At 40.2% G+C, this 72089-nt stretch overlaps 3 protein-coding genes across 3 annotated transcripts; 1 reads left to right on the forward strand and 2 right to left on the reverse strand.

Moving 5' to 3' along the window:
• Positions 1-21707: 21707 nt before the first annotated feature.
• On the reverse strand, positions 21708-41494 carry LOC149305511 (leucine-rich repeat and coiled-coil domain-containing protein 1-like). Its single transcript, XM_089477544.1, has 19 exons — positions 41436-41494; positions 39906-40111; positions 38458-38523; positions 37782-37949; positions 37493-37659; positions 36651-36860; positions 35282-35487; positions 34179-34365; positions 32212-32360; positions 30472-30676; positions 29640-29779; positions 27711-27912; positions 26514-26699; positions 26082-26256; positions 25629-25792; positions 24864-25072; positions 24624-24761; positions 23604-23739; positions 21708-21830 (listed from the first exon to the last, which is right to left on the reverse strand). The coding sequence occupies exons 1-19, from the start codon at positions 41492-41494 to the stop codon at positions 21708-21710; spliced, it is 3096 nt and encodes a 1031-aa protein (XP_089333670.1).
• A 962-nt stretch (positions 41495-42456) lies between these two features.
• On the forward strand, positions 42457-50237 carry LOC149305512 (transcription factor E2F5-like). The gene is made up of 9 exons (XM_089477388.1): positions 42457-42570; positions 46587-46696; positions 46960-47121; positions 47637-47680; positions 48125-48189; positions 48833-49070; positions 49158-49346; positions 49488-49532; positions 50128-50237. The coding sequence occupies exons 1-9, from the start codon at positions 42457-42459 to the stop codon at positions 50235-50237; spliced, it is 1077 nt and encodes a 358-aa protein (XP_089333514.1).
• Positions 50238-52182: 1945 nt separating this feature from the next.
• On the reverse strand, positions 52183-54397 carry LOC149305513 (ribosomal biogenesis factor-like). The gene is made up of 3 exons (XM_089477545.1): positions 54284-54397; positions 53843-53950; positions 52183-52251 (listed from the first exon to the last, which is right to left on the reverse strand). Exons 1-3 carry the CDS (start codon positions 54395-54397, stop codon positions 52183-52185), a joined length of 291 nt encoding a protein of 96 aa, XP_089333671.1.
• Positions 54398-72089: the final 17692 nt, after the last annotated feature.

The following is a 72089-nucleotide window of genomic DNA, read 5'->3' on the forward strand; positions in this document are numbered from 1 at the left end:
AAAACACCTGTCCACAAGAAAATAAAAGCAGGTATAGAGCCTAGGCCTTTTTTGATGTAATAATATTCCCCTCCGCATGAGGGAAAAGTCGTTCCCAACTCCGCATAACACAGCGCTCCCAGCATTGACAAAACTCCGCATGCTGCCCAAATCATTAATGCTACACCAACATTTAACCTGGAATATAGCAAAACTCCGCCAGGAGAAACAAAAATCCCAGACCCTAGAATGACACCAATTATAAAGTTAACTCCACTAAAGTATCCGATTGTCTTTTTTAGAGCAACCTTTTCCTCCGTGGCAGAAGTTATTTCACTGTTTTCTGTGGAGTTTGCTTGCAGGGCCATTGCTTAGACTATACTAACATTTTTTCTCATACAACATCGTTTTATCTGTTTGAATATTGTTTATTTTGGCATGACAAATACATGTAGCTGTGAGTTGGGTGAATTCCAAATTGCCACATGAGACTGAATATTTGCCCTTTGCTCTTTTTCTCTATAGTTATTGTAAGCTTTGCTGAAAATGCCCTGAAAAGGCATGGAGAGCCATTTGTCTCAAATAGATTTTAGAGTCACACAAGTGCTAAATGTAAACTTTGTGCTCTAATGTTTAATAATGTTTAATACACAAACATGTATATATATGTATATAGACCTAATTTAAGTGACTGAAGAGAAGTAAATATAAATCAAATCAATATTGATCCTCATGGGGGCCAGAGTGGGCCTGAGTAGGCTTTGACTGGGATGCCGAGTAGGGCTAGGCCTGGCAGAATTTTTGAGTTTTGGTGTGAAGCTAAAGGGAGGTTATTTAAGGACATTCTCACTTCTTGCCCCTTGTGTCTGTTGGCCTGTCTTTCTTCCTTTGGCTGTCTTTTTCTCTCCCCCTTTTGTTCTGGTCTGCAGCCCTGCAGAGAGGAGCATGAACAACTGGACCCGATCCTCGATCAGGGCTTGAGCTATTGGGGAGGGGTTTCCACACTTATCTTCAGTGTGGGGAGACCTTCATGGCTTCTTCTTTGCTATGGGTGTTGCGGAGGGGGTGGTTCTTCCCAGTTCAGTCACCAGTCTCCCCGTAGCTTGCTTAGGTCCAGCGTTGTTAGTCTGGGGATGTGGCGGAACAGATCTGGTAGTAGGGATAGCAAGCGATAAGGTGGGGGTACTTCCCTTCGATGAAGGCAATATCACAGACGGGTCTTCTGATTTGGGGGCGGTCAGTGGGGTTGCACAAGGGTGTGCTTCTGCTGGGCACGCCATGCATGAGGGAGTTCTGGGGTCATTTGCAGCATCATCCAGGTGCTTGTCTTCTTCCAGATCTTGCCTGGAGGGACAGAATCATGGGACACCAGTGGAGCAGCCCAGGAGGAGGTGACCGGCAGCAGCCTCTCCAGGAGTTTCGGTGGCAGCAAATCAGGAAACCATGGTCCTGTGGTCCAGCATGGAGGACCTGTCAGCAATGAGCATGATGCAGCATAGGAACAAGATCCTGGCTGTTGGAGCTTGGAACCTCGGCTCTGGGGTTGGGTATGTCCGTTCCTGTGTTGGTGATGCCCGGATAGCTTTGCAAGCTTAGGGGAGTTTTTCTCGGTTTGTTATTTATTCATGCTAATTATTTATGTTATTTATGTTATTTATGTTTATTGGGGTTCAGTTTTTGGCTGCTCTGTTGCGTGGCAATGACTAGGTTAAATAAACAGCAAGGCCATCAGCTCAACATTGGCAGAGAACAGTGGTCTACTGTCTGGAGAAGTCTGGTCACAAGTGGTCTTCATGGAATACTTGGAGCCAAAAAGACATACTCTGACTTGTAGACAAGACCAAGCGAAAATGGGAGCAGGTGCTTTAAACTGATGAATATAGCGAAATATTTGGTTGTAGAAGAAAAGCAGTTTGTTCGGTGAAGGGCTGGAGAAGCTGGAGTGTTTGCAGGAAACAGTGAAGCATGATATAGGTTCCTTGCAGGTTTGGGGCTGCATTTCTGCAAATGGATACTTGGAAATATACTCTGCAGGATGATAACCACCTCAAACATACAGCCAAGGTCAATAAGAACCAGAATTGTGCATTCAGATTTGTGAAGTGCCAATGTACAGAAGTTTGGTAAATTAATCGATTTGTTTGAAGCCCTAAAAACAAGCCCACATCCCACATGAATCGGAAGAAAATGAAGCAAAAAGCTCCATCCAAAATTCATGGGTCCACATTCACTCACACTCTCACACACGCTTAATATTTTATTCTTGTTCACTATCTCTCATGCTCTCTAAATGTTTTCTTACCTTCTCTGCCAACCACTCCCGCTTCTGTACATTCTCCTTCTTCTTTATCTTCTATCTCATTCCTTCTCTCCTCTCTTCTATATTTATTCTACTTCTTCTGTCTATATACTTCTTTTATCTTCGTCCGCATCTCTGTGGACATAACCCGATTGGAGGTTCGGGGAGAGGATATTGCAGTGATTACCGCCATTTTGGCAGAACTTCCTGCTGGGTTATGTCCACGGAGATGTGGACGAAGACAGCAGATTGAATATAGAACAGAGGAGAGAAGATAAAATATGAAGAAGTGGAAGTGGTTGGCAGATTTGGTCGGCAGAGAAGGTAGGGAAACAGAGAGCGTGAGAGAGAGTGAACAAGAATGAATGTGTGATGGAGTGAGAGTGTGAGAGAGTAAGTAAGAGAAAATGTGGACACGGGCAACAAATTTCATTCTCAAATTATAAATGCCCCTGCATTTTTTGCTGAAACGAATGGGCAGGAAGTGAAATTTGATGCCTGAAAATGAATGGACCAAAAAGGAACGGACCCTTGTTTTTGGCACACATCTATTACATCTTCAGCATTAAGATTAAGAACAAGGAATCCTGCAAGTGATGGTAAGATCCCAACAGAACCCTGATCTCAACAACATCGAGCCTGAGATTACTGGTTAGTTCTCCAAGATATTTTAAACCTACCTGCAGAGTTCTTTAAAAAAAAAACTGTGTGCAAGTGTACCTAGAAGAATATTGACTTGATTCAGATGTTTTTTCTGTTCACTCACTTTGCATTTTGATAAAAAATAAACTATTGATATGTTAACTTTTGAAAGCATTCTTACGTTACAGCATTTTTTCACAGCTGACTAAAATATTTTACTGTATATATACACATACTTACATATATTGTAGCAAAGCAAAATTTGTGGAACTGCAGATACATTGAGTGAATTCACCAAGCAAGTGTAAACTTTGTATTTATGGAATATGTAATGCTTGAGCATTTGGTTATTTAGTATTTCTATGGTATTTAACATTGGTGTATATACGGTATATATTACACAACAGGGTAAAAGTTCTGTTGTATCTGGTGGAAAATCTGCTAGGAGACCAAAACAGGGTCTGTACACACACACTGATGATTTCCTTACCTTACATGAGATGTTAGTAATGAAATCACTCTGAAAATGGCTAAACATATACAGCGGGCATTTTAATATTTGTAAGTGAAATCTCACTCTTTGGCCACTGACACAGAGGTGATTCACTCCTGTCTAATCAGTATATGCTTCCTGATGTCAGTATGGGATTCTAAAAACCTGATAGGGTTAGCAATGTCCTGCATTAATTCTAATTTAACTTATTGTAACTTTAGGAACTTGTTTGGACCCTGCCATGGAGCAGAGTGGGGCAATTGCCCCAGGCGGCACTTTTGAAGAGGCGGCCCAAGCGCCTTTTTTTTTTTTTTTTTAAGCGGAGGAGAGAGAGGGGTGCCGAGTGGTTTTTGCTTTTCAAGTTGTCAGTACCCACTCGGCGCCCCTCTCTCTCCTCTGCGAGCCCTCTAGCTCGATCTCGGTGCCGGCTTGTAATTCTGAGCGCCGGAATATGACAGAATTTCCGGCGCTCAGCAGCACGCACCGCGGCAGAGCAGGGAGACTCTAGCCGCAGGACTGCTGGAAGGTAAGTGAAGTACAAAGTGGGGAGATAGGGTAGATAATAGGGAGGGAGGGGGTAGATAATGAGAAGGTAGGGAGAGGAAGGGTAGATAATGAGCAGTGGCGTTGGCCGGGGGGGGGCAGCATTTTCAAACAATCGTATTTTGTATACCATTCTTCTTTTCCCCTACAAATCACATTAAGACCCTTTAGAACCTAGTTATCTTCATCGGGGATCCAGATCAGAAAAAAGTCACATATTTTTCTTATTATACGTGTAAGAGATGCTAGAAAATAGGCCCTGACTGGCACACTAGCCAAAAGTTACCAAAACAAATCCCCAGCGCACAGTGTCTAAAAAACGTGAATAACCCATATACCATATAGAAATAGACAACATATAATAAAAGTAAAATGTGTGAATACCACTATGATAATTATATAGAAATCTTCCATATGATTTCAGCAATGTCTGTTAAAATTAAAGCAAAAGAAACAAAAAACTGCTTCTTTTCATAAAGAGCACTGGAAGTGTGTTGTTGGAGAACCTATCTAGGGCCACATGCTTTCCATTACTGCTGCTCTACTGGCAGATTGGGTCCTGGAGTGTGGGGCCACTGGCTAGACATGTGTAGTCACATTATTATTTATTGTTTTATATAGCGCCATCAAATTCCGTAGCGCTGTACAATGGGTACACAGGACATAACAAGTAGTATGTAACATAACAATTTGACTTACAGAAACAACAGGTGAAGAGGGCCCTGCTCAAAGGAGCTTACAATCTAGAGGCATGAGTATAACAGTATAACATGCTGCTTCAGGGCCACCTATTCATCCCCAGTCCAGTCCTGATAGAAAATATTTATGTGTGAAACACTAAAACCCATTTTGTTCACTATAGATACCATTTCAACAAGCATTTATCACATCAGTTATAATTTCAGAGGTACTGTGTCTCCGTTGTAAAAACTGTTTCTCAAGTTATAACTTTTTTTGTGGTTTTAGTGAAAATTTCATTAAGCTAACCATTTTTTTCAGCTCAGGCTTCCAACTCATCCATCATCAATTTGTCTTAACAGTAAACAACCACTCAATGTATTATAATATAAAAACCATTTTATGATGTAAATGAATTTAGCCTGGAGTTTGGTATATAGATGAAGCAATTTTGTGGATCAAAGCTTTCTTATGTTAAAACATAATACACTCTGCTGGATCCCATCTTAAATAAACAAATGCATTACTCTGACATTGACATCAAGGTAGACTGTGAACTACTACTAAGAACATGTATTTCCCTTTAAATACTGCATTGTTTTAATTACATAAATAAGACCAAAAAGATGTTGTTAGTATAACATTATTAAATAAAAGAAGGTAATTACACACAATAACACACAAACGTAATTACACACACATACTAATATACACTGAGACACTAACATACTTACATACAGTACATGTAGTAACACACCTACCCACTAACTGTGACACTGTAAGCCTCAGGAGATGATTTGTTTGGCATTTGGGCACAATTGCTACACAATTCATGTATGTGGGTACCCGATGGAGGAGCAATTAGCATGCAGGGTGGGCTAATGTCCCACCCCCCTTCCACTGGCCAGTTATTGCAGAAAGAATAGATGCCTGCAGGATCCAGGCTGGGATACCTACTAAGCATTTAACCCCCTGGAGCCTGACAATCAGAGCGACTGTGGAGGGAAGAGGGTTAGAAGTTTCCCTGCGTTCCCAGGGCAAGGAAAGATCCAAAAGACAACCCCTAAACCAAGTGTGGCATTACCTGCCTAAAGGTAACATTTATGGCCCTCAGCTAACAGGGATTGTCACATAACACACACAGTAACGTACGCACACACACAATATAATACTTACACACAATAGCATAGCTTTGATTAGAAGGTCCGGTCCTGTGGGTCATGCTTTTCCATGGATATATTGTTTTGGCTATTGTGAAAAAGACAGTAAAAACAACTCAAAACTCAAAATATTGCCACACAAGCAGTAGATCCTTACCACCACTAATGCCTCTCACCACCAGTACCTGCTCCCTTGCATCTCCATGTTTTATGTGGCTGTTCATCAGTAGCATGGCCAAATCATTCAAACCGTGTGTGTTTAATTTCAAAAACCTTTGCAGAGCCCTGTCATGGGATTAGCTGTTTTGAATTCAGACTAGCTTTATGTTTAAATGTATTAGCCTCAATCACTACTTATTATGCCACCCCTAATGGCTATTTTGGTAAAGTTTGCATTTTTTGAAACACCCATCTGAGGCATACATAGAAAGTAAACAGAAAATATTAAAACCAATGTTTCCTATGTTATATTCTACAGTATTAAGTTTTTGTTATTTTGTGTTTATGAGCATTGTCAATAATCTACCACATTTCATGCTGTGTGAACAAGTTAAATGGTATCACCAACTCTGTATATTTACATTCATCTGGGGAAATTAAAATGGAACAGTATCAAGGGTTTAATGTGACTATTAAAATCAAGAAAAATGAAAGCAGACAACCCAATTAAAAAAACAAAAATATTTAACCAGTTTACTCTATTAATTTTAAGACAGTGTTTTAGGTAATTTGGTTTCAAGTACAGCTGGGAAATATTATTATTATTTTTTTTTTTAGATAAGATTGAGTATGCTTTAATGTATCTGGTTAAGAAAAGAGCTCTGTCATCAGAGAGTGAGCGCCAAAAATGTAATTCAAACAAAAATTCAGAGATTTCACCTTCATTTTTATTGGGGGGGGGGCTTTATCATTTTCAGACATTTAAATGAAGAATTCTAATGGGTCTCGGAGCCAGAAAATTACACCATATGCCAGCGCTCAGTCAGTGTGTTTGGACTCAGAGAGCCCTGATAGGAAGAGCTTTGCCGGCGGCCATACTTATCGGTCAATGCCTCTGTGCATTTAGTGTGTGCAATGAGACCGATCAGTAGAGTGAGGTAGCAGCCCAGCATAATGCTGGCACAAGGAGCAATTGCCCACTCACTCACCGTGTCTAAAGAGCCACCTCATGACTCTCATCTGCAGAACATTGTGGGAAGGCAACAGTAAAGACCTTTACTGATATTATAGCTCTCTGGGAAAAGTCAAGGGGAATCTGCCCCTTATGAAAAATTACTGGAGTTTTTCTGAAGTAATACTGCAGTTTTTTGGACATGAAAAAAGTTTTACTGCATTTGTACTTCACTGTACTGCAGTATTACTGCACATTTACTGCACTTTTTTTTTTTATATTGCAAACCTACAGTTGTACTTCAATGTACTGCAGCTTTATTGCATTTGTTCTTCCGTACAAAAATAACTGCAGTAAAACTGCAGTACAGTGAAGTACAAATGCAGTAAAACTGCAGTAAAAGTGCAGTATTGCAGTTTTTTCATGTCCAAAAAACTGCAGTATTACTTCAGAAAAACTGCAGTAATTTTTTCGTAAGGGTCAAATTGTCCCATTATCTAAGACATGCAATCTATAGGACCTAAACATTTATTTAGCTGGACTAAAGGAACCTATACACAAGATGAGGATAAATCTAGGTCCTGTGGACATAATATAAACCAGCAACAGTGCTACAAAATAAGACACATCTTGAGTATGGGAAATACGGGCATCTAGGGATTCAATGTTCATAAATGTGGAAGTGATGATTACTGTAACTGATGTGATTATCCCTGTTATAGAAGTATCTCTTAACTCTATTGAGATCCAAGAAGGGAGGATCCATTAAGGATTAAGTAATACTGAGTTAGTGTTTCCTCCTGAATCTTTAATGATATGCCTAAGGATGATACCTTTCTAAAAATCCTAGTATTATACACAGAGGTTTAGTAGGTAGAGGGGAATGATCTAAGACTATCTTACTTTCAATAAAAGTAGAACTTCTCAGTGTGGAGATGTAGAAGTTATCTCACCAACAAAAGCTAAATATGGAAAGTGGATTTGTTCAATGGTTTGTTAAAAATAATACGAGGTTGATTAGGTAAAAAGGAAATTTAATAGAAGGAGTATTAACAGGTTTAAACACAGTAGAAAGTACTACTATGGATATTAAGACACTGAAATCTGATTTGGAAGCTGCAGGGTTAATAAGAAGGAAAGGAATACATATTTAACAAGGTTTAAACAAAATCTATAGGATAGCAAAAACAGCTGCCTCATCTTTAAGAAGCAACCTTGGCTTTTTTATTAATATTTTTCAAATTAGCTCTAAACAAAACTAAATGTTTTGCCGATATAGTTCAATTTGTTGCAAGTCAATGAATTTGTATGTTAAACATATGAATGGTCAATAGTTATGAGAAATCCTCGTTGGACAGTTTGCTAAATCCTCAGAAATGATGGCAAAGTCATCTGTTGGTTCCGCTGTCACAAATGTTTTGTTGCATCTGTTTGTTTTATGTATATCATTAATATATATTTTGTTTCCAAATATTTGGAAACATATGTGGTTATAAGTAATCTTTTGTCACAGAGAAATATAGATATTTAAACAAAACAAATATCTAACACACCCCTATTTCCCTCTAATGCCCAGACAATTTAAAAAATAACCGGGGCTAGTCTCGCCCTTGTCCATAGCTATCCTTGTGTATAGAAAACCCTGCCACTCGGGAGGCTCATAGATATTTCATTAAAATAAAGAAATACAAAGTCACGAATGTGCTTATTAATTCATTTGAGTCATTGCATGAAACCAATGTGACAAATATGCTTATTACTTCATTTCAATAAAATTTAAAAAAACACACCACGAATGTTCTTATTACTTAATTTCTTTAAAAAAAAAAACAATACAGGATCAGAAGATATAAACACTCTTTGGTCTCATATTGAGTCCGTTTTGTAATGCTAGTTTTTGGAACTCACTGGGACCTTGCTTTCTTCTTGAAGTTCTGTTTGGCCTCCAAAGTATTCATAGACTTAACAATTAACTCAACAAAGAGGCATCAGCTTCAGTCACATTAAGCCCTAAGAAACCTAAATCTTACGCTCTGGTTATATGCATACCCTTACTTCTTAAATTTGATCATTTAAATTGTTGACAAGGTGTGGCCTTGAATAAAGTCAATTTGTGCCAGTGAATCAGCCCTGTCATTGTTGAGGGTCAAATCAGAATTTTGCAGTTAAATCTTTTAATTGCATTATTTTCCTAATAATTTGCTTTGTTAGTTTGCTTTTTGTGGACTAGTTTGTCTTTTTTTTTAATACAGCAGCCTATGATTATGTTCATTTATAACACTGTATAAATGCCAATAATTGCATGGTATTACACCAAGGGATATTGTAAAGCTGTAATTATAAGTAAGGGAAATTATTGAAATGATGGCAAATGCAGGTAATAAACTCTCATTACAGCTCGGCTTTTTCACATCACGCTGAGGTATGTTTCTAGTAAGCCATCAAAATTCATAAAACCACTCTGAAAACCCTTTAGCTACTTATAAATCTCCAACTGTTTGTTCATTTCAAAGCCATTTTAAAGAATGCATACAAACACACACGTTTGAAACAGTGGTACCGCAAAGCCAAACAACCACCAAACCCGTTAAGCCATAAGCATAAAAATTCTACAAAAAATGTACACCTTATAGTATGCTCCCTGGTGCTGGGAAAGTATGGAAAATCTATATAAATTAGGTATTTATGAAATCAGCACACCTGAATTGATAAACTTGGAGGGGATTTTCCATCACTTTACTTATTTTCTGAGGATTCAGAGGGAAATGTAAAAAAAATCAGTTTTTTTTCTAATTTTCTCTAGTTTTTACTAAATTTCTCATTCTAAATTTTCAGCTAATCATCCAACTATGGTATCAAAAGAAAGCTCTATCTCTCCTTGAAAAAACAATATATAGTTTACATGGGTACACTATTCACAGGAAAAGAGAATAATCTCTGAACCGACATAGCGCAAAAATATGGTAAAATTGCTCCGGGCTTTGAGGTACCAAAAACTCCTGTGATTGAAGGGGTTAAAAGTCACTTGCCACGGCCCTGACAATTTTTCCACTTTACCTAAATCATTTGCCATTTGACTTTCCTTCTAGGCACATCAACCCTATTTATGTCTTCAGCAAAAAGACATAGACATAGAGGTTTATTCACTAAAGGGAGAGCTGTTATGTTGTGTTTCAACTCCTTAACTTCACAATACATTAAAGGAGCCAAGCCCAAAAAGTTTCTGCTGCAAGAAGAGTTTAGCTGGCCCTGTATAGTGTATAATTAAATCAGTGAGATTTTTTTTACTCTCCTTACACATTGAGTTATGCATTATACAGGGCCAGCCCTTCTCAAAGGCCAGTGTTGGACATTAATAATGAACAGTAAAGTGAGACTAAGTGAATTAAAAACCAAACTCTCCTTCAAACTCTTAATTTAGTGAATAAACCCTATAATAAACTGTGCTGCCAGGATAGATACCGAAGTCCTTCCGCTACAACACTTACCTTGATGCCCCTACAAAGAAGTAGGTTGTCAAAATAGCGTGATGCTTTCAAAAATCAATACTCATATCAGGAATGCTCAGAAGGATACACTCAAGAAGAACATTCAAGCCCCGTCCCCCACATTTAAAATGGTAATCCCTGCTCTTTAAGAACCCTACAGATGAAATGAATTAAAAAAACACCAATTTCCCCAAATGAAGCACATATTTTTATTTTAAAAATGCAGTAATATTGCCAAAATGGAGAAAGAGCGTTGCTCAAACATTCTACAGAAAGCACACGCATACTGTACTCTTTATCCAACACCTCTCTCTTTTTCAATTTTCAAAAACCTGCTATGATATTCAGAAAATAAAACCATTAAGGTTTTCTGCTCCTTAACACCATTTATCCCAGCTGCATTTCTCATACACTTTTCCAACGTGGAAACCTTAGCTGTATTGTGCTGACTTTTCTGTAGCTGAAAATAAACTGCTTTTGAAAATTGCTCTTTGGTCTAAAGAAGTTTATTTATTTTTTTCCCATTGATTGTTATTTTTTTATGGGTTTTTTTCCAGGGGAGATAAAGAAATCAAGCACAAAGTCCCCCTACAGTGTAATAACAGCCATGTCAGAAATGATTGTTTTCTGTCTGCTGGCGACCATCTCATATTTCACAATGATGACACCCAGAGATTGTATCCTCAGGTACTGATATTTTTGAATTGTTGATAAATAAATAGTTTTTGCCAGAATTGGGGTGCCACAGGGAGAACAAACAAATTTACCATTCACTTTTGACAACTACTGTTATTTGTGCTACATTTATATTATGTTTTGGTTGTTCAAGTTTCAAAGATGTTGTTCCACACCATCTGCTTAATTTAATTTAACACTGTTGTAAGCAAATGGTGCATTAAAATGAACGTAATTATTAGAATTATTTAATCGAGTAAAATAATGCTCTTAATTTTTATCTTTTGAACTTTTTATCTTGCTAATTTGTAGAAATGTCTGAAAATGAGGAGGAACCAAGCAGAGAGATCTGAATTTTCGTTTGCATTTGGTTGCTTTTTCACTCTTACTCCCTCTTGCCCAAACTCTCCCACATTCTCTATCTCACTCTCTCTCAATGCTTCCCTACGTTCTCTGCCAACCGCTTCTGACAAAATTTGAATGGCTGTTTCCATGTGGAAATGAAATTCGTTGTCACTTTTCTCTCTCACATTCTCTCTTATGCTCTATATCTTCCTATCTTCTCTTGCAGCCACTCTGTGTCTTTTTTTCTGCTCCACTAACCCTCTCCATTATCTGCACTTATTCTGCTCTTGGACTTCTCTTCCCTTCAAGTGCCATCTATACCACCCACCATCACCTTCCTACTTATCCCACACTAATTTCTTTTTTCAACTACAAATGAAGAAGTTGCCAGTCTTCTTTCTTCCTCTCCCCCAACAACCTGTCCCCTTGTCCCCATCACATCTTGCAAAAATATGTTTTCCCTTCCCTTTGTCTATCCCTTACTCACATATGTAACCCTTCCCCTATCCTTACCTGGACTAACTACCGCCCGGTCTCCTTCCTTTCGCCTCTATGTTGCTTGAACGGATTGTGTGCGATCGCTTAACTCACTTCCTCTCCTCAAATCCCCTCCTTGACTCTATACACTATTTTAACAGACCCCTTCTCTCTGCCAAAGCCAAAGGTCACTTCTACCTGCTAATATCCCTGGATCTCTCTGCTGCTTTTCATACTGTAATTCACCGCCTTCTATTTGACTTGCTTTTTTCTATACGTCTACAAGATACGGCTCCCTTCTGGGTCTCATCATATCTAGCTAATCTATCTGATTGTTCACCTCTTCCACTTTCTCTTGGTGTTCCCGAAGGATCAGTGTTTGGCCCTCTGCTCTCCTCTCTTTACACTTCACCTATTGGTAAACTAATCAACTCATTTCAGTATCATTTGATCTCTCCTTTTCTCATGTCCCATATTACTAACTGCTTGTCGGCTATTATTTCATTGATAAGTCACCAAGATCATGAATCTGCACACAGTCCCCACAGGAACTCAGGTGCTTAGCTATACCAGGAAGGGCCAGCTCCCCAGTAAATCAAAATAGAAAAAGGCTCCAGGCACTCAAGGGTTCCATCAGGCAGATTTATTGAAGGAGAAGGACAACAACGTTTCGACCTCACCATGAGGTCGTTATCAAGTTAACCACACAAGTAAAAGTTTACATAGCACATATCAATAAATAGATAGCCAATCAAAAGACCGATCTAATCTAACACCATGTGTAGTATAATTGATAATCATGTATTGACATAAGTAAATATTCAAAAGTATACATCCCATAGTAAATAAATGATACTTGCAGATGTTAAAAGAAACAAGTGACAAATAAAGAAATATATTAAGATCCATATGTATTAAATAACCAAAGGGAATATATTAAAAAAATACCCATAAAGTATGTGCAATCAGTGTCTGTAATAGACACTTACAGAGATTTAACTAGTGCAGTTCCATGTATCAGGGATGTATACTTTTGAATATTTACTTATGTCAATACATGATTATCAATTATACTACAAATGGTGTTAGATTAGATCGGTCTTTTGATTGGCTATCTATTTATTTATATGTGCTATTTAAACTTTTACTTTTACTTGTGTGGTTAACTTGATAAAGACCTCATCGTGAGGTTGAAACGTTGTTGTCCTCAGGGCCGGCCCAATTTAATATGCCGCCCCCCCCCATTATCTACCCTTCCTCTCCCTCCGTCCCTGCCGCCCCCCCCACCCTTGTACTTACCTTTCAGCAGTCCTGCAGCGAGTCTCCCTGTTCAGTCTCGGTGCCGGCTTGTAATGCTGAGCGCCGGAAATCTTCCGGCACTCAGCATTACAAGCCGGCACCGAGACCGAACAGGGAGAATCGCCGCAGAGGAGAGAGAGAGGGGCGCCGAGCGGGTACTGACAGCTTGGTAAGCGAAAACCACTCGGCGCCCCTTTCTCTCTCTTTCACTTTTAAAAAAAATTTAAAAAAAAGGGCAAAGTGCCGCCCCTTCAAAAGTGCCGCCTGGAGCGGTTGCCCCACTCAGCTCCATTGTCGGGCCGGCCCTGGTTGTCCTTCTCCTTCAATAAATCTGCCTGATGGAACTCTTGAGTGCCTGGAGCCTTTTTCTATTATTATTTCATTGATGTCACAATGAGACCAGAAAGTTAATCTTTGTAAAACTGAACTCACTCTCTTTCCTCCTCCCATCTTTACCCCAGTACCTGTATTCTCAATTTGACTTTCTGTCCTACTAACCAAGCCCAAAGCCATCTTCCACCCAACCCTCTCCTTCATCATTCAATCCATAGCCAGATCCTGCCCTTGTTATCTCCTCTCTTTGCAACATGTTTCCGATTGGCATACCTCTGTCTCAACTCTGTCGCAATCTATACAAAATGTTGCTCCTAGGCTTATATTCCTTACATGAGTCAATTCTTCATTCATGCTGCCTCATAACTCTGGAGCTCACTTTCATCAAACCTCCATTGACCGCTAGAATTATCTGTCACTAATACAACTTCCAAATCCACTCACAGCACCATCTCTCCCTTTCCTCCATACCTTATGTTTCTCTTTACTCCATTTCTTCTAGAGTATAGGCTTGCAAGCAAGGACCTTTTTACCTATGCATCCGATTGTCTTGGTCTGTGAATTCTAGTTTTATCATACCCCTTGAATGTGGGGTAAACATTATGTATTGCATATGTATTGTAAGAAGCGCTGAAATTGTTGCCACTATATAAATAAAATATAAAATATTAACACAGTCATAGTCATTGTATATTTCCCATTTCCCACAGGCTAAAAAAACATAAAAAATGATGAACACGAATAAACTGTGCAAAACATTTTAATAAATGATCTTAAATAAATGTATCCAAAGGAATAGCCGTTAGAAAAAGCATAGCAGAAAGGGGCTTATGTTCATATCACCTGAACATTTGTGAAAACAGTTTAACTTTGAGGTGGAACTGTGTATTTTGATATAGTTCGCAGTATATATTGCAACACAAAAGAAACAAGTTCAGCACTTTCTACAGCTCATATAATGTAAGAAATGTCATTTCATCTTCTGGATAATTGGCTTCAAAATGGTCAAAGCAATAGAAAGAATTTCAATGATGGGTATAGCCAGGGTTCTGTGTATTCTGTATAGTTCAACTCTACAACAACACCGGATATAACAAAAGTTTAAACCCATCAGTGTTCACAGATATGGGAAAGGAGAATGAGTCTATTTAAAACACGTTTTTTTTCCATTAAAGCTTTGAGATAAAAGTCCAAGGAACAAAGTTCTGAAACACCTATCACTCTCTGTTATACTAATGACCTTTTATTGATCTTTTACAATATAACAGTATAATTGAGAGGTCATCAAAAACTCTTGAAATGAATAACATTTTAATAGCAATACATATAATTGAAAGCACCATTTTTAATGATTTCAGATTTGGGTCAAAATACCAAGATGTCAGCAGAGCAGAACTTTATACCAATGTAGATGCATGTTGTCCACGCTGTCATTCTTATGTATGTATATATCTAGAAGTAACACTGATACTTGGGGGATATTACAATATACTTTATGGTTAATACAGATTTGGATAACGTGTTGACATTATAAAATATTTTGCAGTAAAGTTTAAATACCATAAATAGCACCCTATACCATGTTACTTATTCTAGTTGAAATATATCCTATGAAAAAGGGCATGTAAATAATACATATTGTAAAATAGAATCCTTTAAAGTTAATTAAAAGAAATGTCCCCCTTGATTAAGGAAAAAACATTGGCAAACAAAACAAATTGTCAGCGAAGACTGTAAAGCAGACATGTGCTTTGCACAAATACATTAAAAATCAATGTAGTTTCAAGCTGTTGGAGCATAATATATGATTACAGGGGTTTGCAGAAGAAAAGTAAAATAAGAGCTGTTCACAAACTGATTTTTTAGTAGTTATTATTAATTTTTATTATGAGTGACCAAAGACATAAAAAACCTTTTATTATTTAAAAGATTTCAATAAAATAATAACCAATGCTAATTTATAATAATTGATTTTTGGGTCTATTCTACAAGAAGTGTAACGGTCAGTCAGGTTAAGGACCAGCGGAGACAATGTGGGGCTCAGACTTCGCTACTGGGGTCTGTGTGTCTCCAAAGAATTAACAGAGAATTTTAATCCCCATCCTATTAGTAGATGGACTAGATTGCATCTATGTCCACCAAGAGGTTTTTTTTCCCTTTCTAGTGAATATACAAGTTGTTCTGCTAGTGTTGCAACATATAGTTGAGTCTGGTCTGTCATGTTAACCCTTTACTTATGGGCTTGTCAACAGACCCAAATCAATCAGTGAGCTTTTTTTTAATTCACATACATTTCCACTGCAGTCAAGTGTATGCTACTCAAGTGTTGAACACTGTATATACTTTTCAACATATTAAAATTAAACTTGGATTTTAGTAAAACTCACATTAATCCGAAAACATAATGCACAAAAAATTAAATTGTGTTACTTGATTACGTACATAGTCTCTAGGATTGGAATTTAATTAGTTAAACAGTTGTTGCCAGTTTTTGCCACTCATCTCAGTTTCCCTAAAGTAAAATAGTCCCTCAATTTTATACCAAATATTTGAGAACACATATTACAGTGGAAAGGAAAAGTAAATGAACCCTTTAGAATTACCAGAATTTATGTATAAATTAGCCTTAAAATAAGATCTTCATCTAAGTTACAATTTGAACAAAAACAATCTGTTGTAACTAATGACAAATTATTATATTGTTCTTGTCCATATTGCATACATTATTTAAACATTTACAGTGTGGATTGGGAAAAGTATGTAAACCTTTAGGCTAATCACTTCAGCAAAAGCTAATTGGAGTCAGGAATTAACAAACCTGGAGTCCAATCACTTAAACGTGATTGGAGGGGTGTTTTAGAGCTACTTTAACATAATATGAACTGTCAGATCCTGTGGCCCGTCCGCACACAGGGCCGGGGTCTCTTACCTACCTGTTATGGTGACATGCAGTAGGCCGTATCCCTGGCCTCACATAGCACATGCGCCGAGTCTGGCTACAGGTCTGCAGCAACGAGGCGGTGGCACCGACATCCACCCCTGGCCTGGCGTTACTCATACACTGGGGACTGTGGCGTGACTCCTCTCCTGCCATTGGTGGGGGTGTGTCTTCCTGCCTAAAGCTGCCTCCCTATTTGTTTCTGAGCCCTCCCTTCCTGACCCTATAAAACCCAAGCACCTGCACTATCTATGTCTGAGTGTTAGCTCTGTTGTCTGACTCAGTGAAGACACAATTTTTACTTACGCTACCTCACTAGTTCGCTGTCCCTGTTTGACCCTCACCTTCACTGCTCGACATCCCAGTTCCTGACTTCAGCTCGCCTTTTGACTATCCCAACTGTCCCCTGCCCCTCGACCATGACTTGTTTATCAACTTCAGCTACCTGTTTTGTCTCTTCCTCTAGTTTGCCTGGTTAAGCCCACATGACATCTATGGGCTACCTGAAAGGCCCCAGTTTAAGCTACCAGCCATGCCCTAATAAAATGTAATGAACAATGAATGCAGAAAACCAGGTAGTTCCTGGTAAGTAAAGGGTTTACTTACTTTTTCTTGCCACTGCATGTGCGAAAACAAAAAGAAAAAGCTGTTGGTGGTATTAATAAAATAATAGAATGATGCTAAACGTGTATGTGTTGTTATATTTAATTGGGAAAGGATTGTAATTTTTCTTTCACTTTACAACATTTCTAATTTAGTACCAGTAATAATGTATCAATTTATATCAGACTCAAAAAGTTTTTTGTTTTTTTTTTGCTATGACAAGAACTATGATCTTGGTGTTGTGTTCATTTTCCTAAATGCATTGAGTATGGGGTAGATGGGTTGTATCTGAAAAGCAGATTGTTGACACTAGCAGTGTTTATTATATTAGGATTACAGAGTGCTTTATCTTTTACAGCTCATAAAAAAATCAATGTTCCGAGATTAAACAGGAATGCACCCAGACATCTCTTTTGAAGAATCTGAGCATTTATCTTCATTTAATAATTAGCTTGTTCCAAAATAAATTCAGTCTTCTTAACCAAGAACCCCATTGACTCACAATAACAATAGAAAACATTCAATTGGGACTGTTTAACTATTTTAATGAGTCAAAAAGTCCTGAAGCGGGTATACTCTTTTCTCATATTGCTGAACATTTTCATGTCTCATATAGGAGTAACATGTATTCCAATATTCTCTCCATTAGGGCTTAATTTTTTACTGTAACTTGTTTAACTTAAAGGAACCGTCATGTCATTTTGACTGATATAGATGCGTGTTTGTGTGCTCAATGAGCCAGTTAAAAAGATGATTACTGGTATCCCCAATAGGCCCAATAACAGTATCTTGGACTGTGCTTAGTTGAAACAGCCTCCTTAGTTTGCTTTATCTGGCTTAAACTTCCTTAGAAGAACTCCTGGATGATAACATCATATCCCACAGCTTATCAGTATATTATGGTTGTGGAGGTGAATCCTGACTCAGACCTAGGACAAAATAAATTCTTTGCTGTTAATAACCACTGTGCCTTGCACCTTTTTCAGTTGATTAAATGCTATTGTATTGAGTAGACAACAGTGATATTCTTGGATCTCACCATCAGAGTTCAATCATAAAGTATGGATCCAGAGGTAAATGCTGTTTGGAACTCTCGAGTACAGATTGCCTTAAGGATCCGTGAAAAAACCTCTGTTCCTTAAAGGTAACAAAGGGCTTGGCTTTCTCAAGATCCAGGTATGATTAAGTACCGATACCTCTTGTATCACTCCAGGACCACAAAATGATTTTTAAAAAGGCTTACAGCGTTGAAAAAAGATGACTGTGATCATATATGATTGGTGGGAAAGGCTAAAAAGCAGGCATCCACATGTCTGAATAAGTAGCTTTCCATTCAGGTTCTTTACTATTCAGCCCTTTACTATCTCTATTTACAACACAGCAGAATACTCAATATGGTGGAACAATACGGATGATAAATGTTGAGGGGACAAGTAAGATTGGTCATGCTTGCTTGGTAATCATATGACCAAAGGTATGTTGACATCCCACCATATTATTGAGTTTAGGTGTTTCAGACACAGTCATTGCTGACAAGTGCTTAGGCATGCCATCTCCATATATAAACAGCGGCAGTAGAATGGGTCATACTGAAGAGCTCAGTGAATATAAACCTTGCATTGTCATAGGATGTCACCTTTTGCCACGAGTCAGATCATGAAATTCCACCTCACCAACATCATTATGAATTGCAAAAACATAATCCAGTCACATTTCCCCAGCGAGAAATTCTGTGCTGACTCTATATAATTCATAGATCCATCTTTTAGGTGACTTTCCATAAATCTCACATATTAACAATGGATGATACATGATAGGAGAATTTCACTGGGTTCGGCCAAGTTTGGGACTAGGTTACTCCCACTTTGGTGAATAAACCAGGATGTTCACTTAAAGTTATATGAAACCTCTTGTTTTTTTCCTCTTTTAAAGGCCCATTTTTGAGGTTGCATGATGTTGCCACAATTCCAATGTCACCTTGTTTATATACTGATGAAGGCTGACTGATTTTGTTGAAGTAATGCAGGTTATCACTGAAGCATGTACATTCACACAATCTGCGGCAACGTCTTAACATTTGTTACATTAGATCCTCAGATCTTTCTCTGCTCTATTTGTTGGAAAAAAACAAAAAAACGTTTTTTTTAAAGAGCAATGAAGTAGATGGCTTAAATGAGTAGATATTTCTGGTGCAAAGTTTAACAACAGACATAATTCTTGGTATTGTTTGTCACGTGTGTATTTTAATACAAAGTATTCTATTTTTTTTATTTAAAATTTTTACACCTTGATTAGCTACTGACATGTATTCTATCAGGTTTTTTTGTCACAAAATGCTGAAATATTATAAGAACAGCTTATTTTTTTCTGTATTATATACAGAAAAAAATAAGCTGTTCTTATAATATTTCAGCATTTTGTGACAAAAAAAACTGATAGCTGACATTTCTGTTGGTGCCCAGTTGGAGATACAAGATGCTACCTAGCCGGTGCTGTCAGAAAGTCTACTGACGCCAGCTTACTCATTCCACAACAAAACCCCTGCCGAGTTCCTGAGCTGTGCAGATACATCCAGGCAGATAGGGGACATTTAATTATTTAGTGAATACTTTGTCATCATAGGAATAAAGAGGTATGTATTTTGTCAGTTACTAAAATTTTTTAGTTAATATTTAAGTCATTATAAATTACAAAATAGATATTAATAAAATGTTCAGTACACAAATGATGCACATCTAATAGGTAGTGACAAGAAGAAAATACCATTGAAAATGCCCATTTCCACTATCAGGGCAATAATTAAGAAGCTGCAGTAACTGATCCTGTTGACTTATAGGTACACTACATGGGCAAAAATATTGGGACACCTGACCATTACACCAACAGGGACTCTTATGACATCACATTCTAAATACATAGACATTAATATAGCTGGAAAGGTGGTACCAACTACATAACAGCTTCCCACCTTCTGGGAAGGCTTTCCACAAGACTTTGGAGTGTTTCTGTGGATCATTTTACCCATTGACCCAGTAGAGCATTTGTGAGGCCTGGCTCACAGTTTCCGTTCCAGTTCATCCCAAAGGTGTTCTATGGGGTTGAGGTCAGGGCTCTAAAAATTAAATTACGCTAAGGTTTTCGATGAACTTTTTGTAAGTCGGGGGAGGGGGGGAATCTGTAAACATTATTCATACATTTTGTCACAGAAAACCATTCTGAGGGTTATTTTATATAAATCAACACTGATCTGTTGTGGGGTGGAACTCAAGCCTAAATCTTTACTTTCCAAACATAAAAACTGCTTTAAAAAAGTCCACAATGTAGTTAAATGTACCAAAGACTTACAGGGATAATTATACCCAAAGGTGTAGAACTCAACGTCAATAAGTGCTAAAATGAAAAATTATGGAGTTTGTCATAAAATACTCCATAAAATACTGCTCCGTGTGGCTATGCAACATCAATAACAGAACATTAGTCCAAGGTCCAGTACATTTATATATATATTCATGCTCATCACACACAAACCGAAGGGAGCGGCTGCACACTCAGAAATATTGTTAATATACATAGGCTTTTATTTGCCCGGGTGCTCCAAAAATAGCCAGACACATGTAACCAAAGAAAAATGGGCACTCACGGGTCTTTGTAGCAAAGTGCATTAAGCACTAGTTTATTTCAATCAGCACGGCCAACGTTTCGGACCACCTCCGTCTTGCAAACTGGTAAACAGGAATTGCCATTGACATTTGTTGGTTTCCAAGGTGATTGCGTCACATACTATTCTCCATTGTACAGCGCTGCGGAATCTGTCGGCGCTTAATAAATAAAGTATAGTAATAATAATGAGTTTTATACAGAGCCATCAAACTCCGTAGCGCTGTACAATGGGGAATAGTATGGGAAGCAATCACCTTGGAAACCAACAAATGTCAATGGCAATTCCATGTTTACCAGTTTGCAAAACAATTGCATACATTATATAGATATATAAACAATCACACACACACATCTATATATTAGACACACATATACACACACACAGCCATCTTTGTAGGGCTTGAAGGTAGTGCATACGATTCACACAATTAGCACTTTACTGGCTAGCATTATCTGTCTCTGCAGACTGTAGCGATGGCCACGGTACAATCCGCACATTTATGCATAAACATGCCTCTGTGTTTTTGTGCTTTATACCCAATGAACTTGGGGTGTTAGATTTTCTCACAGGCTTTTTAATCCCTTGATTTAGAAGGTGTAAGGAGTACAAATGCACAAGCGATATCCTGTTCTAAAAAGTTTGCGAGATTATTTGTATAATGGTGTTTTGGGCTGCTTAGGGAAGGGATTTTATTTCTGTAAAAATAAAGAACATACAAGAAGGCTAAAAAGATCTAAAAAGGAAGGTCAAGTATTTTGTGTCAAATGCAGCATTTTATTTATCTATAAAAATAAATTATAAAGTACATGTTCTGCATTAGAACACAAAAAGCTCAAAAGGTGTAAAAAATAAAAAAATACACTATTTAAAATTATTTCATAACTTATATGTCTCCAGTACCCCTGGGAAGTGCCTTTCATGAAATTAACATACTTGTATATAGACAGGGCAATGAAATATGAAATGGAAATTCTAAAACAAAATTAAAGGTCTTGCTGAATTTCTTTTAAATTGCTGGAAAGACGCTTTATCTTCTCCTCCATGGCTTTTTTACTTTTTGCGGTTTCTTGCAAGAGCTGCCGCATTTCTTCCTCCACCTGATAAACCTGCAATGATTAGAGGCATTACTTGAAGTGTCATTGCAAACAGCAAATGCGGAATCTTCCAGTTACTCAAACAAAATTAGACAACTTCAGCTGCAAGCCAACCCTAAACTACCACTTAATGAAAAAATAACTGGCTTCTTCTGAAGAAGTCAAAAGTGATTTAGTTCCACATAGCAATTTAGCACCTTGAACTTGCAAATTGACATTGTGGAAGCCCAGACAGCTTGGACAACAAAAGGGCTGGGGTGCATTTTGATCATGATCTGCTTAGGAGGTAGGACTGTAGAGAAGCCCACATCTTGGTCTAGCTTGCAAAGTAGACACCCAAGACCACCCAGACCCATAGCTGGAGAGGAGCATTTTAGGTCAGTATCAGATTGGGTCATCTTTCTCTGCTGAGCTTTCCCTCACCCCCAAAAGAAAGTAAAGTTATTTTGAAAGTGTAATTGCTGTTTTAACTAGTACAGGGGGCGCTCAACATGCTGCCCGCGGGCCAAATGCGGCCCCGGAGACCTCGAGGTGCGGCCCGCGTAAGATCGGCAGCCAGGGCCAGGGTCTTCTGTACTGCATAGAGGAAGCGGAACCTAGCAGAGTTCACATGACATCACATGACTCTGCTCCTGTCCTGCTTCCTATGTGCAGTACCAGAGAACGCAGAGGGAGGCCTTGCCCTCCGCTGAAGTCTGTGAGCGGCATCGATGAGCTGCAGTGCAGGTAAGGGGTGGGGAGGGTGTTTGAATGAGTATGCATGCTTGAGGGAATTAATCTGTGAATTAATGAGTATATGAATGAGTGTGTGTGATAGCATGGATATGTAAGTGCTGGAACCTAGGCATGATGGGACTGTGATTGCTGTTAGCAATCACACTCCTATCATGCCAAGTCAGCCAGTACATGCTGAAACCTAGCTAGCTGCCCCCCTTGTGTATTGATGCTGCCAGCAGTATGAGGTCTGCACATCATTTACAGCCACCCTGTACCAGCATGTACTGGTTGCCTGGGTACGATAGGAGTGTGATTGCTGTTAGCAATCACACTCCTATCATGCCAAGTCATATTGCTAATTTTTTTTGTCCAATTGTGGTGTGTTTCCTACTTTTATTACAAATGTGAGTTTTTATTATTATTTATAAAAGGTGGGGGGGTCATTTTTGGTTTTGGCTAAGTGAACTGTGAATGTTTTGGTCCAGAATTTTCATTTTGGTGCATCCATAGAATAAATAGAAGTATTTCATTTTTAATTATACTGAATTTGTAGTCACAACACTTTCTAGGCCCAGAAATCAGTGAGAGGAAAAGTAAAGGTTTTGTGTCATTTACTTTATTTTAATCTGTATATTTTATTAAAGGCCATATTTTCTCTCAGTGAAAAATGAGTGCGGCCTGCGCACGTATACAATTCTGATGAAGTGGCCCACTGCAGAAAAAACTTGGACACCCCTGAACTAGTACTTGCAAGAAGAAGCTATTTCATGTACAGCATTCTTGCCTTTATTGTCTGCTTCTAGTTTCATTCATTATATATGGCACTACTCAACATGACTTTTCCATGCAAGGACCAAGAGATTGTAGAAACACGCAACCAAGATATGTTTCACCCTGTGGGAGGCAGGCTAAAAATATTAGGCCAGGTGTTCGACGCTTGCGCTGCATTACGTATACTATACTAACACCGTGGAGCAAATTTTCTTGTCAATCAAAACCTTAATGTTAATACATTTTACTGTGTCACATTCAGTAATCCGTCGCTGTGCACCGTGCATGTACACTTACTCTTTCGTTTGCGGCTTCAATTTCCCTTTGCTTGCCACTCGCCAGCTTAGTAAGTTCACCTTGATGAGTAGCAAGGAGGGACTCCAGCTGCTGTCTAAAGGCATCATCCACAGAGCGGAGCTTCTCAGTTAAAGCCCTAAACAGACATGCATAACTTTGTAAACAAGACAATCTTAACAATTAGCTAAAGAGATCCTATACATGATAAATTGTATTTGCAGAAAGTTTACATGCTTCTTCAATAAACCTATAACAGTAACGTAAAACACAAAACAAAAGCTGGGTCAGTCGAGTTCCTAGTGCATCAGCCACTCCGTGGTCTACAGGATGATACAGGGAATGGCTGAAGGAGGGGGTACAGATGTTTAGTAGAAACATAAATGATGGCTGCCGGAGAAAATGCCCAGCTGACAAGTTTGTGAAACGCTAAATATCAGCAATAACGACAATGGAGCGTAGTCACTTACGCATGCGTTTGCAAGAGAATCGAAATTTAAACTGACCAGCTTCACTACACATTGTAAAGGCCAATCCCCAGTGAGCTTCTTATGGAAAAGTCCTTGGCTGGCCCTGTATAAAGCTAACTTTGCAAAACTTCACATATGCATAGCTGACTCAACCCTTCTTACAGGAGTAACTTGAAAGGTGTCGACTCTAATCGCAATGAAGCAAGCAAATTCTTTTTAAAAATGGAAAAAAAAAGCAACTCACTAGTGAACTCCTACACAAACATTAATAATCATTGTAAAAAACAAACTATATCTAATGAAATATTCATGTAGATTGTAAGGTCTTACAATGCAGCACTGCCACATGCATCTGTTTGCACATCTAGTTTGAGAAAGAGCATTAAATGAAAAGCTATTTAGGTTGAAAATTGATGTGCATTTACTTGTTCTCCAGTATTCTAACAATACACTTTAGCTAATGGATGTAGGCCACAAATATTTTTTCAAGTAATAAAATATAAATAGCCGGGATCTGCTGCGTCAGAAGTTTCAGAAACGGTGTTGTACTTACTTCTGAGTCTGAAGGCTTTTGTCTCTCTCTTCAATCAGCTTCTTTTCCTTGGCATCAAAATTCTCTTTCATCTGCCTGACTTGTGTTTCAAGCTGGCTTAGTAATTCTGCTTTATCCTGCCACTTCTTATTCATTGCACTATGAATAGAAAGGGCAAACACATCCAATGAGCCGAGCTTCAACATCAAACAGCACAAGCTACATTTGCTAAAACCTCTGCTCCAGAGGCTGGTTAATCACCTGTAAGCCTTCTTCACATCTTCCAGCTCAGCGTCTTTCTCTTCCAGCAGTTGTTTGACTTCCTCCTTCCTCTCGGTCTGTCTTTCCAGCTTCTCTTTCAGCTCCTCCAGTTGGGACGCTTTCTCATCGCTTTGCTCTTGTAGTGCTTTCTCGGCCCTAATATTTTCTTCCCGCAACTTTCTGATTCGTTCGTCTCTCTCTTGTAGTCCCTACCATAGGGAAAAAGGTGGTATAAATGATGAACCAGCAAACATGATGAAGTACAAACAGGCGCTATTTGAATGCTTAAATGGTTTAAAGTTCCAATGGAACTTCAGCTAAAAATACACTACTGTACAAGGCAGAAGTCAATCCTAAACTACTTTATCTAATTTTGTCGCAATACACTTCCTTTATCTGCAGACCCGAAGCTGGCATGGTCAATCCTGATATTCTAGGTGCCTTTCCCTGCTCAGACACCACGCTGAGCCTATGTTTTATGGCAATGCTAACAAAATCCATCTTCCATAGACATCCATTAGAGTGTCCAGTTGATGAGCCGTGGTGTTGTTTCTCGCAAGCAGTATGATAAGGAGTCACGGTGTTTGTCTATTAGATTGGGCCAAGATAACAGAGCTAGGATAAAAGTAGAAAGTATACAAAACAGCAAATGTGCAGCTGCCTGAAAACATTATGCAATTTTCTTTTTGAATGAAGAAAAAAAATATAAAAAAAAATGGCGCCTTAAAATTGCAAGTTATAATAACAAGACAACAAAACACTCACTTCTTTTAATTTCCTAATGGTCTCGGTCTGATCATCAACCACTTTGGTTTTGATTCTTAGAGCATCGTTGTCACGCTCATTCTGCTTCCTCGAGGTTTCAAGTTCATTAGAAAGTACTTCAATTTTGGCTTCAAGCCTCCCTCTATCTTGGGCAAGAGTAACACCTAGAAAATGTTATTTTATCTCAATAAGACCCGTCTCAACAAAATGTATCAACGGTATACAAAAGGTAAAATAGTCTGGCAAGTTTAGAAAATTGTATCGCGATAAAGATTATGATAAAAGTGTGTTATTTGAGCATTTATTTCCAGTGTTGTACGTTAACCATATTTATAAGCTGTATGATCCAACTGAAACAATAAATCATCCGTTCTTGCTGTCAAGAATCTAACATGTGATAAGGATTTGGTCGCGAGCCAGGCTTTGGCTTCCATGCACAGATTAGACATTTACCTTGTTGGGTCAATTCTTCTCCCCAGATTTTTCTTTCTGCTTTTAGTCCATCTATCAATGACTCCTGGGCAGTGAGCTGTGAAATAAGCTTAGATTTTTCTTGCTTCAGAAGTTCAATTTGAACCGTTTTGTGTTTTTCTTCTTCGGCCACCATTTCCAGTGTGCGAGATTTTTTCTGCATTATCGATACAGAAAAATGACTTATTAATAATGCTAATCCATGGTTTTAGCCATCATATGGTTTTTTTAGTACTATACCACTTTACTTGCTGCATTTTTTGTAACATTTTTCTGCTCTGAATTTCAAGATAAAACCCATTATAATAAATACACAATACTTTGTGAATTGTAACAGGGTTGTAAAAAATTGGACAGAGCAACATATCCGTGATCAGCATAGGTGCAGTCAGTCATCAAATTCTAAAAACATACTTTTAGCTCGCTGGTTGCCTCTTGCTTTGCCTTGGTGATTTCCATTATTCTTGCTTTTTGCTCCTTCACCAAGGTAGTGAGCTCTTGAACTAAGCTTGCGGACTTTTTTTCTTTCAACTGACAGCTGGCAAGTGCTTCTTTATATTCCGCTAACTCAGCTGTGAGGCTATCAAAGCCATCTTTAACCTGCATCAAAAGACAGAAAAATAAATCTTACCGGGCATGCCAATGTGACAAACCATATAACAGCGTAAGAATCGAAGCTGATGTGATAGCATGATACATGTACATATTCGTATGACCGTACTAAAGAGCTCTGAACCTCAATGTTAACAAGAAACCACTGTAAAACAAACCTAGATAACATAAGCATGTCGTAGTTTTGTACACCGTGCAGGTAAGACATAGCATCAAATAAGCACAGCAGTCATTGAAGCTCCCTTGTTCTCTCCTGGTGGATTTACAGTGACTATACTGGATTTTAATATTATAACTAATAGTATATTATAAATTTCATGCCAACACCAGTAGTAAATGTATAAAATCTTCCATTGCTGCACTTTGAACATGTGCTAATTGAATTACAAACGGACAGCAAGTGCATATGTTATAACCTAATGTCATTACCATATGGTAATCACAGAATGTATCTGTACGTAGATACTTCCATTTTTTTTTTACTCCTTTATAGCATTCTGGTCCAGGGGCCAAAGTAGCCAATAACAGATTGTAGTGGGCACCGTTTGGTACTTTAGATTCCACAGTTTTATATAAAATATACTTTAGTTAGTAAAAAGATACGTGCGTGTGTAAAACAAGTGTGTTGATTGCCCGCACGGTACCGATAGCTAGTACTTGATGACGCATTAAAGTGGCCACAATGTTAAGATGTGCCTCCCCTTACCCCCAATCATTGCAGTGGCCCTAGAATTTTTTTTTTTAGAAACCGCATTAATGTTTTGCTCCTTGATTAAGATCTGCAATACTGTTAGTATCTGATATCACATCTATGCCAAACCATGAAACAACGCCACAAAAAAAAAACTGCACATAGTGGGCATCTTTCTGTAACAGAGATACCTGCTGGGACAACATGCCCTTCTGCTTCTCATAGTGCATATGAAGATATTTTTGCGGATCAAATGTAATGAGTGATGAAAGGCACTGCTTTCTGGATGCACGGCACAGTAACAGTACCTCCTTAAATCGTCCTGCTTCAATAATCAGAGCAGCACGAAACTCATCTTCCAGATCTGCATACTGCTGCGTCAGTCCATTCATCTTATCTCGGTATTCATTTATTTGTTCACTATGGCGACATTCTTCCTTGGCAACTTCTTTAGCCACTGCTTCTTGGAATTCAGGCCCGTATAAAGCCACCCTTGATTCAAGCTCCTTTCTGTTAGTTATAAAATAGAGATTATTAATTAACCAACAGTACAGACAAGCAGAGTTATTCAGTAACAAATGTGTCAAAATACACAACTTTGTCTGTATAAAATCACAGATGAAGCACACCGTGTAAGGTGATCTTTTTTTGCAAATGTCCATCGCCTTAACAGTCATTTTTCTTTATATTTGTGTACGGAGAACATGCTTAATAACAAAAAACCTCATTGGGAATTATATGGCGTACTACATTTGGGAGATAATTAATGCAAATTTTGTATGTTTACCTCAATTACAAAACTAAACTTTATTTACAGGGCACAAGCAGATTTGTTTTAGCATTATTAAAACTAAGAGATGAATACAAAAAGATCCAGATGTAAAAAAGATTCTATAGTTGCAAACCTTTATTCAAGGTTTGTCAAAGAAAGCTATTTGAATAAAAGAAATCATGAAAGATGTAATAAATATAAGTCAACTATTAATCTCCAAGGACAACAGCTGGATCCCAACACAATGGGATTCCTCTTGAGTAAACCAGTTTCAAGGAATTACACTAGTGGCGAAACCCAAATGTCTAGGAACTCACAATACATCAAAGGGCTATCTCTCTACCAGGTGGGAACAATAAACAGGAGATACAATCTACAATCTCCTACAACAAAAGGACTGCAGGAGATAGTATCTGGGCTGGAGACAAGCATGTGTTTCTCCTACAACAAAAGGATTGCAGGAGACAATATCAACCAACCCTGAATTTGCCCTGAGGACCATCAACTTCACTGTGGGGGCAATCTAACTTCCTGGACAAGAGCGGTCTCTACAGGCAGCTGGTGCAGGTACAAGATTGTGCCTTCCTAAGGATGAGTGGACACAAACTAAGAAGATGATTGGCTGGGACTGTTTGGGCATAGTGGCTATAAAGGTGTTGTGTGAGCAACAAAGAAGAGAGAGAACCAGAAAGAAAGAAGGAAGGATAATATCAAGGTGACAGGGACACCCCATCCTTACATGCACACATAGAGTCATTAGCATAGTATAGTTAGTCATAGAGCCTTGTATTTCAGACGCTTCTCTATATACTCATATATATGTATTTGTTATTTTAATAAACCCATTGTTTTAAGCCACTGGTGTAAGTGGAGTTTCATACGACGAGGAATCTGTAGTAGTTAAAGGAAAGCCAGACGGGTGAAGGTTATATATCCCGGGATTTAAAGGGGCTTTCTACAAAAGAAAAGGCAGGAAGGGATGCCCTGCCGAGTATGGTTGCTACATACGCTTGGGGCTTTATTACATCGCCTTCAGTTCTAACCCATTGAAATCAATTCCAAAAAATACACAATATAAGTAAATAGTTGTTTTTTTTGTTTTTTTAACATTCGGAAATCTCTGTTTTTAACACTGTCAAGGTGAATTATGCAGGTGGGGGTGTATCATCAAATATGTTTAGAGCGTTGTTCAGGCTAACGCTAGCCTAAAGGATCTAAAACATCGCTGATGTCTTCCAATGAGTTTCTCTTTGAAATAAATCACCTCTAAGTCTTCAGGGAACGCCGGGTCTACTTTACTAGCTTCACAAAAGGTTATGGCAGGGCACACTCCGCTTTTCAACATGTTTCTCACAGTGAGAAGCCAAACTGCCTAGGGCCAAAATCCTTGAAGATATTAGCTCTCTCTGTCGGATTTGTTTTCGTACGGTTGCTACGCGGTTCAAAGCTCAGATTACAGAAGTACCTGTGTGCCTGCTCTCTCGCAGTTAGCAGTTCATGGAGCTGATGAACTTTATCCTTCTGCTGCCGAACAGACACTCGAAGCAAGTCCACTTCTCTTTGGGAAGCAGATGCTCTACGTTCTGCTTCTTGGATCCGTTTCATCTGTAAAAAAAAAAAAAAAAAAAAAAAAAGGTATAAAATAAAATGGAATAAAATAACATGAGAACCAATAAGTGTTATAGTTTTACTTATTTTTTTACTGACGACCCAATTTAAAGAACATTTTACAGTAATCAGACTTTCAGAAAGCTATATATATATATATATATATATATATATATATTCTTTTTTTAGAATTTCCTATAAACATGGAGTAAATCATGTTGCGGTCCTTTCCCATTTTCTTTCACGCATCACTTGCTGAGCAGAAGAAAAATTTGTTCCCCCGGCACAATGCGAAGCAGCATGTGCAATTTCAAGCACATTTACATGTATATTACATGTGCATTGCAAACGGCTTTGACAAAAGCCACAGTTTAGCAATAGTTTTTCCTATGTGGATTCATATGTTTTCACCAGAATGCACATAGCGTTAAAAGAATATTCCAGTTTCCTAACTTCTATTCAAAAGGATCATCTGCATAAAAGTATTTTGTTGGATGCACAGGTGAATGTCACGGCCCAACATTTTTTATATAAAATATAAATATTAGATTATAGAAAGACTGTTGGTTATATGACATTTAAAAATAAAACACAAAATTGAATAGATTGTAAAGCTTTTCATTAAAAGAGGTTTTTAACAAACGAGTGAACTAACCCAACAAAACCCAATGAAAGGCAAGAATAGATACCTCCTGAGTTTGCTGTTGTACACGCTGTGTCTCCAACTTGGACAACGTGTCTTCCATGGTCTTCAAAGCTTTTTGAAAGTCTGCCTCTTTGCTTGCAAATTTTTCAAGTTCGTTTTTAAGTTTCTCATTTTCTTCTTTCAAATGGTGGACAAAACCTTGCAATTTGCTTTTTTCACTTTTTTCTCTTAAAAGTAATTCTTTCAACCTAATAAAGGTAAGGACACATTTAAATGCCCAGCTATCACAACGTTAAACACAAGGATCTGCATGAGACCAGCATCGGTTTTGTCTTTGAAAACCTAAACATCTTAACGTTTATATATGGGAGAAGACACAAATAAAACCATGACAAAGTAAGGTTAACATAACATAAACTGCAGTCTATGTCAGTAGGGTTAAAATGAAAGTAGACCTTAAATTTGTCTTGAACCAGTGCAACCATTTCGGTTTACAAATTAGACTTTTACCACGTCTACCCTGAGTTCAAGGGAGGAAAGGCAAGGGAATATGATTTTAGCAAAACCTTTTATGTAATTTTGTGACTCGTTGATAAATAATACTGTTTTACATAAAAAGTTAGCCCACGCTTGCTGTTGTCTGGCCCGTCTCTGGTGCCCCCAGCGATTATGGGAAAGTGAGAGGAGGCGCTGCGGGTCGTCCTCACGGGGAGCAGTGGGAAAAGATTTGTATTCTGAATCATCGCTGTTCCTTAAATAATAGAGATCAGGAAATGTCTTACAAACTACCGTCTCACTGAGGTGACTGACGAATGCTGGAGATGTGGGGCGTCCCCCGGCTCCCTATTACACATATGGTGGGACTGTCACCGAATAGGTCCCTTTTGGTCCGCTATATAGGACAGCTTACTGTCCTTTACGGATAAGGCTGTCCCCTTCACAAGTGATTTTTTTCTCCTTCAGCACATGCCTTTTTCTGTCTTTTGGTACAAGAAGTCGGTCGTCTGTCACCTGCTGGCGGCGGCGAAGGCCTTGAGTCCCCTCCTACATTTCAAGAATGTTTTTTCCAGGCGCAATGGAGGAGTTGGCTCTATTGGCAGATGAGAGATATCAACGGACCTGGTTTTACTGGCTTTCCTTTGCCTCTGGACCTCAGGTTCGGCCCTTACCGAGTGATGCGCCTGTCTGAGTCCCTACGGCTCAGTGGAATCCTCGTTTTACTTTGCTCCCTTCTCCCTTCTCGCCCCGTCCCAACCCATCTTTCCCATTCCCATTTATCTTCCCCGTCATTCTTCCCCTCTTATGTGTTACACGGCCCCAAGCTGCCCTGTCCTGAGCCGGTAATAAATGTCTTATCCCCTATTATCATCACAATGTATCTTTGATCTAACTTCTTATATACACTCTGGAACCGCTGATGTATATTTTGGATATGCTGTGCACTCTGTATTCCCATGTGATTGTACTTTTTGCCTTTCTTTACCTTTCCCTATTTGGAAATGAAACTGACAAAAAACTCCAGATTTACCCTAAAGAGTTAGCGGACTGCATTTACTTACACGATTGCATTTATAAATATATGATGCAGGTTATATAAGCATTACTGTGACTTTTATGGCTGTGCATTAACACCCAGCGAATACGCTGAGCTTCTAGGGAAGGACACCAGTGGAAGAAATACCTGTTATGTATGTGTAGAATTGCTAAAAAATTAAACTGTAGATAAAAAAAAAAAAAGAATTACCAGAAAATATAATAAGAGATCATCATATCATTGGGTTACCTATCAGTGGTATATACAGCCACACTGTTAATATCTTTCTCTTCTTTTGCTTGACACTGCAGTTCTTCAAGATTTTCGGTTAGCTTGACTACAAGCTGCTCAGCTTTCCATCTTCGTTCTCGTTCCTGGTCCAATTCTTGAACAAGCATCTATAAAAAAAAAAAAAGTCTATCATAACTGGGAAAGTGAATAAACATTGATTAGCACCATGCAACTTTTACCTAATGTAATCTAACAAAAAAGTGTATTATCAAGAACAGGTCAACTTGTGCTTCCGGTAGCCAACGGTTATTTCTTCAGCTGTTGAACTACAATGCGGGGTCTCATTAAACCTTTCGACCACTAAAAGTTGGCTGTAGCTCAGTATGAGTTGGAAACCAAACTGTTAGTTACCCATAATCAAAAGCAATGTAGGAAATTGCCGTTCCCAATTACCAGGGAAGGCAGCAAACAATACTTCCTTAACGGTGCACAAAAAGAACAGCAATGTTATCTATTTTGACCATACTGTCCATATAGAGAAAGACTGGGTGACAATAGGAAAAATATTCCCCTTTTAAACAAAAACTTACATACATTTCTTAACAAAGAGTGTTTAGCAAATTAAACTGTTAACCCCGCAGCTGCTGTATGTTCAATATATTAACAATAAAATACATGCCCACTTTATTTTTATATAGATGAGTAATTAACTCCTTCCTTGCTATATTTATTTTATATATAGAATAGCAGTGGTGGGCATGTTCTGCTATTACTGCTTTTTGAAGAAACACTTTCAAAACTTAGAAATATCCTGCAGTTTCCTATCACAGCCTGTCCTGAAATTATACCTGAAAATACGCCAGCTACATTTAAAAAAATAAATATCTTTAGAATAAATTTTGCCATCCGCTAAAACAGAAATAGCAAGGGAGCGAAGACAACAGATGGCACACCAAATAACTGAAGTCCCTGAGAGTTATTACATTGAATATTAACATTACCATTGAGTTATATGAAAAAATATGATAAGCTAGGCTACTGGTCCAAGCAGAAGACATGTCTAATTATTAGCTCGTTTATATTGATAACAGAGGTGCGCGCTCTCTTTTATTTAATCTTCTTTGGTTAGTTTGTCACTGTACTCATCGTAGACTTTGACAACGGCCACCATTACGTTGCTGTCCGACACAGTGGTTCACTCACACAACTATGCAATTGTAAAACTATTACGCAGATGCTAATTTGCACTTCCACGCCCTACATAAACCTCAAATAAAACCAAATCCAGAAAGAAAGGAAGCAAATGCATTGAATTATGCGTTTATGTAAAATTTTGTTAAGCTGAGGTTTGATGAGCCACGGAATCCACCAGTGATCTAAACCAGGGGTTCTCAAACTGCGGCCCTCCAGCTGCTGCAGGACTACATCTCCCATAATGCTCCTTCAGCTAAGGGGCTGGCTGAGGAGTATGGGAGATGTAGTCCTGCAGCAGCTGGAGGGCCGCAGTTTGAGAACCCCTGATCTAAACGGTAGAATGGCTTGTTCTTTCTGCACCTCGTTCTTATTCCCGTGCAGCCAATTATCCTTATCATTCAGCCCAATGCTTATTTTAAAACCCTTCTAAATTGTCATTCCCAAAGGCATTTTTATTCCTGATGTTGTTACCATTCCACCACTGGATTTTCATGTCAAAAACCTGCTTTCCTCTCTTATTGGATGTCACTAATCTGACCCAATAGAACAAACTGGTCATTTAGTTTGCTTTCAGTGGCTTTATTTAATTTTACCACTATTGGAGTGAGCGTCAGGTCTGTAGTTACCAGATACTTTCCTGCTGCCATTTATGTATTGTAAAAAAAACCCCAACCATCTAGAGCTATTTTTGAAAATAAGAATGAATTAAAAATTAAAGTCTATACTACTGGAAAGACCATCGGAAATGTAGGATTACATGATTGTCTCCCCTAACCACCATAATACCGTACCCTATAAGTGGATTCCTCGGTGGGATTAGGCACAATTCTCCCAGTCTTTGTTGTTTGAAGCTTTACATGCGTTCGTTCCACGCTACTGGTGTCCACTCTGTCCGAGGACACACTGCTCTGAATTTCATCTTTCCTATTATGAGGACCGGGGCTTTTCTGTTTCCGTGCTGCAGTCCTCTTTGGTGCACTGTGAAATTATCATAAAATAATTTGACTGAGAAAAGAACAAAAAACTTAATACAGATATTTTGAAGGCTCTTTGATTATTAAAGCAACAGGGGAGATAATCGCAAACATTGCTGCGTATAATTTATTCAGAAACCCTAGATTGTGAATGTCACCCGTTATATGAATGAGTGTGCATGTGTTAGAAGAGACATGGGAAGTGGGGAGTAAAATAAACCATGGGCTACAAATATAATAACTGCAGATATACAGCAAAACCACTGGATTAAACTTCAGAAATTAGATTTAAATTGCTTGATTTCAGCAGCGAGGGGACTTATGAAAAATATAGGATATACAGCTTAACCTCAACAGTAAATTGGTAGGGAGTTTGCAGGAAAGTTGCAGTTTTATCTGTTTAGATTTTAAAGAGCCAACCCCAGTGAGCGTCTCCTCCAAGAATAGTTTGGATGCCCCTGTATAAAGCATATTTAAATCACTATAGTATCTCAAATACCACTTTACTGATTGAACTATACATTATGCAGTGCCAGTTCAGCCCCCGTTACAGATACATTTGCCAGAGAATGGTCCTTTATATTGAATAGAGAACACAGGGAGTTAAAAGCACAACTGTCCAAGAATCCCCCTGACCAACTTTAGTGAAGGAAAAAAAAATAAAAAAAAAATAGAGACTGGCAACAGAATTAGCCCCTGAAACCTACGTGTTTCCATTTTACAACAATTATGCATGCAAGGTTTTTTTGTTGAAAAAAAACAAAACGGAAAAAAAAACGGGAAAAAAACACCCCACTGGTCTCATGACTTTTTTCCCCCAAACTGCCAGACTGCTAGCAAACAAATAAATCAACTAGTTCAATGATAAACCAGAAGCATACTCAAGCGACACCAAGCAAGGCTTAAAGTTGTAAAGATACCTGTTAAAAATCTTGGCCTTTGGCTGTTGGTTAGGCCTGTGATTTGGCATCTGACTGTTCTTGCAATATGCAGGGATTCTGCTTCGTCTTGTTTCCATGTGGCTTTGGTTTTCTTTCCCACTTTCACAGTCACTTTCAGTTGTCACATCTGTGTCTCTCTTTGCTTTCGTTACACTTATTGGCATCCCTGACTTTGGAGTGTGAGCCTACAATTGGAAGAACACGCTGAAGACTTAAGACTATGAATGCTGCTCACGGAAATGCTGCTTTGAGAGACCAGGACAATAAAGCAAACACGATCAGTTAAATGACTACTTATACTGCATGTGGTAAACCATACAGAATGGCTCAGTCCTAATCACCTACGTGGACACTCTTTAGATAACAATCTATGGAGGAGCAGAGCTCAATGGCAGCCTCCAGACCTGCAGATAAAGTAAGGTTATTGGAACAGAAGGAGGATTTTCTTTACTGATAGTTTACATTAGAGCACTGGGTGGGACTGTTTTCTTAATCCGGCTCCCGCTGAATTTCTGAACATTACTGCCCGCTCCCGCAACGTGTGTTCCACTCCCGCAAAAAAAAAAACGTGTCATGTGACGTGACGTAAACTCATGCGACTCCGCTGGGTTCCTGGGCAGAACAAGAGAAGAGACGCTGTGTGCAACGGCAGCTACATTGTCTGACCGCCCGCAACACCCCCACACCTGCAAGTTTTTTGACGGTTCCCAAATCCCAATGCAGTCCTCTAGTTTACATTACTGTATATAGCACTGAAAGTTATACTCAAGGGGGCTCATGGGACATCGTGTTTAGGGAGAACTGGCAGCTCACCTGTGTTTTTTCAGAAGCAGTATTTTGCTTTCGGTTATCTATTTCACCCTACAGAATAGACGAAGGGGTTGCACTTATGCTCAATACAATATTGGGTTAATGCAGCCCAAGGTCAGACCACAATGTTTTGTGTCAGCCAGGGCACGTGGAAGGGGCTCACGATGATCCTCATTAACACATAAACAGGATGGTTGAAGAAGATTCATTTGTGAGCTAAAGGGTGTGAAGTTCCTCATGGTTGGTTTACAATTCTAACAGGTTGTTCTGGGGTGCCAGCATATAAATGAATGTATCATTATACTACTTGAGGTGGTACATAAACCAGATTACTGCATATGCTCACATGCTTTGGTTTCTGCTACTTTAAATTCTGTGTAATAACCAACTCGGGTAAAAGACTGCCCTGTAAGCACATTTTCAGGAGTCAAGTGGAAAACAGCCAGATGGCAGAAGAATATTAAAAAAACTCCCTACAATTTCAAAGTCTTTCTTTATGGTTCACAAGAAAATACTATTTTACAAATTAATCAAATACCTTCTTCAGAAGGACAGATATTTCATCCTCTAGTTTCTTAATCCTCAGTTCATGCAGCGCCTCTTGATGTATGGCCTCCTCTCGCTCGGACGATGAGGTGTTACCTGCACCAGAACTCATATCAGCTGCTGCAAAGCGAACTGGACGCTTTCGATACTGAGATAACACCTCACCAATTCGCTGTGTTGCCACTGGTACATTGGTTGAATCCTACAGACAGATACAAACAAATTATAAAAATGATCTATTAAGAAGGATATTAAAAACAGCATAACCTATTTTTTCTTTGTCATGATGACCTACATTAAAGGGAGCACTTTTCGTCGGGGCTGTAGAGCTGACAGGGAGTAAGTTATCACATGGGGAGGGAATCCTGGCCATTTGCATGAGTGATGTCATGGTAATTTAAAATGACCTTTCAGCTATCATATTATAAAGCAGATAAGATAGCCGGAGTGTCCTTTTAAGCAGCTGCATTTTAATAATCGTGAAACATAAAAACCAAACAAAAAACGAGTACAACCATGTATGATATGCGGATATCAAGTACTGGTGCAGATAGCAAATGTTTCTACAAGAAAGTAGTTATCAATCTCAAATCTGTAAATCTTGAAAATCTTCTTAGAACCTTTATGTTATGTAGAACATATTATTTTACAAAGAAGTTGTACCCCAAAGTGGTTCTTACAAAGGTTTCTGTTGAACAATAAAATAATTGTGCAAAAGGAAGAAAATGATCAATTAGTAGTCAGTTAATGGATATGTCAACCCCCCAATGAATGCTTTGTGAAGACATATCAACAGTTACAACATTTGAAGAAACAGTAATGTAGAAAAGATACCTTTAATTCCTTGATTCCAACATCAAATACAGTTAGGTATTCAAAAAAGTCCAAGCTCGGAAAGTCTGCAGAGCCGGTATCAATTCCAAAGACCAATTCGCCTCTCCTGTCTTTGCCATCAAGAGTCTTCAAATGGGGTAAGCGTTCAAGGATAACATCTCTATATCCTAATGATATAACATAGCCATTCATTCAAATTAGACATTTAAGACAAAATATTGACTAATTTGCAATAGTGATGTAATACTGATGTAATGAACTATTTCAAAAAGATTCATTTTATTTTTACCTGTTATGCAACAAACTGGGTTCCCTTTTCCATTCTGTTCCAACGTAAGATGAAACAAGGACTGCAGCCCCACAATACTATGAATCACTTGCTCAATGTCACTGATGCAGTTGCTATGGAGGTATAGGCGCTTGAGCTTTTGACTCTGCCTAGAAAGTAACATTAATCCTTAAAAATAGAAGAAAAAAAAGGGAAAAAATTATGGATTCATCAAACAAATAGCAACCTAACAAGGTTGCAAGAAATGCTAATGCCAATTTAAATGTCATGGTTATTAATCTCAGAACAGCGTTACTTACAAAACACTCGATGCAGCAAAATATCGTTTTACGTTTATTATAGCGAAACATTTGAAGCTACGCTGTAAATTTTCTGAAATGGAATCCTACTAAGAGGGAAAACATGTCGTTGGCGTTAATGAAGTGAATGTTGTTTCCACTTACAATCAATAACCGGCTGTAGTGCGTCCGAAGCTTGGCGTTACACTCGCACTGCAGGCCGTTTTGTGATGCATCGTACAGAGTCACAAAAACACAAAACTTAGCTTAATGTCGTTAATCGAATGCTTCTAACGGCAATGATTTCTAAAATATACACTTCACTTATTCTACATATCAGTTTATTCCCAATCTGTTTGCCAATGAAAAGAGCCAAAAAGAAGTTAAAGCCCACTTACCAGTGATGTCATTTATGTGATTATATGATAAATTCAGTTCCTTGAGATTTATTAACCCCTGCAGCCCTGTAGGAGATAATGAATGTAATGGTTACGACAACATGAAAACATAAACAAAGTCCAACAAAGTTGTTAAAGGGGCAGCCATGCCCAATATTCGCTAAAATGAGCAGTGTTTCATTAACTGTTTCGTGTTTTGTTTACTTGGGCAGAGTTGCTTCCTTACATCAATCAGGCAGCAACACCAGATTTCTCTGCATGCAGAAAGGCCCCTTGCACGGGGAGCACACACTCCTAATGGATTCCAATAGTTAGGTTCAGGATTAAATACGCAGAGATCTCTCTGTGACACGGCCTGGTACACAGGCTACCAAACTTTGGATCTTAATGAAAGAGAAGGCCTGAATAGAAGATGGCCCTGTTCTCTGTGTCAATGTCCCCCCTAGCTTCTCTGCCGACTGTTCCCGTCTCCCTGTCTCCTTTTCCGTGGCTTCGCTCCTTCTCTTGACTCTTCTTTCTTAATCCGCTTCTCTGCGGTATCAGCTCAGTTAACCAGGTACTTCTGCAAAAGGGCGGAGCCTCCACACATACCCTCTGCCCATTGGATGAATGCGGGAGAGGCTGTCCCCGTGGTGCGAGCCGTGGCCCCGCCCTTTTGTGGAAGTACGCCAAAAAGAGAGATTCGTGGAGAAAGAGAGGTGCAGATTCAGAAATCCATTTCTGAATGAGTATAAGAGAGGGCGAGTGACAAGACCCTAGGCATAGGTGGCTGTGCTGTGAATCAAATTTCTGGAAAAAAAGACAACCTCTATTATAACACAAGGTCCTTTTTCAGAGAAGGTTTTTATGGAAATAAAAAACCTCAGAATTGAGCAAATACAGCATGATTCAAATGTTTGGGGTCACTTGGTTGTTCTCATGGAAAACAAGGACATTTCTAGCTGTAACAACCATAAAAAGGCATTTGTAACGATCATTTATTGATTTAAATTTAAACTTAGATTAGTGAACACAACGTGCCATTGGAACACAGGAGTGATGGGAGTGATAAAGGGTCATTGGGACACAGGAGTGATGGGAGTGATAAAGGGCCTCTTTACACCTATGAAGAGATTCTATTAAAAATCAGCCGTTTCCAGCTACAGTAGTCATTTACAGCATTAACAACGTATACACTGTGTTTCTCATCCATTTCATTTTAATGGACAACATTGTTTTTCTTTCAAAATCAAGGAATTCGATAAGTTTCCTCAGAATTAAACACTCACAGGGGAGCTCCCACGGAACTTTTGTTTTACTTTTCTGTTTGGCTGGAGTCTTTCTTTATCTCTTTATTTAAAGCATCATCATGCGGTTAAATGCGACTCCATGCTTCATACACAGATGTAACAAACCGAAGCAGGTAAAAAGGGTCCACCGTGAACGCTGTCATACAATCCAAGACTCACCTTCGATTTTTGAAAGCTTGTTACAAGACAAATTCAAGGAGCACAAACTCTTCAAAGAGCTCAGGCCTTCGATTCGAGTTATCAAGTTAGATGAGAGGTCCAGATGCTGTAAATGGTGTAGATGTTCCAGTCCTTCTATTCTCGAGAGTTGATTGCAATGTAAATTGATGGACAGGAGACTGGAGTCCAAGGAAATTTCCAACAAGCTATTAAATAAAAAAACGGTAAAAATTATTGTGATACACACCGCACATTACTGGGAGTGTTATGGGGGGCTGTGATACACACACACCGCACATTACTGGGAGTGTTATGGGGGGCTGTGATACACACACACCGCACATTACTGGGAGTGTTATGGGGGGCTGTGATACACACACACCGCACATTACTGGGAGTGTTATGGGGGCTGTGATACACACACACCGCACATTACTGGGAGTGTTATGGGGGCTGTGATACACACACACCGAACATTACTGGGAGTGTTATGGGGGCTGTGACACATACACACCGCAGATTACTGGGGGTGTTATGGGGGGCTGTGATACACACACACACACACACACCGCACATTACTGGGAGTGTTATGGGGGGCTGTGATACACACACACCGCACATTACTGGGAGTGTTATGGGGGGCTGTGATACACACACACCGCACATTACTGGGAGTGTTATGGGGGGCTGTGATACACACACACCGTACATTACTGGGAGTGTTATGGGGGGCTGTGATACACACACACCGCACATTACTGGGAGTGTTATGGGGGGCTGTGATACACACACACACCGCACATTACTGGGAGTGTTATGGGGGGCTGTGATACACACACACCGCACATTACTGGGAGTGTTATGGGGGGCTGTGATACACACACACCGCACATTACTGGGAGTGTTATGGGGGGGCTGTGATACACACACCACACATTACTGGGAGTGTTATGGGGGGCTGTGATACACACACATCGCACATTACTGGGAGTGTTATGGGAGGCTGTGATACACACACACATCGCACATTACTGGGAGTGTTATGGGGGCTGTGATACACACACACCGCACATTACTGGGGGTGTTATGGGGGGCTGTGATACACACACACCGCACATTACTGGGGGTGTTATGGGGGGCTGTGATACACACACACCGCACATTACTGGGGGTGTTATGGGGGGCTGTGATACACACACCACAGCATTATTACCAAGTTTACCCTGCATTGACACGCATTACACAGCTTAAAGGCTATATTTTCTCTCATTGAAATGAGTGCGGCCCTCGCACACAAACCTTTCTGCAGGAAACATCTGGACACCCCGATATAGACTTTCACGAGGCAGATGTCCTTAGCTGATGACGAGAGAATAACCTCAACCAAGTCACTGAACACTGATGATTTTCCAAAACTATTTCAAATGGGATAAGCTGGTTCTGAGATAACTGGGTATGGAAAGGCAGCAGTAGCATCACGAAGAGAAGTTAATAAAAGGGAATAGAAATAGTGTAGCCCTAATAACTCACCTGGACACCTGTTTATCCATCAGGCTCAGCTCCCTGCTCTCTGGGGCCCTCTCTGCCATCTTTCTGCCTCCCACTGGAGGGGAATAAACTTCGGGTGACAGATGGGAACGGGGTATCTTTCCCGCCACACACGCCTGCATCATCCTTATAACAGGGTCCTGCAAGTCATTCTGAGGCAAGCGGTCTAAACAGGGGCTGCGCAGAACACGAAGTTGTTGAGCTCTGTTGCCCTGGTAACGCCCAGGAAGCAGTTGGTACCAAGAAGAACCCAGAGAGTTATATGTGCAGAGCGCGGAAAGTGCATACAACACACGTATCTATACAGTGGGCTACGTGTATAGTTTAAGCCCCATCTGCAGACACCTCAAACTACCGCAGTTCAAATCTTACAAAAAAAGCGCTTTGGACATCATTGGGTCACGTGATACCTCCCTCCGCCCCACAGCAACGTCTTCTAGGAAGAAACTTTGGTTAGACGGAACCGACGCTTGCAATTCCACACTGCTGATAGGCTCTGCCAGAATGGCACCACCCAATAACAAATGCAACAACAGCGATAATTAGAACGCAAAGCGGAGAACTCATACGGCGGCCATTTTTGAACCGGGCAAATCCCTACGCTAACATTTTGTACATGTACCTCATAACACAATACCGAAGCTATTAGCTTGTGTTACATGATTCAGTGAAAACAATGTTACATGTATCAGTGGCTTAATTACAGTAATAAAATGGATAGATTGTAAGCTATCTTGCACCTGACGTCAGCAAACCCTGATTAAATATGGATGACGAGCACTCTTTGATGACGTTTGCGTAAAGTTCAGCCCACTTAAATATGTTGCCTATAGCAGCGGTCCTTCTCTAAAGCTTGTGTTTCCCTGGTAACGAGTATAGAGTATCGTCACTTCCGGCGTGCTTTCCCCTTCTCGTGGTGTTCCTCGTGGTCGGTCCAGTTTAGCCGTTCAGACCGCGATATTGGGGCGGGCTTTAGAGGCCCGCCCCGATCACACCGACCAGGATGGCGGAGCCAGCTGGGGTCTCGAGCCGGCATGAGAAGAGTTTGGGATTGCTTACCAGTAAATTCGTGTCGCTCCTTCAGGAAGCTAAGGATGGAGTGCTGGACCTGAAGGTGGTGAGTAAGACCTGAGAGGCACCAATCGCTGAGTGACAGGAGTGGGCTGGTGACACTTGGGGCTATTCATTAAATGGAGAATTACGATCCTTGAAGAGCCAACCCCAGAGGATCCTGCTTGGCCCTATATATAGCATAATTCAGTCAGATTTCCTCGTGTATGAAATTATGCATTATACAGGGCCACTTTAGGCCTATCAGTGGAGTAACGTGCTATTGATGGTCCGCCATAATGCATAGTGAAGCGAGGGAGCTGAAGTCTTCTCCTGCACATTGCCCCTTTACTGAATAAACCCACCTTGACATCTGAATTGGTGGTCCTCACACTTAGGGATTCAGCTGGAGGTGGTGGATGGAAACCTGCACATGGCATGAATGATTTCTCACCTGTTTGGTTGACCCAGAAATAGGTTGGTGGCAGGTGGACAGGTAGCTGCTCTCATAGCTGGGACCACAGTATCCTGAGTGTAGAAGAACCCCAGAGTGACAACCGGATCCTAATGCAGACTGGTGGACCTTGGCATTTGTGTTGGATGACTTGTGGGGTCTTCTAGAATAGCACGAGTCATGGTCGCTGCATTTTTTATTTCCTTTAATGTTTTCATGGGGTTGATGAACCGTTAAGATTTATCACCTGGAAAGGCTGTCTTCTTGAACCATTTCACATGTAGAAACTGTCATTTGTCATCGTGACGGACGCATTTAATATGTGTGCTGCACATTGATGGAGGTTTGGGTCTAGAGTAGAAGACTGTTAAACAAGAGTGCACAAGATGTTGGCTTGTAAAATCAATAGTGCATGCGCAGCATGAATAAGTCAAGAGAAGATGAGGTGGGGCAATAAATCAACTGAAACAAACAAAAGACTAAAGGTGTAAAACAGATTCTTTTTACATTGACAATTTTATATTTTGAGGGTTAATAAGTTGGATATATCATACAGCTTTTTCTTGTTGCGTTGTACAGGAATTGTTGGTCCACAACATAGGCAGTTGTAGTGGTTTCCATTTACAGATCAATATATATATATTTTACATGCTTTAGGGATGGTGATTTTGTAAAGAGAGGTTCTTATGCTACTTATGCCTTCGTTACATTTACCTGTAACTCCAGGGTGCATGTGTTTAATATACAGGTTCGGAAGTGTTGTGTGTAGGTGACTCGGATAGTTCATTGCTGATGTTGTCTCCTGGGTTAGCTGGTAGAACCGTCTCTCTGTAGAATTTGCCCTGTGCTTTCCAGGAAATCATCAATGTGATGGCTGGTTACTCCGAATGGAACAAAAATTTAGTGATGTTGCCAATTGTTGAAATAAATTGACCTTTTAATCACTTGGTGTAATTGGTGTCGAGCGTTCAGAAATATGGAGCTTTTGGTTGACTTCATCTGCTGCAGTCCTCTCCCCTCCCATGGAGTGCATCGGTTCCCTGACACTCTGATGGGCTTCAGTGAGATGTCAACATCTGAAGATGCAAGAGATCTATCTCTTCATGGGGATCAATTTGCTCCTAAGAGCCCAGATGTTGCATTAGCCCCGGGTTCTTTAATGGGAATCTATGATGCTTGTGAGTCTCCCCTTTCTCTGTAGACTGGTTCTGTTGGGAGCATAGCCACGTGCTGTCTGATTCCAGTCCTGAGCCCTGCGGGTACAAGATCTTTATTTATTTTTTGTGCTAAGCTGCTGCTTGTTACATTATCTTCAGAATGATATTATTTTGTCTGGGTTTTATGTTTCATAATATAATATTTTTTTTCTTGTGAGTTTCATAATATTGATAGACTCCTTAATGCCAATCAAATATGTTTCTGATAAATTGTACAATTGTTGCAAATCGCTGGGAATATTAAATCTATAGATATAAATGCATCTGGGTTTTGGTTTTCCTTTCACTTCTTTAAACAAAGGTTACTGTAAGCAGTTATTGCCAGTTTCAAGTAAAAGGAAGGGACGAGGTGGCATTGCTCTGCTCATTCTAGTAACCAATTTATGGGATAGCTACTCGTATAAGTCCCAGTATATAACATGGCGACCGTATAATGTTCTATTTATTACATTGCATAGCAAATGATATGGCTCCTATGTGGCACACCCGGCTAATTAAAACCTAAAGCCGGGTCGCACGTATCCAGCCGTCGGCCATCATCAAGCCTTAAAGTGCCTTGAAGTTTTTATGTAAAGACTTCTAGTTGACTGGCAAATGTAAACAATTATTGAAGTATTTAAGGACAGTGGAATTGTGACGCATGCTCGGTATATCCCAGAAAGCGCATGTCCCCTATCACAGCGGCCTGTTCTGTGGAGAACGGCGTAGTGATGGAACTATACGCGTTTTCCTTTAGCAAGCGATACACCTGTCCTTCTCCCTTGGGCAGATAGACCCCCTAGCCAGGTCTCACTTTGGTGGCCGTTAATACAGGGAGCAAGCAGTTACTTTAGCTGGAATCTCGGGCACCGGGCTATCTGCGAGGAGCCTTCAAATGAAATTGATTAGAGGTCTTACAAAATCTCAAAGGGAATGGTATGTATTTCATGCCGATACAAATCTGCAACAGGGTAGACATTCTTGGTGGAACAAGCCAAATAAATGGCTAATGATTTGAGTAATCTGAGAGTGGCAGCGGCAGTTTAATGCTGAAACGTTTAAGAAATCTAAAGGCAAAATATGAGGTGCGCTGTGTGCGACAACAGAAGAGAGGGACTTAATAAACACTTAATGCCATTCTATAGAGAGTTCTTAATAAGATAATATCTTATAAAGCCAGAGATATTAATGTCTACCCCAGCAGAGAGACCAGTACTTCAGTTTTTGTTTAATACTATAATGGCATTTTCTGTACAGCTTTCTTTTCCCTCCATGCTATGTATTGGAACGCTTGGGATTGTATAGATGTGTATCTATACATAACACTCGGCCCTACAATAGTACAGTTCAGGTTTGCCGGCGAGAATGTTGGTCAGTCCAGTGATATTTATTCGGGGTAAATATTTAGCAGCCAGCTAGGTTTCTTTTGCTCACAAGTCTGCAATCCCAGTTTCATAAGGACCACACGTCCCGTAAAATAAAGCGCTGCTCGGTGTGTGCCGAGTCATTGTTTAATCTTGTTGGCGGTTTTTCTTTTAAAGGAGTGTTGCCATTGAGACTTTTAGCGTAACTCGATTCAAACTGCCTGTAGCGCGTGCCAAGATAAATGAAGGAATTATCGTGCATATCCTGAGAAGGGGGTTAAACTATAATGAAGCAAACGTTTACATCGCTTGGTTACTGACATGGAGTGATTTGCTTTCCTCGTTCTGTTTGTGTTGTGTGTTTATTAACTTGAGTATTAACCGAGTATTTCCAGGTTTTGTTTTTTTTTTGTTTTTTTGTTTTTTTTTAGGGGGGCCATGCATTTAACTTTCCAACGTAGGTTTTCGTTATATCTAAACACACAAAGTACACATATGTTGGTTCCCAGTGCACAACACAGGATTGAAGGTACTACTGAACTGAAGTTAACACTTTATAATAAAATTGAGAAAAGACAAAAGAAAAAAAAAGGGGGGGGGCTAGTGTTTTGATAGGGGCTGTATTTCTGGACTCCCAACATAAACCAGCCAATAGAACCACATCCTCCTATATCTTTCATGTTGGTCCTCAGTGCATAGCCAGTTCCTCTAATGATCTTATATTCTCTGAACGAGGGTGGCATGAGGTCCATCTAATGTAACGGTATCAGAACATTTGCGGCATTTAGTAAATGGCATATTATCGTTTGGGTTTTTTTGTTTTTTTTTTATTTTTATTTTTGTAGCTCGAGATTGGTTGGGTTGTCTGGTGGGTCAGATATGGTCCCGGTAGGAACGGTGGAGGTCGGTCTGTGATTTTGTGTAAAGTTGCATGTATCTTCAGGCAATTGACGGGGTAAAAAACACTTGTTTAGGTGCTGGGTCCGTGTCACTGCTTTCCTAGACCATGCAAAGATGCATTGCATTGCTTTATTTTATCTATGTAATTCAGTTGTTTTAACCCCTGCAGGCAGCAGATACTCTTGCTGTAAGACAGAAGCGGAGAATATACGATATCACCAATGTTTTGGAAGGGATTGGTCTGATAGAGAAGAAATCAAAGAACAGCATTCAATGGAAGTAAGGACAAAGATCGTAATATGCATGTTGATTAACTGTTTGTTTTGTGTTTGTCCCTATGTTTAAGTGATCTCTTGTATAGTTGCTTTGTTTTACTTCCCTTGTAGATTGTCATCTATTTGAAACCAATAAATCACATAGTGACTGGCAGTAACAATACAATTATTGTTGGGATATTGCATGACGCGAGTAATGTTTCTTCTGTATCGTTTCAATGGCCACTCTTGCATTGGCTTAACACCTGTGCTATTATTTTCTTGAAGGGGTGTAGGTGCTGGATGCAACACAAAAGAAGTACTAGATAACCTGAGAAACCTTAAAGCAGAAATCGGAAACCTGGAGCTTAAGGAAAAGGAACTCGACCAACAAAAAGTATGGCTTCAACAAAGCATCAAAAATATCATGGACGATCCAATCAACAGACCATATCCTTTTAATATTGAAGGCTTTTGTCATAAGACATGCACAAGGATTTGAAAATGTTAAATGCTTCCCTATGGTACATGTGAATATAATGAAATAACACTTTTGTGGGGGTGGGGGTTATATAAGATTAGGGTAATTTGCTGCATTTGAGTAAAATGGTTTGGGGCTCCTCTTTTGTATGCAGACCTACCAAGTCACTACAAGTGTCTGCACATAATGACTTTAGGACCTTAGCTTGGACAAAACTCATCACTCTAAAGGGAAAATGATGACAGTTACTTTAAAGTAAAATAGATCTGCCTGGTGTCTTCTAGAATGCATCTGTACAGAGCCCTGTGCCTTCACCCTGGCAAAACCTGGCACTAAAGTCTATACACCAGGCTAATGTGCCACTGCTGGGCCGAATGTGTTAATAGGTTTTTTTTATATAATAGAGTGTGCAGTTAAGTTTGTCTAAGTTTGTAAAAGTTCAAATTCTGTGTATGTATAGGTTTATTCCTTAACATTGGTGTACATTTTCGTTTGTAACGCACGATGATGTCTGCAACAGCTTTAGTGGTATGTGCACTACATCTTATTACATATGCTTTCCAATTTTTAGAGATGGCGTCTTTCAATCAGTTTTTATGGTTGTCTCGTGTGTAGAGCCCTAGTGTCTGTGTATGAAGAGCTATACTATGAAATGTTCAGTTGTTCAATTGATTTGAAACATATCTGACAGACATTGAGACGAAAAACCAAGTGACAATCTAAGAAGTCAAACCAATAAGTTTCCACTCTGGAAATGTGCAAATAAACCAGACATTTTGTTTATTTGAGAAATGTAACCTGCTCTTCATATATTGCAGTTTATCTCAATCTTTTTAGGGAGACGTGTTAGTCATTTTGAATGGTATTTCTCTTGGGAATCTTGTGATATGTACTGGCCAATATCTGCTCTATTTTGATTGTATGTTTTTACATATGTATATAGGGATCATTGTATGTCGCATTTCTCTTTAGGAGACACACTTCTAGCAGTCCAAGCTCCATCAGGAACACAACTGGAAGTTCCCATTCCTGAAGTGGTATGTGCATCGCTTGTATCTCATTTTTCTACAGTAGAGTTGTAAGCTTATATGACAAAGTATGTGCACGCCTAACACCAATATGAACTTGTTGGGCGTCCCAGTCCAAAACTAGGAGCATTAATATGGAGTTGCAGCTGAAGGAGCTTCCAGTCTTCTAGAAGGCTTTTCACGGGATTTTGGGGTGTTTCTGTGGAAATTTGTGCCAAACGAGCGTCTGTGAGGTCAGGGAATGATGTTGGATGTGAAGGCCTGGCTTGCAATTGGTGTTTGTCTCAAAGCTGTTCAATGGGGTTAAGGCTGGGTTGGGGGTTGTGCAGGCTACATGAGTTCCTCCTTGTAAAATTATCTTTATGGACCTTTTGTTTATGGAGGTGTACTAAAACATGAAAGAGCCCTTCCCCAAACTGCTACCACAAAGTTGAAAGCATAAAACTATAAAATGTCTTTGTATGCTGTAGCATTAACATTACCCTTCGCATTACACTGGGCACTGTGCATTCTGGTAGTGTTCTTCTTGCATCTGCTACGCCAGATTTGTCCATCAGACTTCAGTGAAGCGTGATTCGACTCTCTAGACGGGCGTTCAATTCAGACTGTTTGCAGTGAGTGTCTGTTGTTTTTTCCCCCCCACCTTTTAAAGGGCCAAAATGGACAGAAAAAGTATCAGATCAGTTTAAAGAGCACTGCTGGACCAATTAATGTGCTTCTTATTAATAAAGAGTCCAGCTCCTCCAAGCCAGTGGCATTTCCAGTGCCTCCTCCCGATGACCTTTCTCAGCCTGGAATGCCTGCGCCGAGTAAAGAAAGCTCAACACAGAATACCTCTGGACAGACAGACGCTGTTCAGAACACCAGTCAAACACATGACCCGGCATCAGGTGAGTGGTATTAATGTGCCGCTCGAAAGCATGAGCTGATTATTACCCGGGTCTGTTGTCATTTGTGTGGTTTGTTTCATTTTCTAGATTTACAAGGGAGCACGCCTGCAGCTTGTTACACGGGGGTGCCAGAGTCTATTTTATATGCTGGTCTTGATGCAGCTTCAGTACAAACCGCTTCTGGCTCCAGTACATATTCACCTCTGCTCCCCACTGAAGACTCCAGCATCCTTAAACCCGGCGCGTTTGATATCACAAAAATGGATGAGACGGAAGGTAATGTTTGTGTAGTCTGTTTCTGGGTTACGTGTAGGGTCTTTGGTATTTTCCATAATAGATGAACCATTTTAAATGGGAGTATTGAAACACGATGGCATCTTTTACATTTTTTAATGTTCGTGGATTTCCTTTTTTTAGGTCAGATATGCGGTGATCTGATTGACGAACTGATGTCTTCTGATGGTATGTATAAAAAAAAAAAATTACATAAATCTACTGTTGTAAGGGTGGCTGATATCTTATATTTAGTACCCAGACAATCATTTGGGAAGACATTTTTACTTGGGAATATGTTAAGATCTACTTGAGATTATGGTCTGCTAATGCTTTGCCTAGTAATATCCAGATCTTCGTGCTCCCCAAACTTTCTTCAGCGTATCTAAGTTTACAAAAGTTCAAGCTAATAAAGTACTGCAGTTGCAGTTTGTTTTTCTTAACATCCTTCACCTTCTATTAGGAAACCTCTCCTGTTTGTGTTCTCCACTCCCAGCAATGGAATTTAATTTCCAGTAATATTGTTACTGGTTTAAATCCTCAAAGCTACAAATCTACTTTAATCCCTTAGCAGCCTAAGGAAGTGGAGATTTAACCCATTAAGGCATTTGATCTACCTATACTCAAATGCTATATAATGCTGCTATGAAAGTCTACTGAAATAAAGCTCTGCGGTACCTTCCTTCTCAAAGGGTTCAAGGGTTACAACGGAACTATTTCTACACCTGTTCTGCTTTGGAAGTGAAATTAAAAAATGTTTATCGAAATCCATTTTCTCTTCTAGTGTTTCCTTTATTGCGACTTTCCCCGACTCCAGGAGATGATTACAACTTCAACTTGGATGACACCGAGGGAGTCTGTGACCTGTTTGATGTGCAGATACTAAACTATTAGATTTAAATTTTTTCTTCTGGATTTTTATCTACCTCTTATTTGCCTTACACGACTCTACCAGGGAGCTAAACGCTACTTAGGATTACTTATGTTTACTTTTTTTTGTACATTGTAACTAGATTTTATAAGTAATTCTAGATATTTTTATAATCAAAGCTGTATATTCCTGATTAACGCTGTAAAGACTACAGTTTGGGTTGTTTTTTTTCTTTTTATTCTAGGTGCAAAATTGACTGCCACGTTCATTATTGGCATTATTGTCTAACCTGATTTTGGTTAAGGTTCTCTTTGCCATGAACAAACTCTTTCACCACTGGGTTTATTAATTTTGTAACTTGCGATGTTAATGTAGGATCAACTCAATCTGCTAAACTTTTTTTTTTCTTTCTACTTTATTATGTGGTGGCCATGATCAGCTTTTGGTGCAATAAAAGGTTAGCAGACACATTTTGTAATACCTACCTTCTCTCCCCCCCCCCTTCTCCTATTAGGGCCAGCATTATATTCCCCAACATATGTTTTTAGATTTCCTTGCAGGGTTCAACCTAAAACCCTTGGCTGGCTTCTCCTGTGATAAATGAGCTACCTTTTTATAAGATGCCATTGGATCGCTAATGTGACGTTTGTGGAAGGATGCATCATTGATGGCTGTGTCGTCCTTTGTCTGGATGTTTGCTGAGGCTGACCCTTGTTAAGATTTGACAAGGCAACATCCATCAGAACTATCACTGATGAATAAACCTTAAAGTTGTATATGGGGAAATTTGTACTATTTCATTGGTTTTCCAAGTGATGGCACTTAACTCTTCATGTTTATGAAGCACTATTCTGAAGGGCAGGGCTTAACTGCTCGTATAGCTGTAATGTATGGAAGTAGCATGTAGCTCTGTAGTGCCCGGACAACACTATTTATTGCCCCCTTAATGGGTGAGTTATAAACACTATTGAATATGCATATTAGATCCACAATACAGGAGGTGGCCCTTGAAATGGAAGGTATTACAAAATCTATTCACTTTGAAAACATTAATGGCGCCAGTGTTATCTTTGTAAAACTGCCACAATGTTTTTGTTTTTTTGGTTTTTTTAATCTTGTTCTTTAAGACTAGCAAAGCACTTTTGGACTGGGATTGTATAACTTCTTGTATATAAGTTTTTGCTGTCAAAGTAGTCTAGGACCCACAGGCTTTTTCCTCTGCTTTTCAGTCCAAAGCAATAACAAATCAATACTAGTCTTTTAACATAGCACACATTTTGTGTAATTACTATACTGGAAAACAATTATAAATGACAAAACGCTATTTGTAAATGGATTTTTCAATATTTCATATTCATTTTCACCATTCTTGCATAGATTTATTTTTTTTATAGCCATTTACTGAAATGTTGCAGAGTGATATTCCAATGATAAAATACCTGTTGAAGCGTTTAACTTTTTTTTCTACCTATGTACATATAGAATGGAACATAATTACCTTTCCCTGCTGGTAGGCAGGGGATGTTCTTTAAATGATCATTCCAGTACCATCCTCTGCACTCTACACACTTGCTGTAGTGCACCCTCTATTTTGGCACAACATATTTGCTAGGATGGCACATTTATTTTATAAAACTAACAAAATATAGTGATAGGCTAACTTCAAATTCTGGATACAAGGATAGTTATGCAGTTATTTATTGGGAAACATCAACCAAATAAGCTGCCTGGAAGTCACTGCCAATTTCAAGCCAAACCTTAAAGTTAAACATTAATCTGCGTGATGAAGTTAGTGAAGTGCCTTGTTGATTACTGACGTGTAATGCTACGCCTTTCTGCACAATTGGTTTTTGTTCCTTTCCTTGATTTGTAACTGTCTGTGTTAATAAACCAGTGCCTGTTAACTTTTTTTTTTTTTTTAATAAACATGTATAGATAAATTACATTTTGTTTCCTTTATAAAGGTTATTACAATTGTGAGAACAAATCTGCAGCATTGTCTACATCTGCTGGTGCATTCAATGTCTTTTTGGGGATCTAAAAAAGAAAAAAAACAGAATTTAGGAGTACAAGGGGTACTTTATTTTCATATATTACCTGCTGGTCTGCAATTAAACTAAGTTTAGTGGGGGCGATATGACATCACACCTTTCTTCAGTACTGCAGTTAAACCCCTTCACAGCAAGAGGCATTGTACACTATAACCATCCTTACACACACACACGCTATCACCCCACTTTTCTGGATTTTTTGAAAAGGGGGTATATTGTGAATATTTTACCTAAAATTTTAAGGTATATCTGCTATATAGTGTGCTTTACAGTAAACTATACCGTGTCTTTAAAAAAAAAAAAACATACCATACAAAGGAAGCTACTACTACATGGCTAGTCATATATACCGTATTTGCTCGATTATAAGACGACCCTGATTATAAGACGACCCCCCAAAATCTGAATATTAACTTAGGAAAAAAGAAAAAGCCTGAATATAAGACGACCCTAAAGGAAAAAAGTTTTACCAGTAAATGTTAATTCATGTAAACTATTTTTTTAAATAAAAGCTATGATTGAGAATTTTTGTTTTTATTTCTTGTATTTTCCAGCCTGTCCCCCAGTTACGCACATCTGCCCCCAGGCTTGCCACACCAATATGGCACTGTGGCCCATGATATGCCTTTTAACCCTCTATATGCCACTGTGCCCCATGGTATGCCTTTTGACCCCCTATATGCCACTCTGCCTCCAGAAATGCCTTATACCCCTATATCCCATTCTGGCATTTAGGGGGTTAAAATGCATATTATGGGGCAGAGTGGCATATAGGGAGGTATAAGGCATTTCAGGAGGCAGAGTGCTCTATTAAATGCCCCCTTAACGCCACTCCAGAAATGCTCTATGCCCCCATTTAACTAACACACACACACACACACACACACACTCTCTCCCCCCCTCCCCTCCCCTCTCCTCTCTCCCCTCTCTTACCGGTGCTTCCAGCCGGGGCAGCGGGTTGACGTCGCCTTCTGCTGCAGCCGGAAGGAGGTGGAGTTGGCAGCGGGGGTTTGTATGCGTCCGTCGCGTATACTTTCCCCGGCTGTCAGAGATCAGAGATCTCTGACAGTCGGGGAAGGTCTACGCGACGGACGCAGACAACCCCCGCTGCTAGCCACACCTCCTTCCGGCTGCAGCGGACGTTGTCTACGCGGATCGCGTAGACGTCAACCCGCTGCCCCGGCAATACAGCAGGAAGCACCGGTAAGTGTGTATGATGGGGGGGGGGGTGAGACAGGAGGATCCAGGTCCCCTGCAGCGGTGCGGGGGATCTGGATCTTAGTCTCCTAATCAGACTCTATTTGAGGTCTGATTAGAAGACGACCCCGATTAGAAGACGAGGGGTATTTTTCAGAGCATTTGCTCTGAAAAAAACCTCGTCTTATAATCGAGCAAATACGGTAATAATGACTGTAATGGCAGAGAAGATGCTTGTACATGACAGTTTGTGTTCTCCCAAGTGCCTGTGCAGAAGTGTTAAAACCATTATCCGTGCGGGGGAATAAAGTTAATCCCCACTGCCAAAAGGGCTTGTGTTGATGGAATGGGAAAAAGTATAAAGCGTATTCAGACATTACCTGGTTCTTTGGTTTGGATGATCTATCCTTTTTCAGTTGTGCCACCTCTTTATGTAGGCCTGTAAAAGCAGTGTTGACCGTGCTCACCTTCTCCTTGGTTACAGTGATCTGTTAAGTAGAGGTTTAGTTAGAACACTAGAGCTATGGTGTGAAATAACACGGAGGAAACTGGAGCTCCAGAACTTGGCATCAGAAGTGGACCTGATGGTTTTCCCAAGACACCTTTACATGTGGCCCATACAGGGCTGGTATATGTAATCCTTCCCTTCAATGAAGTTATCCCACCCAATATATATATATATATATTATATATACACACACACACACACAATAATGGAGTATTTTAAAATCTGGGCTGGAATCTAAAGATGGGAAGGCATACTTTGGGGCACTTTATCTTGTTTTTGTAAACACAAAATAAATTAAAACATCAGCGCTGACCTTCTTGAGATTTGTTTTCACTGACTTGGCTTTATTTTTTACTTTTACACTCTTGCTGTTTGCCACGTGAAACACGTTCTTCTGTTTCTGTGCCTTGCCTTTGCTTTTTGCCATTGTCTGTGGAGAAATAAAGCATATACATTTTTTAAAACAAAGACCATACAAAAGTTACAAGTGGACTAAAGTCAATCTATTTTAGTTACCATCATAAGCATCTGATGGTAACTATGGGCGCTGTTGCCCTCCATACTCTGCAGGACTGCATCTTGCCTAACATATAGATCCAAAACAGTACATGTAAGATTTTAAACAAATGCATGACCTCAATCTTCAAGTCGACGCTGGAATCATCAGTATTTATGATTGAAAGAACTGATTTGGCAAATGTTACACAACAACAAAGATAAGTAAGCAGAGTTTAAAGCACTTCCGCAGTCAAACATTTGAACCCACACAGAACAACACTTTTTCATCAATCATCTGCGCGACCTAATGTCATCAGCCATCTACTCTCTTCTTTCTCTTTGGGATTTATACAATAGTAGCCAAGAAAAATAGCAACAGTCTCATCAGACTTCCCTAATCATTCTTGTAACTGAATGATAGAATAGTGCCAACATATATTCGGAATGGTAGTAGTGATAAATGAAGCTGCGGCACACATAAGAATCATCAGCTCTATAACCCACAGGTCATCGGTTTCCATTTGGCCAGCACTCGTCTTTGTGCCATGCAGCGGATTCACGGAGCATGTAATTTGCCGCCGTTACTATGACGATATACCGCAGATATGTGGGAACTGTGTTCTTCCTTTAGTTTTGTAAGTTAGATTTTCACTTAAATAATAAACATGTATAGCTACTGCTCCTTGGCTGGCCTTTATGCCTTGTTATTCTTTATGTTAATTATTTAACTTATTGATTATTAGAAACCAGTGAATAACTTTTACAGCTCATTTATATCGCCATGTGACTGATGGGGCTGAGGGGCTGAGGGCCTAAGGGTCTGTCTGTGTGTTAAGGGGGCTGACAGACATGGCGTTCAGATGTATAGAAGAGGTTCCTTTCTACAACAACACGTAGCAAGACAACATAAATACAGTTTGACTTGTTTCGGCAGTTTAGATGACAAGGTCTAACGATCTGGAACCCCGACACACGTCACTGATTACATTTTCATTCCCAGGGCGTTTAAAACGCGGAATTTACCGAAGCTCAGAGGAAATATCCTGACGCCGAACAAATAAAATTCTAAACGTCGCACTTAATGCCCCTTCCCGTATAGATCTTACCCAGGAAGGTAGACGCTCGAATGCTTCTGTATACGAGTGGCACATGTGCGAGTGACATCATCCGCGTGCGACATCAACCATAGGGGTAGAGTTCAAACCACTAGAGTCGATATACTTCCCTTATTTGCGTGTGCAGTAGCAGCTATAGAGGCGACATAGGGGGTTTATTACTACGCGAGTCTAGACGAAAAATGAAACTGAAGCCTAATCATTACATCCGCTGGAGTATATAATTGGTTTTAGAGTAGCTCCCGTAGTGTAGATTGAGACGGGCATTAGTGTTTAATCTCTGGTGATTATAACTCTTGAAGGCTGAGCGTAAAGAGTTTGTGTTGGCATTCTGGGTGTGATGGGAGGCGAATTAAAGTAAAACATTAGGGATTTCCGATGGCAGCGAATCTCAGGATAGGCGAATGAATACTTTAGGTGCTGCATGACCTGGAAACCATGAAAATATGAAATATAATTTAACTCCAGCTTAGTTTGAATATTAGGTACCTGGGTCTGATTCAGTGACTTGTATTGGCATTACTTGTTTTAAAGGGAGGTGCATAATGCATAATAAAGCAATTTAACCCCATCGAACGTTATATTTTAAACAAAATAGACACGCCAGGGTATTGCAAAACTTTACATGCACTCATTTTTCCACCAGCCTTTGTCAAATTTGTGGTAGTAATTTTATGGGGGGTTTTCACACACATTGTACTTCAGGTATGAATTTATAGTTCCTGGTATATGTCACTGCCATACAACCCCCAATATGTGTTCAGGAACATGTCCTGAGTACAGTGATAGCCACCATACATAGGTTTGTCAGGCTGTTTTAGGGGCAAAAGGCCACATTAGGGACATGCGTAATTCAGATTCTCAATTTAGAATTTAGACATCTGGTCATACTGCAGCCGTGTCCTGTTTGGGACATATTTGAAGCCAGACAATTCAATTTACCCAATCAGGCCATAAACTAGACGCACCAATTATATTTAAATGGTGGTATTTTACCTCAAAACTATATAGTAGCTTGGACAAAGAGACAGTTGTGTAGACGTTATTTACATGCAAGTGGTACCCTTTGTTCATAAGGAGGGTAATTAGGTCCCAAACAATCTTGACACTGGTTCCCAGATGTTCTAGGCAACCTGGAGGGATAGCTTTACCAATTAGGATCTACCCACTTCTCAGCAGCACTGCTATGACTACTTGTGGAAGGGGACCCAGCAGCTACAGATACATCGCTAGACTTTTTCCCAACATACAGTGGCAGTACGATGGGTACTGTTCTTTTCTCGGGACAAGATGCATCTAAAGATAAACAAACAATTAAGTGCCCCGGGACCCCTCCTCCTTACCCATAAAACCCGGGGCCGAACCGGAGGTAGACAGTTCTTTTCTTGTCCCTTTCAGGGACGGACAGGGTGTATCGTCGGTCCGGACAGGAGTTCGGCATCTCGTCAGCTGGTGAGGCGCACGGGTTGCTGCCTGGGGGTCTTCGTTGCCTCCGATTGCTCCCCGGGTGGTGAGCAGAGAGAGGCTTCCCTCCGTAGCGGTCCTCGTTACGGAGGATGTAATGGTGTTCTTCCTTTTCTGAGCAAGGAAGTGGGAGCATGCGCAGTTTAGGTGGAACGCACGCCCGGGTGGCGTTGCGTTCCACTGAAGATCCGATCGCGCTACTGAGCATGCGCGAATCGGATCTTCCGGAGGGCGGCAATTTTAAAAATTGCATTTAAGCGCTTTGCCTGTCTGACTGCTGGAGCTTTCATCAGTACAGTGCAGCCGTGTCACCAGCCCCCCCACACGGTTCAGAGGAGGTTAGGGTAAGATATTTTCTTTATCTTGGCTCTCTCCTATCCTCTTCCCTCCTAAAAAAAAAAAAAAAAAATTGTTTTCTTTTAATATACATTTCTTTCTTTTTATTAGATGTCTACTCCGTTACCATCAGAAAATCCAGATAAGGATAAAAGACCTGCTTCCGCTCCCAAAAAGGCCACTTCCAAAGCTAAGCGTTTGTCATGTGCTGAATGTGCTACTCCACTGCCGGATGGCTGCAGGAAAAAGGTGTGCAACGCCTGCTCTGCTGCCCAGCTTGCTGCTGAGAAGCACAAAGACCTTCAATCTTTCCTTGGGTGGTTCCAGGAAAATTTGGCGCAAACTTTTGAAGCATTTCAATTTTCGGCAGCTCAATCTCAGGAGAGAGTCAAGTTGGATTCCACACACAAGCGCAAGAGATCCAGGTCTTCCTCTCATTCAGACCTTTCCTCGGGTGAGGTCTCCCGGTCCTCTAGTTCTTCTAGTGATAGTTCGGAGGAAGAGATGGTTTTCCCCTCCCAGGATCTCCGTAAATTCACCAAGGAGGTGACTCGTATGCTCCTAGTGGGTGATGTGGGGAAGGTTAAAGGTTTTCCTGTACTCCCTAAAGTGGATGACCTTATCGCCAGGGAATGGAAGCACCCTGAAAAAAGAGCCTTCATTTCTAAACGCTTTAAGCAGTTGTTCAGGCTTCAGGGGGAATATTCTTGGGAAGATCCCCCCAAAGTGGACATACAAGTGGCCCAGCTCTCCAAAAAGACTACTCTCCCTATCGGTGAAGTGTCCGGGCTCAAAGACCCTATGGACAGGAGAGCAGAGACTTCATGCAGGCGTGTGTTCCAAGCGGCAGGAGCTCAATGCAAGGTGGCGGTGTCTAGTGCGGCAGTGGCTAGGGCCCAGCACATGTGGCTTCAACTTTTGCAAGATCGTCTTGCGGATGATGCTGATTCTGAGATTAATAGACTGTTGAAGAATTTAAAGCTTTCCAACGATTTTTTTGTGGATTCAGCTCAGGAGTCCCTTAAGCTCTCGGCCAAGAACATGGCCTTGTCGTCTGTGTCACGCAGAGCCCTTTGGTTACGTTCCTGGACGGCGGATTCTGCTTCTAAATCTGCTCTTTGTGACTTACCTTTAGAGAGTAAGAAGTTGTTTGGTGCTCCGTTGGAGGATCTTATTAAGCAGATTTCGGATACAAAAAGAGCTTTGCCTCAGGATCGAAGGCCAAGGTGGAACCGCAGATATCCTTACAGGAACCTGAGACCCGTTTTCCAATCCTCCAGATCTCAGAATTTTTCGTGGGCCATTTGGAGATAAAAAATTCCAAGATCGGCCGAAAAAGCAGGATAAAAGAAAGTTCTGACTGCAAGGTGGGAGGACGCCTACGACACTTCAGCCTATCCTGGGAACAGACCACACAAGATCCGTGGGTTCGTCAGATTATTTCGGAGGGTTACAGGATAGAGTTCGTTCAGCCTCCGGTCCGCCAGTTCCTGATTTCGTCCTACCCTTTGGAAAGGAAAAATTGGACTCTTTTTTCCGAAAGCATGAAGCTTCTGGGAAAAGCGGTGATAGAGAAGGTTCCTGTTCGCCAAAGATTTCAAGGAGTATATTCCCGGTTGTTTCTGGTACCAAAGCCGAATGGCTCCTTGCGTCCGGTTCTGGACCTGAAGTCAGTAAACCGCTGTATCCCCTACCAGCATTTCCGGATGGAGAGTATCACCTCAGTCACTCAGGTGCTAAAAAAGGGAGATTTGATGGTCACCTTAGACCTGAAAGACGCTTATCTTCATGGACCTATAGCCGAAGCATCCAGAAAGTTTCTGAGGTTTGCTTTGCGCATCAATCACAGGGTGCATCATTTCCAGTTCAAGGCCCTTCCATTCGGTCTGGCATCAGCCCCAAGGGTTTTTACAAAGATCCTTTGTCCTTTGACAGCTCATCTCAGAGAACGAGATATCTCGATAATTCCTTACCTGGACGATTGGCTGATCATGGCGGCCTCCCGGGAGAAACTTTTGTCAGACCTTTCCGCAACTATGAAGTTCCTAGAACTCCACAGCTGGTTAATCAACAAGAAAAAATCTTGCCTCATTCCCGCTTCCAGGACTCTTTTTCTGGGGTTTTTTGTGGACTCAATGTCCCTTTGCGTTTATCTTCCGCGTTCCAAACGCCTCAAGATAAAACAAGAGATCTCGTCGCTGCAAAGAAATCCAATTTGCTCGGTCAGGAAGGCTATGAGCATTCTGGGTCTTCTCACCGCTGCCATCCCGGCGGTTCCTTGGGCAAGGTGTCAGCTTCGTCCCTTGCAATGGCAGATCCTCTCGAACTGGTCCAGGCAAGAAGAAGATCTGGAAACGTCCTTCGCTATAAGTGGCCAGGTTCTCTCCCAGTTGAATTGGTGGAAGCAGTCGTCCCATCTCGCCAGAGGACTCTCTTTCCGTCCCAGAAGTTGGATTGTTATCACCACGGATGCCTCCGGCCGAGGATGGGGAGCCCATTTGGGCTCCCTTTTTCGAAGGGGAGATTGGGCTCCAGTAGATGCTGTCCGCTCGTCCAATTTCCTAGAGCTAAAAGCAATTCTTCTGGCTCTCCTGGCCTTCAGGTCATTGATAGAGGGTCAAGCTGTCAAGATCCAATCAGACAACGCAGCGGCCGTCGCATATATCAACAAGCAGGGCGGCACGCGGATCCGGAGTCTTCAGATCCTGTGCGCAGTTATTATGGAGTGGTCCCAACTTCATTTGACGGATATTTCAGCGACGCACATCAGAGGCCGCTACAATTTAATCGCGGACTATTTAAGCAGAGCGAAATGGTCACAGACAGAATGGTCTTTGACCCCGCAAACCTTCTCCACTCTGGTGTCACTCTTCGGTCTTCCGGAAGTGGATTTGATGGCGACTCGCAAGAACCGCAAGGTCCCTGTGTTTGCGTCCCTCAACCGATGGGATCTTCCTCGATTTTTGGACGGTCTTTCCATGGTGTGGAATTTCCGGTTGGCCTACATCTTCCCGCCAGTGGCATTGATTCCTCGCGTTCTGCTGAAAATCCGAAACGACAAGGCCAGGGTCTTGGCCATCCTTCCATACTGGCCCAACAGGGGTTGGTTTGTCCTCCTCCGGCAGTTGACCGTCACCTTTTGGGAGCTTCCTATTTCTCCACATCTTCTCGAGAACATCGACCTTCGTCCGGAACTTCTCAAGATGTTCCGTTTGACAGCCTGGCTGTTGCAAGGCTGATCTTGAGTGACCGGGGTTTGAACGAAGACGTCGCCGACTTTTTGTTGACTTCAGTCAGGAGTTCAACGTCCAAAATTTATTTTCGGGTATGGACCAAGTTCCTCCGATGGTGCACCGCTAGGCACCTTCCCATTTTTCCTCCTGCCATCAATTCCGTCATTTGTTTCTTACGGGAAGGTCTGTCTTTGGGCCTTAGTGTCTCGACCCTTAAAGGGCAGATCTCGGCCCTTAGTCATTTTTTTCTTTTAGATCTGGCCTCTCACGTACTTATTAGACGTTTTTTCAAGGCTGCTACTATTCGCCGTCCTCCTAGGAGGTCCTTGTTTCCATCATGGGATCTTGCCATTGTGCTTCGAGCCTTGTGTTCAGCTCCTTTTGAACCTCTGGAGGAGGTTTCCATGAAGTTTCTTTCGCTGAAAACTGTTTTTTTAGTGGCTATTACCTCGGCTAGGAGAGTTGGGGAAATCCAGGCGCTGTCGTCCTCTCCGGCGTTCACGATTTTTCATGACGATAAAGTTGTTCTCCATGTTAAACCTTCTTTTCTCCCTAAGGTCATTTCCCGGTCCAGTCTTAGTCAGCCCTTGGTTCTTCCTACTTTTTTTCCGTGTCCTTCTTCTCCTGATGAATTGATTTGGCACACGTTAGATGTCAAGAGGGCTTTGGAAATTTATATTGCTCGTACCTCCTCCATCCGTTCTTCAGACCAGCTCTTTATCAAATTTTTTGGGCGGTCGGCCGGGACGGGAGTTTCCAAAGCTTCCATTTCTCGTTGGCTGGTGGACGCCATCCGCATGGCTTACCACTCTAGTGGTCTCACTCTACAATGGCCCATCAGGGCACATTCCACTCGGGCTATGGCGGCCTCCTGGGCTGAAAAAGCTGCAGCTTCTCCTGAGGACATTTGTACGGCTGCTACCTGGTCCTCATTTTCCACTTTCGTGCACCATTATCGGCTAGACATCTTTTCCTCCTCTGCGGCGGATTTTGGGCGTAAGGTGCTCCAGGCGGTGGTCTCCTGATATGGCCCCCCCATTTCTGGGATCTTGCTACATCCCATCGTACTGCCACTGTATGTTGGGAAAAACGGAAATTTTTACTCACCGTAAATTCCTTTTTCCTTAATACAGTGGCAGTACCAGTTTCCCTCCCTTATGTAATAAATTATGTTTGGCAAGCTATTTGGTGTCTGTCTTGTTACTTACTGTCTACCTCCGGTTCGGCCCCGGTTTTTATGGGTAAGGAGGAGGGGTCCCGGGGCACTTAATTGTTTGTTTATCTTTAGATGCATCTTGTCCCGAGAAAAGAACAGTACCCATCGTACTGCCACTGTATTAAGGAAAAAGGAATTTACGGTGAGTAAAAATTTCCGTTTTTTTTCACATTTTCTTGGAACTGGGTGGCTCACCTTATGATGTTAAGGTGACATCACTGAAGTCTTTATTAAATTCGCCAATTAGCTGCTTGAACAGACCCCCACCTGCAGCGTTGGCCAAGTCAGTAAACGTGCCAGAAGATGTGCATGCAATTTAGTGGCAGGGGAGGGGAAAGGGCAAATGCATATGGGGTTATTTAGCAAAATCCCCAATGCTTTCGGAAAAAGGAACACTATGTAAATTTAAAGAGACCTCTCAGTTATCGTATGCAGTAAAGTGCATATCATGGCTGCAGTGTCTCTGGAAGAGATTCAGTGGGGGTCTACAGAAAAATAGCACATGTTAAAATTACACTAGTTATTTTAGTCAGATTTTGTAGATTGCAAAAACAAAAGCATAACCCTAACACATCATTAAAGGTAAAACTAACCAGCAGATAAAATAACCGGTTCATTTTAATGTCAGAATATTTTTTGTATGGCTTTCCACCATACTCAAGTCTCTTGTTTTCTGTAGTTACATTTTGTTAGTCATATGAAATATAATTAAATCACAAAGTCTTTAGCCTAAAATTAAATGCTATGACTAAAAGAAAGCTTGTCAATGGAGACCAAATGACAAACTGGGATCTAGCCACATACCAAGATTATTTATTTAGAAAATGTTTTACCAGGAAGCGTTTTCAAAGTATGTCCAGGGGACAAAGTCCAGAAACAGTTTTCCATACAGAGTATGCAGTATGATATAGAGAAAAAAACTACAAAATGCATGTACAGTGTAAATGGTACTTTGTTTTTAGAAGTTGGAGACGTTCGTTTATTTTAAGTAGTTTAGCTTTTGTCCCAAACAATATGGACGTTTTATCTGGGCTGGGGAATAGTATGTTGCATCCTTAGAAACGTGATCTTAAAGCACGGTTTCCACTTGTGATTTGTGTTTTGTCCTCATATAAATGATGGTATCATCAGCATACATATGAGCGTTAGAGAGAACCGCAGGGGCACGGGGATGGATCCTTGAGGGAAGATGCCTTTGCAACGGACACATATTAAGTTCTATCAGATAGAAAGCATCGGAACCATCCGACCGACCGCTCATTTATTTCCCGGCGCATTTAGGCTTGTATAGCAGAAGATCATGATCGACTGTATCAAAGGACTTTGCAAAGTCTAGGAAAACTGTCCCGGTTAGTTCACCTCTCTGCATTCCCATCTGGATATCATTGGTCACATTTAAGAGGGCAGTAACTGTGGTGTGATTAGAACAAAAGTCAGATTGAAGCAAGGTTAGAAAGTTGGACCTTTGATAATACTCACACAGTAGCTCATGGCCCCTTTTACTCCAAGACTTTAGAGAGCATAAACAGCAATTACATAAGTCTGTAGTCTGACATATGTTAACATTACCATTGGTGTTGACAACCATTGATTAACCTCTCATCTCTCTGATGCCATGCAAGCAGATCCATTTGGAGGAAGTCACTTAGGATCATGTTGCTAGGGTTCGGCTCTGTGTTGGCGCTAGTGTGGAAGCAGAGTCATACAAATTGCTTGCGGCAAAGGGGGAATGCATGCATAGTTATGAAATGGAATCAGTCATCTCCAGTACATGGTACAGTATACAGTTTTCAGTGTATTTTTAATGCTAGGCTTCCTTATTTACATTGTGTGCTCGAATTTGTTATGGATGGAGTTTATTTTTCCTGCCCTAGCTTGTAAAACCTAAAGTAATCTACAGAATCCACTGATCATAGAAATCTTGTATTTTGCAAAGTTAAATCGAAATGGATAGTACCATGGTGAACCCCAGGGCAGTTTAATCCTATAGTTTGAGCAACCTACACACTGATAGATTTGCATTTAGATTTGTTTCCTTACAACTAGATGGTAGGTAAATGTAGATCCAATAGAACAATAATATATGTTGTATATCCCTACTACAGACCCCATCATTACAACTAGATGGTAGGGGAGTACAGCTCTAATAGAACAGATTAATATACTCTAAGGACCACATCTAAAACATAGAGGCTTTTGACTTTTCCATTATTTTTAAAAATGACTTTTTACTAATAAATGACTGATCAATGGTTACTTATCAATGTAGCAGGTTTCTGACAATGGTTCTATTCACACTAAGTATCTGATTTTATAGTGATCAGTAATGTATTATAACTGCATAATTTCTATTTGCTGCAGGCAAATGCTGCCACCAACTGCATTTTTAAAATGTTAACAACATTCATTTTGTGTAACTTTAAGTATCATAAAAAAAATTAACTGGACAGTGCTTACAAAATAGAGGGTATAAAATTCCCCATAAAAATCACTATACACAGCTCTCAACAAATAAATAAATTTTTATTTTAAGATGTAGGGATCAATCTCTGTATATAGGAGATCAGTGATATAATTGTTTATGTTACCATCAACCTTTCAAAATTAACCATGTGCTTAGTGTTGCTTGTTTGTACTGATGACATTCTTTTACTTGAACACTAGGTGGTGCTATTGGATATTACATTATAGGATAAGTACAGAGAGGTAAATATGTTTTTCACATACACCTGTTTCATATAAATAAATTGGTAAACAGCATGCAGCTGGTTTCTCCAAGCTTCTGAAGAACTTGTGCTAAACCTGTTTTTCACCCTCAGTCATTCAAAAGTAAAAATGTCTCGAAGAGGTCTGGATTGCCCCTTGTTAAATCCTTATTAAAAAATGTCTGCAGTAACTTAATATCTTTTTCTATGAATTTTATATATAAAATGTTTTTAAGTTTATAATTAAAGGACTATAAAAATATTCCACTAATCTGGGATGCTCGTAAAAATACATAGTTTGAGTTCTTACGCTTCATTCTTCATCAGATGGGTGAGTCTGGCTGTGCACTTGCAAAACACAGTAAGCTTGGCCTGAGTTTCTATTTTATCCTTACACACATGAAGGTTTAGGGACGCTAAAGTAAAAACCATAATTGGGGAATGATAACGAGGATATCTAGCTACCCTACATTACACGATCTTTAGAAGGGAAGTTTGCGATTCCTTTCTTAAAAATCCATTTTACTGAGCACAAGTATATTTTTTCTCCTAAAAAAAACTAAATTAATATGCTCTGCTTAATGTATGTAAAATTGCTCTTACAGTAAGTTCACCTAGGGGGGGTGCATCACTCCTAGCCCTAGGTGAAGTAGCTGGCCCCTCTGATGAGGTTGCCTAGTGCTTTACCACCAGGGAGGATTATACCTAAAGATACTGAAATTAAACGGAAAACTTCCAGGACCGAAGTTTCCTGGAGTACAGATGTTTTTTCCAAGAAAAGATTCTGAGCTGCCTCCTCACCTTTTAGTAATACCAATTCATTAATCACCTGATAAAGATGCATCATTAAAAGGAAGTTATTATGTATTGCCAAAACAGGCTTTTGCTCTCCTCTGATGCAGTACGGACTTTCCTTGTCTGTTCATTTTACTGGCATGTTCTAGTCATACGGCTCCTAGGTCATGAAGCCTGTTAGACACGTGTGCCAAGCTTCATCAAGCAAAGCAATCACTGGTTATAATGCTTCTATCTACGAAATCTGAAACATGAGTGACAAAACGTACAATTGTGTCACAGAGAGAATGAGCAAGGAACGAAGAGAATAATATGTTGTTGGCTGTTGGCAAGGTTACTAAGTAATTGTCCTACAATGAACAGGATCACATTTCACTATGTTTGTGATTTTGTAGCCTTCACTCGAAAGAAGGCATGTTACCTATGCATTGTGCTAGCCAAACAGTTACTAAACGTAAAGTGCTAACCCCACTACAAGCTGTCTTTTTAGGGGGTTAATTTTAACATATGTACGCCATGTTGGACCATTGCATACTATGAACCCTTAGTGGTCCCTAGTGGCAATTATTCACTTAGCTGTAAGTTGCAGGTGAGCTAAGTTTCTACCAAATAAGTAATTCCATATTCTAACCGTTTCTACCTTACTGTATTATGAACCTAATTATAACTAGCCTATTTTCAATATGAGGCAACTAAATCTACCTGAAACATGGCTATTTCTGGTTCAGTTGCTACTCTAGAAACAATATAATGGGGGGGCACATAAAATAGCACAGTCAAAACTGGGGGGGGGACATTAATAGACTAATCCTTGAATGATTTCAGGGCCTTGAACGTTTTGTCCCCTGAAGTCACTACAACTTCAGAAGGGCATTTTATCTCTGGATAAGTAAAAATGAAATAGTTCCTACTGTAAATTAAGTGCCAGGAAACAGATAACCAAACACACACACCAGAACAGGCGTTTCCACACCGACTCCCAGACACACACACCAGGACAGGCGTTTCCACACCGACTCCCAGACACACACACCAGGACAGGCGTTTCCACACCGACTCCCAGACACACACACCAGGACAGGCGTTTCCACACCGACTCCCAGACACACACACCAGGACAGGCGTTTCCACACCGACTCCCAGACACACACACCAGGACAGGCGTTTCCACACCGACTCCCAGACACGCACACCAGGACAGGCTCTGCCACAAGGAATAACCTAGGGGGGGGCAATCCTCCCCCCCCCCGTAGCGACGCCACTGTTCTGGGGTAATGTGATGAAGCACCGTTTTCACCAGGCCACAACGGACCACCTGGCAAATGCTCCATAGGCCTAGCATAGGTCTCCTTAGTTTGTGATAGGTTTGTTTCAATATAGTGAGGGCCCAGTTACAGTGTATGCATATAAAATAAAAACTATACCAGACTTATGATATATTTTACCCTCAAAAAAACAATACACCTAAATACCTGTCACGGCCTATATGTATACAAAGTTCATGCATGTTTTCAGTGAAAAATGTAACGCATTGGTTTCTGAGGATGACAAGAAACATGTTACAATGTAATGTGAAACACCTGCTTCTGGTATCCCATTGTCGTCATTTGGCATTGTTACACAGCATATACACTAATGTTTCCTCTTACCTTAAACTCAGATGACCAACGCACAATGTATTCTTTAAGTGCAGCTCCAGCATGTAACTAGTGTCAAATTTTGTTGCAGGATTGGTTGTCTTAGATATTCAGAAACAAAATATCACCATGACCTCTGGGCTACAAGGTTTGGAGTTCTTATTATTTGCCTAATCGGTTGCATCCTTTATTGTTCTAGTCTGGGCTCTCAAACTGCAGTTTATATTACAGTGCTCTATGGAAATATCTCCACAGTTTCACCATCTATTACTGGAAGATGGGGCCTATTCAGCAAAGCAGCCAACATCAATTATCATGTGTTAGTCCTCCTAAACCTTGTAGAAAAAGAGATTTGAGGGGAAAGCATATTCAGCACAGTATCTGTGCAGTAGAGAAGGGCTAATCATCTGTAGGTCTCTATTTTTATGGAGCAGCTTGCCATATTTATACCACTTATTGGATCTCATGGTTGATTCATGTTGTCATTGGATTCCATCAATGAAAATGTGGACACGATTGCTCATTAGACATGATTCTAGAGGAACTTCTTGTTGTTATTCAGTTTGGGTATAGATTTATACATGCAATTAAGGGACAGAATTTCAAGTATAACCTCTAGAGAGAGGAAGGCTCTCATTACTGGGGTTCTCCATATTTAGATGAATTTAGCACAGTTTTGGAAAAATGCATTGTCAGAAATACAATGACATGAGAGATCCCAAGTGAAAGCAAGCTCTGATTACACATCTCACCATGTTTTGAAATTCAGCATTTCAGTACGTGTTTTCTATCCAAGAATTTGTGGTAATACGTGCGAGCCCCTTGTGGTTTGCAGTAGTGGATTGAGTTATGGTTCTACGTCAGATATAACATTTCTCCCCTTCAGGAACAGTGATGGGCTGTAACTCCCATTTTCATTTCACTGGGATTTTTTGTGTTTTTTTGCATCCAGCAAGTGTGTTGCTTCTCCCTGCTAGAAGAAATACCTCTTTAGAGGAATCAAATAAAATTGTGGAAATGTATCTGATAAAATTTCATTTTCCACTTGTTTATAGGAATACGCCACTGTTAAAATGTAGATGTGTATTTTTTTGGTTTCTCACAAGAAATTCCTTCTCTAGTTGTTTTTCTTTGTTTGCAAAGAATGTTTTGCCCACCTAGAGCATTTAGAAAGTAGTGTCCTGGCTGTCCTCAGGGTTATATGCTTAGAAGGAAAAGGTGTCATCAGTTTTGGTTACTAACACATAGAGGCATGAATGTTCAGATTAGTTGGAACAACAAATTCTATCACTTAGGTAATGAGTTTCCAATCTATTACTGTAGATCCATGTCTAGTGTGTAAAATAATAGTAATTACCACCTGCCATTTATTCTTTACCACAGACCTGTTTATGTACTACCCATTTATGTGGAAAGGACTGGTTCAAGTTGCAAAACCAGTCTGGCCTTTTCTATTTAAATCACTGAAACCTCGGTGCACGTTTAGTCAGACGGAAATCAGTGCAGAGAACTACACAAGGAGGAAGGCGTTGAACGGTGAGTAGGCGCGCTACACATACGATAAAGGACCTCATTGACTGAAGGGTAATCTATGTATTAAGTGTTACTCTATCCCAGTATATAAGGCTCAGGGGATGGTTAAGAGATACATTGCATTCTCGTGCCGGTGAGTTGTTCTCTTTTAGACACGTATGTAATATGATGAAGGATGTTCATGGTCCATAGTAAGTTTCTGAATCATTATTTTTTGAAGCCATAGGTACCAGGTAATGTTAACGTATATACATATGCGGTGTAATATCTCTACATATAAATCATTGTTTCAGTTTATCCTTTTGGGACCTTAAGTGTAAACTGCTTTATCTGTGATCATTCCTTTATGAATCAGTTTGAATATTTATGTTTTGCCTTAAATTATTAATGCTTATTGTAACCTCTTTGCAATATTTTTTGGAAAATATTGGGATTTTATTAGTAAAAGGCATTATATGCTACATCCATTATATTGGTTTCAGTTATTTTGTTTACACACCGGTTAGAAGAAGCAAATGAGTTTTAATATTAATAAATGCAGAGGAATGATCCTAGAACACTAATGGTTATTAATCGATGTCTTTGGTTTATCTTTATGTTTGGCAGAATACAGTACATTAGTAATATCCCTTGTAGCTATCAAACAAGACACGTGTTATTATAGTTAACATGGATTTTATCCAAGAAAATGAATTTTAATTAGGAATGTTTTCATTCTATGAAAAGACAAGAATTTGAAACAGACACGTGTAATATGTATTGTATCATCCTTACTAATAACTTGTATTACTGATGTTTATTTCATGTTTACCAAATGTATTAATTTGCCTTTGTAATGGTTGCTCTTTAGACAATGAAAAAAAGTTTAAAAAAAAATACATGTAGCTATGTCATTTTGAGCATAGAACTATGTTTCCATAAGTTTAATGTATCCAGTTAAAAGGACAGTTTAATGTCCCAGGCAGCCGCATTCAGAAGAATAGATATTAAAGAACAACTGAACCTATTTTGTTTACCAATGAATGTTTTTTGTGTTTATTATTCCTAAAGTATATTTCTCTGAGTACTAGTAGTGAAAGTAAATGGAATAATCTCAGTTACTCTAAAAAGTACCCTTAATCTCACAAGGTTTAATTATTGTCTAATTGTACAATTATGCGCTGACACCTCTGAATAGACATCCTGCAAGAGGGTACCAGGGCCGGACTGGGACTGAAAAGCAGCCCTGGAAAAATTTGGAGACCAGCCCCATATAGTTTATCTCACGGTGAAGCTCTTATCCCCACACGCACCCCTTATACACACCCGAGTCACACTATGTGCCATTCTTTTTATCTCATTATTTGTATTAAAATGCCAGAAAGCAAAAGTGTTAAAAGGCCCTAATAAATGAAATACATTATACATAATGGGATCAAAACATTTACTACTGCGAACATTTTTAGATGAAAGAGTTCCATTTTATTTAGTGGAACAAAACACTGATCACATTATTCTTCACGATATTCTGGTAAGAAACTTTTATTTCTTTATTAATTCATGTAGACTATTTTTTCCATATTTAATAAAAGCTATGATTGAGACATGTTTGGTTTTTATTTCCTTTCATTTGACAACCTACCCCCGAGTTATGCACCTCTGCCCCCAGGCTTGCCACTCTGCCCCCCTGATATGCCTTCTAACCCCCTATATGCCACTCTGCCATATAGGGGGTTAAAAGGCATATCATGGGACAGAGTGGCATATAGGGGGGTATAAGGCATTTCTGGAGGCAGAGTGGCATAAAGGGGGTTAAAAGGCATATCATGGGGCACTCTGCCTACAGAAAAGCCTTATGCCCCCTATATGCCACTCTGCCTCCCCAATATGCTTTATACCCTCCTATATGCCCCTCTGCCCCATGACATCCCTTTTAACTCCCTTTATGCCACTCTGCCTCCAGATATGCCGTTGACCCCCTATATGTCACTCTGCATCCAAAAATGCCTTATACCCCTATATGCCACTCTGGCATATAGGGGGTTAAAAGGCATATCATGGGACAGAGTGGCATATAGGGGGGTATAAGGCATTTCTGGAGGCAGAGTGGCATATAGGGGGACACACTTACATACACACACATGCCGATTTTTTTTGTTTTTAACAAATACAAAAAACATTATACAGTACAAAAAATACATTATTTTACTCACCTTCTACTTCTCTTGACTTCCTGGTAGCTGCACACTGTTCTCCTCTATGCTGACAGGAAGTCACTGACCTGACATCCGGTGCTGCAGCAGTCTGAGTGCGAGGGGGCGGAGCTTCCACCTCACGCTGCTCCCATCACTATGCAGCCATCAGACTGCTGGGAATGTAATCTAAACGGCCGATGCGTGCTGATGCCGCCGGCCGGAGCTACTTTAACACTTTTTTTTTATTTATATGGTAAGCTGGATCGGCTTGCCATATAAAGTAAAAAAAAGTATTAAAGCAGAGGCGGCCGGCGGCATCAGCACGCACCGGCCGTTCAGATTACATTCCCAGAAATCTGATGGCCGCATAGTGATGGGAGCAGCGTGAGGGGTGAAAGGTCAGTGCGAGGGGGCGGAGCTTTCACCCCTCACACTGCTCCCATCACTAGACGGCCATCGCACACGGCTGCTGGGTGCTGATGCCGGCCGGCCGCATCAGCACCCAGCGGCCGCTTTGATTAGATTTCGGGAAGCCTGGGGGGCAATTGCCCCCCTGCCCAGCCCGCCCCTGGCACCGAGGGAGGCGTTCATTGCCATTTGCAGCCGCTCAGCGGCTGTCTTCATGGTAAGTCTGCCGGCCGCCCAGCCCACGGACCTTCCGGCCCACCGGGAAATTTCCCGGTATCCCGGTGGGCCAGTCCGGCCCTGGAGGGTACACATACCACATGTTTACAAAAGCTTTAACTCAGGTTCAAATGACATTTACGGTGCCCTGAAGCTTCATTTTGCTTGTGTCAAGCACACTTTCTTTGATATAATTCTTAGCTTGTCTCAGCTGTCAGTAAATGTGTGATTATTAGACATCGTGCTTCTGTACTGAGAAAAGCTTAATCCTGTGTTCGCTGAAGCCAAGGCCCTCTAATTAATCTGCGTCCAGACTCTGGTACATAAACATTTGTTAATCTGAGTTTCTTCATGTATTTCATGTTTTTCATGTATATTCATTCATTGTGCTGATAGTTCATATAAGCATGAAATACACAAGGAAGTCATAATTTACATAAGTGTGGGCATACTGAACGATATGGCTGAGAACCATTTATACACAATATGACCAAAAGTATCTGTACACCGGACCATCACACCTAAAGGAGCTTGTTGGACATCCCATTTCAAAACCCAAAGTACTATGCATTCTGGTAGGTTGCATTCTCCTGGCATTCACCAAACCTCAGACTTCCATCACGTCAGAGAACACATTTGCACTGCTCCAGAGTCCAGTGGCGGTGTGCTTTACACCACTCCAGCCGACTCTTGGCATTGTGCATAGTGATCTTAGGCTTGTGCACAATTGCGCAGCAATGTAAACCTATTTCATGAGGCTCCCGACGTTCAATGGTTGTGCCGATGCTG

Source organism: Sceloporus occidentalis, unplaced genomic scaffold (assembly GCF_023333645.1).
Source record: "Sceloporus occidentalis isolate IW3139 unplaced genomic scaffold, rSceOcc1.0.p SCAF_11, whole genome shotgun sequence".
Lineage (NCBI taxonomy): Eukaryota > Metazoa > Chordata > Lepidosauria > Squamata > Phrynosomatidae > Sceloporus > Sceloporus occidentalis.

What these genes read in the sequence shown, in the direction of transcription:
- LOC149305511 (XM_089477544.1), bottom strand. Translation starts at nt 41,494, where the DNA reads ATGGCAGAGAGGGCCCCAGAGAGCAGGGAGCTGAGCCTGATGGATAAA. An exon ending in AGGCAACCAGCGAGCTAAAA is followed by an intron (nt 26,257 to 26,513) that starts GTATGTTTTTAG and finishes TCGATAATGCAG; the next exon opens with AAAAAATCTCGCACACTGGA. An exon ending in AGAAGAATTGACCCAACAAG is followed by an intron (nt 25,793 to 26,081) that starts GTAAATGTCTAA and finishes AACATTTTCTAG; the next exon opens with GTGTTACTCTTGCCCAAGAT.
- LOC149305512 (XM_089477388.1), top strand. Translation starts at nt 42,457, where the DNA reads ATGGCGGAGCCAGCTGGGGTCTCGAGCCGGCATGAGAAGAGTTTGGGA. An exon ending in GAGTGCTGGACCTGAAGGTG is followed by an intron (nt 42,571 to 46,586) that starts GTGAGTAAGACC and finishes TAACCCCTGCAG; the next exon opens with GCAGCAGATACTCTTGCTGT. An exon ending in AAGTTCCCATTCCTGAAGTG is followed by an intron (nt 48,190 to 48,832) that starts GTATGTGCATCG and finishes CACCTTTTAAAG; the next exon opens with GGCCAAAATGGACAGAAAAA.
- LOC149305513 (XM_089477545.1), bottom strand. Translation starts at nt 54,397, where the DNA reads ATGGCAAAAAGCAAAGGCAAGGCACAGAAACAGAAGAACGTGTTTCAC. An exon ending in TGAAAACAAATCTCAAGAAG is followed by an intron (nt 53,951 to 54,283) that starts GTCAGCGCTGAT and finishes TCTACTTAACAG; the next exon opens with ATCACTGTAACCAAGGAGAA. An exon ending in CATCCAAACCAAAGAACCAG is followed by an intron (nt 52,252 to 53,842) that starts GTAATGTCTGAA and finishes TTTCTTTTTTAG; the next exon opens with ATCCCCAAAAAGACATTGAA.